The following is a 72,089-nucleotide window of genomic DNA, read 5'->3' as shown; positions in this document are numbered from 1 at the left end:
CCATATTGCACATCGCTGGTTACATAGCCCTTTGCAAGCTGTTTCTGGGTTGCGAAGCTCATTTCGCGCTGTGGAAGAAGTTGTTTTGCCTTGTGCCCCGTACATAGAGGGGATCAATATATCAAGTGGGCGGAGCCGAAGTATGGCGCATCGCTGGGACCGGATACCTATCCGGTACCCCGAAAAAGATGTCCGAGGACTGGCCTTCGGAGTGGTTTTATATGGAGGATGTTCCTCTCCCGGATCCTATCCGGATTGGTCTTCCTGAGTTTGACAACGCCCCTCTGAAGAAACGGCTAAGCTGGCGCCCACGGAGCCCACAAGCGAAGATGATAGAGACGTATTTTATCTGATGGGCCGGATAAAGTTGCTGGCCAAATCAGGACTGACCATAACCGAGGTTATGGAAATATGCATTATGCGGGGGGTGCAACCACTTAAATATCGAGGCCACCCCATGTGGGACTTCAACGGGGAAGATGATGCCACTCGCTGCAGACTTAAGGGACCGGACTCTATTGCTGCTCTAGCAAAAATTCTATCCGATCTATATAAGAGGGAAGAAGAGGAGTTCCTCCGCATCAAGCCACGGGATGGATTCTCCATGAACAACCCTCGAAGCTGCGTGAGCTTCCGCTCTTTTTTACTTCCATCCAACCCTTGTTTTCGTGATAAATATCTACCTTGCCGTTTCATCGCAGGAACTGCGTAAGGCGGTAGGGGAGATCAATAGCCCACCTCCATAACCGGAGTATCTTGAACGGGTCCTCGACCCCGGCCTCAAAGAGGATCCAGATATATTCGTGGAGCTGATTGATAGGATTTTCTATCAGCTAAGCTGTGATGACGCCATGGTGGCCATTATGGCCGACTACCCTGGGCTACTCCCAGCCTCGCAGGTAAATGAGACCGGAGTCCCAACCTTTGAAAAGGATTTCCTTTTATGCACTTCACCTACCATATACAAACGGTGTTTTATAGGGAAGGCCCTCGGGATGCCATGCCAAGGCCGCGGCGACTCGCCAACAAGGGGTTTCAAAGCCGGACGGGCTAAAAAGGAAGGCGGTCCGGACGGAGACGCCGGCGCAGAGGTATAATGCAACACCTCACTCCGTGGTTGTCGTCTCTAAAAACATAATAACACCCATGTTTCCTAGAAGTAAGAATGCTCGCCGGACAATATCCGGAGAGGTCGCCGATCACACCTCTACCAGTCGGGCTCCAGGGCCGGACACAGAGGCAGAAGCTAACACGAGGCACACGCTGGATGCTCCTTCTACAGAGGATGCAGATAAAATATCCTCTACGAATTCCGAAGTGGAGAACGCCATGAATCACAGGCGTCGCCAAGTCGTACTCCGTGACGCTTGTTTCTCCCGAGAGGCGTTTGATGCCTTCAACTCAGGAGATGCGTACATACGTGCTGCTCAAAATGGTCTAGCCAGAGCCACGGACCAGTATGTAAAGGATGTGCGGGTAAGAAAATTTGATGAGTATATATATCAGTAGCCCCTGAGACTTGAAACAGTTGTCACAACTGATTTAAGGATCATTTACTGTGCAGGTTCTTACAGAGAAGAATACTCGACTGTCATAGGAGCTGGAGGAATGCAAGACCCAACTTCGGGCCGCCATTGCTGCATTGAAGGAACCTGAAAAGTCCCCAGCTAGTAACATTTGTTTCAAAGAATGATAGGTACCATATAGTGTGTGGCATGGCTGCAGATCTAACAGTAGATATTGCAGATGACTCCAGAGAGAATCCGGAGGACCAGCATGTCGTACGATAGCTAAAGGCTGGCGAACGCATGCTGACTAAGGTCAGGCGGGAGAAAAACAATCTCCAAGACGCCAATACCAAGCTAAGCATGGAAATGAAAGATGTCTGAGCCTAGCTTGCGGACTTCGAGAAGGAGAATAAGCGGCTTCGATGCGGCATTTTCAGTAAGTGCTTGAACGAACCCTTAAAAGGGTACGGCGGAGAAGCCGGCTAACAGAGTTATGTCTGCAGGTATGCTGACGGGTCGTCCCGCGGAGGAGATGCCCGGGTCTGCGGGTGATCTTCTACCCGAGCTCTCACAACTGCATGAACAAGTTCGGCAGGTGATGCAAGGTATTGCCCAGGCCTTGTGGCCATCCGTCTCCCTGCCAGAAGGCATTGGAGATCTTGCGGAGAAGCTCAAGGGAGCACGGCGGCACTTCCAATTATGGAAGATATCGGCCTGTCGTCAAGGTGCCAGGGAAGCCTGGGCCATGGTGAAGACGCGGTATACCAAGGCTGACCCAAACCACATGGCCGAGGTCAGACCTGTGGGGCCCGGTGGGAAAGAGATCCCCGTTAGCTTAGTGTATGGGCAAGTAGAATTAGCCGCAAAGTATTCCCAACAGGATTGTAGGCTAGACAGCATGTTGGATGGTATAGAAGAGGAATTTAGTTAGTCTACATGACTATGTAATTAAAGTGACATGTATAATGCCTTCTAGCCAGATTGTAAATCATTTGTCATGGCGGACCTTTTCGCTTCAACCTCGGGACCCGATAGTCCGAAGTGTATCCGAATACCCGCTCAGTTATATAAGAACCGGGGTATGCGTGGAAACCAGGCGTAGGGGTCATTAGTGATTGAACAAACAGGTATCCAACTAGTTATGTTATATTACATGGGTAGTAAGAAACATCTTCCAGGGAGAATAGTTCCGTTAAGGGTTCCTTTCCCTGGGTACGCATGCCCTAAAGTGCATGTCCGGACTGTGGGAGGAGACGTAGGCAAAAACATCTGGGGGCACATATGGAAAATAAAAAAAAAATCATCTTTTGTTCACCAACCGAATATTCCCTTAAGAACGCTAGCTTTCGACTTCACCTAGTCTGAGGTACACATCTGGCTGACTCGACGGTAAAAATCACAGAGGTGCTCCCCTTATGTCCTAGCCGAATTAACGGGAACGTAGGGCATAAATACAAGAGCCAGGTAACCCAGCTTGGCCAAAACTTAAGTTATATCGATGCATATAATGGCGAAGAAAGGGTACATGCGGAAGAATAACACATGTGCAGGGCATGAAGCCCAGATAAATAATTAAGCTTTTGTGTAAGAAGCCCCCAGGTATAATGAGCGCGGTTAGCGCGTCAATAGTGTGCAAGCAAGGCACAAGTTGGCCCTTGAAGGCCTTGAGAAAAAATAAAAGAAAGGAAGAGAAAAAAGACAGATAATGTATATGCAAAAAATGGACAGAGGAAGGAGACACACATAGAGTCCGGCACTAGGTGTAGAATCTTTGGAGCCTGGCTGCGTTCCATGGGTTCGTCTCAAGTCGATTATTCGATGCATCCTGCAGACGGTACACTCCACTGGTCAGAACTTGGTCAATAATGAAGGGACCTTCCCATTTGGGCTCGAGCTTGGTATTTTTCTTCTTCGGCAGGCATAGAACTAGCTCGCCAACGTTATAAGTTTTGGCCTGTACTTCTCTGCTTTGGTATCTGCGAGCCTGTTGCTGATAGAATGCGGAACGGGCTTTTGCCACGTCGCGCTCCTCCTCCAAGGTTTCTAGACTGTCCTGCCGATCGAGCTCGGCTTCTCTTTCTTCGTACATGCGCACTCGAGGTGAGTCATGAATTATGTCGCAGGGCAGAACCGCCTCTGCGCCGTACACCATAAAGAATGGTGTGTATCCGGTAGTACAATTCGGCGTGGTCCGCAGCCCCCAGAGTACGGAGTCGAGGTCCTCTACCCAGTGCGTGTTAGACTCCTTTAAGGACCGCACTAATCTAGGTTTGATGCCACTCATGATAAGACCATTTGCTCGCTCAACTTGGCCGTTAGTTTGTGGGTGATAGACAGAGGCATAATCGAGCTTAATGCCCATGTTGCTGCACCAGAGTTTTACCTCATCGGCCGTGAAGTTCGTGCCGTTGTCAGTGATGATGTTGTGGGGGACGCCATAACGGTATACAGCCCCGGATATGAAGTCTATCACCCGTCCGGATTCGGCCGTTTTAACAGGTTTGGCTTCTATCCATTTGGTGAATTTATCCACCATGACCAGTAAGTATTTTTTCTTATGGGTTCCCCCTTTAAGGGGTCCAACCATGTCAAGCCCCCAGACTGCGAAGGGCTAGGTAATGGGGATTGTTTGGAGGGCGGTGGGTGGCATGTGGCTTTGGTTTGCAAAAAGCTAGCAACCGACGCATCGTTGGACCAAGTCCTGTGCATCTACCCGGGCTGTCGGCCAATAAAAACATGTACGGAAGGCCTTGCTTACAAGGGCCCGGGCTGCGGCGTGGTGGCCGCCGAGTCCGGCATGAATTTCTGCCAAAAGCTTCCGCCCTTCCTCTTCGGAGATGCACCTTTGAAGGACTCCGGCAGTGCTTTTTTTATACAGCTCTCCCTCGTGGACCCTGTAGGCTTTAGATCGCCGCACTATGCAGCGTGCCTCATTTTGGTCCTCGGGAAGTTCCTGCCTAGTTAGGTAGGCCATGAATGGTTCTGTCCACGGGGCGATGATGGCCATTATTACATGGGCTGAAGGTGTTATTTCGGTGGCAGAGCCTCCGATTGTGTCAGAGCATTCAGTATCGGGCATTTTGGCCGGGTCCGGACTATTGTTACCGGTGTCCCCTTCCCATACCACATATGGCTTAAACAACCTCTCCAAAAAGATGTTGGGGGGGGGACCGCATCGCGTTTTGCGCTGATGCGGGCAAGGATATCCGCCACCTGATTGTTTTCCCAAGCCACATGGTGAAATTCGAGCCCCTCGAACCGAGCTGACATCTTTAGGACGGCGTTGCGTTAGGCCGCCATCTTCGGATCCTTGGCATCGAAGTCTCCATTTATTTGGGATATTGAGAGGTTCGAATCCCCATGCACCTCCAGGCGTTGAATGCCCATGGAAACTGCCATCCGAAGACCATATAACAGGGCTTCGTATTCGGCTGCGTTATTGGAGTCTGTATACAGTATCTGCAGTACGTATTGAACTGTATCTCCGATTGGGGACGTCAGGACGACGCCAGCCCCCAGACTAGCCAGCATTTTGGAGCCATCGAAGTGCATGATCCAATTGGAGTATGCGCCGTACTCTTTAGGGCGTTCGGCTTCCGTCCATTCGGCGACAAAGTCGGCCAATACTTGCGATTTAATGGCTCACCGGGGTTTGTATGTTATGTCGAACGGGAGGAGCTCAATGGCCCATTTGGCAATCCGGCTGTAGGATCGAAAGTATGTCTAGAGGGGGGGGGGGTGATTAGACTACTTGACCAAATAAAAACTTAACCTTTTCCCAATTTTAGTTCTTGGCAGATTTTAGCTATTGTAGGACAAGTCAAGCAATCATCACACAATTCAAGCAAGCATGCAAAGAGTATATTGGCAGCGGAAAATAAAGCATGCAACTTGCAAGAATGTAAAGGGAAGGGTTTGGAGAATTCAAACGCAATTGGAGACACGGATGTTTTTCCCGTGGTTCGGATAGGTGGTGCTATCCTACATCCACATTGATGGAGACTTCAACCCACAAAGGGTAACGGTTGCGCGAGTCCACGGAGGGCTCCACCCACGAAGGGTAACGGTTGCGCGAGTCCACGGAGGGCTCCACCCACGAAGGGTAACGGTTGTGCGAGTCCACGGAGGGCTCCACCCACGAAGGGTCCGCGAAGAAGCAACCACCCACAAAGGGTCCATGAAGAAGCAACCACCCACAAAGGGTCCACGAAGTAGCAACCTTGTCTATCCCACCATGGCCATCGCCCACGAAGGACTTGCCTCACTAGCGGTAGATCTTAACGAAGTAGGCGATCTCCTTGCCCTTACAAACTCCTTGGTTCAACTCCACAATCTTGTCGGAGGCTCCCAAGTTACACCTAGCCAATCTAGGAGACACCACTCTCCAAGAAGTAACAAATGGTGTGTAGGTAATGAACTCCTTGCTCTTGTGCTTCAAATGATAGTCTCCCCAACACTCAACTCTCTCTCATAGGATTTGGATCTGGTGGAAAGAAGATTTGAGTGGAAAGCAACTTGGGGAAGGCTAGAGATCAAGATTCATATGGTAGGAATGGAATATCTTGGTCTCAACACATGAGTAGGTGGTTCTCTCTCAGAACATATGAGTTGGAATTGTGTATGTGTTCTGATGGCTCTCTCCACGAATGAAGAGGAGGTGGAGGGGTATATATAGCCTCCACACAAAATCCAACCGTTACACACAGTTTTCCAATCTCGGTGGGACCGAATCAAAAAACTCGGTCGGACCGAAAAGGTAAACCTAGTGACCGTTAGAGATTTTCGGTGGGACTGACATGCAACTCGGTAGGACCGATATGGTTAGGGTTTGGGCATAACGTAATCTCGGTGAGACCGATTACACAAACTCGGTGAGACCGATTTTGGTAATTAGCTAACCAGAGAGTTGGTCAGGCAAACTCGGTGGGACCGATTTGCTCTTTCGGTGAGACCGAAAAGTTACAAAAAGGAAACACTGAATTTACATTGCAATCTCGGTGGGACCGATTCGCTCTTTCGGTGAGACCGAAAAGTTACGAAAGGGAAACAGAGAGTTTGCAATCCCATCTCGGTGAGACCGAGATCCCTATCGGTAGAACCGAATTGCTAGGGTTTGGCAGTGGCTTATGACAAGTGAAACTCGGTGGCGCCGGATAGAAAGAATCGGTAGGACCGAGTTTGGCTTAGGGTTTAGGTCATATGTGGATATGGGAAAGTAGTTGAGGGTTTTGGAGCATATCACTAAGCACATGAAGCAAGAGGCTCATTAAGCAACACCTCATCCCTCCTTGATAGTATTGGCTTTTCCTAAAGACTCAATGTGATCTTGGATCACTAAAATATAAAATGAAGAGTCTTGAGCTTTTGAGCTTGAGCCAATCCTTTGTCCTTAGCATTTTGAGGGTTCCACTTTCACATCCATGCCATGCCAATCATTGAGCTTTCCTGAAATAATCATCTTGGAATAGCATTAGCTCAATGAGCTATATGTTGTTATGAATTACCAAAACCACCTAGGGATAGTTGCACTTTCAATCTCCCCCTTTTTGGTAATTGATGACAACATATAGATCAAAGCTTCGACAAATGATAATAAGCATGAAATATATCGTCGCTTTGAGAAGTATGTGACAAGTGAGAGCTCCCCCTAAATTTGTGCATATTTAAAATTTGCTTTGGACTGCAAATGCACAAAGAGTTAGAGTCATGGGTTACTCTTCCATGTCACATACATCTTGGTGGAGCGCTTAAAATGATAAGAATGAAATACATGCACTCATCACCAAGAATAGTGAATGATCACATAAGATAGATAAGATATATCAAGCATGCATAAGTGTAGCTTATGATCAAACACATGATCATCAATGTCTCACGAGCAATGACATAGTATCTCAAGCACTCAAAAGCAAACAAAGTTCGAAAAACCACCAAATAAAGCAAGAGAGAAAAAAGCAACACTCTCTCTCTCGAAGCCTATGATCTATACATTTTCTCCCCCTTTGGCAACAAGTTACCAAAAAGTTCCTAGAAAATGCATAGTGCTAAGTCGACACTCAGGCTTGATCTTCAGGTGGTGGTGGAGTCCGGAGCACTCCAAGGACGAAGCCTTCTGTAGACGTGGTTGGAGTTGAGGCTGAAGTGGACGCTGGAGCTGGTGGAACTGAGGCTGTAGCTGGTGCAGACGTGGTGGCTCTGGGGTCAGCAACTGGCACTGCAGACGACCTCGGACCTCGTGGCACTCTGGCAAAGGCATCAGTTGTAGTCTTGCCTCTCCTCTCCTGCATGTCATCCTGGAGCTGCTCCACTGCAGTCTGAATCTCTGTCACTTTGACATCCAAGTCATAGAACTTTTGTTCCATGATTCTCTCTAGGCTTGCCTGGTTCTGAGTTAGGGTAGCTAGTCCTTGCTCAATCCGCAGGGTGGATGCAATCAAGTAACCAAGCTGCTCTTGTTTGGTTTTCAGGAAATATTCAGATGCCTCCTCTTGAGTAGGCATCTTGGCAGCTTTCTCCTTCCTCGCCTTCTCCTTCTTGGCTTGTGCTTGGGCAGATGATGGCTCATTCTCAGTCATGACCACTTGATTATCTTCAAAATCTGGACGGATGGGCAGGTGTTCCTTGTCCAATAAGTATATCCCATTGCCCATCTTAGAGTTGATGAGCTCCTGAATCTGTGGGGCATATCCACAGCTCCTCTTCTGGTCTGCTGCTGTCCTCTTGATTATTTCAATCATAAGGCTCATGACTTTGAATTTCTGTGGCACGTCAAAGATATGAAGCAAGTTGATCGCGTGGCCCCTGATCATCTTGTGATCTCCAGACTTGGGCAATAGGGTGTGCCTAAGAATCCAGTTGATGGTTGGCAGCCCTGACAGAAGATAGTGTATTGAGCCAAACTTGAACGTATCAAGTGCTTCATTTGGAATCTCCTTGTACATGTTTGACATTGAGTTGTGGTCCATCTTATTCTTGGCATAAATGTCCAAGTCATCGTCATGCTCTTCTGGGGCATTAATCAGCTGAGCCCATTCAGCAACTGTAGACTGGTACCTCGTACCCTCTGACATCCATACAATCCTGCCATCTGGATAGAAATGGGCTGTGGAGTAGAACTGCATGATGAGTTCCTCGTTCCACTTTGTGAGCTTCTGCCCAACAAAGTCCTCTACTCCACATGCCTTGAAGCTGTCCTGCACTCCAGGGTAGTACTCTTCGTTGTCCTTGATGTATTGCCAATCAACCCATCTCATATCACAGACAATTGGCTTCTTGTCTAGCAGCACTGTCTCATAAAAGTCTTGCTGCTCCTTGGTGTGAAACCTGTAGTCAACTGCAGTCCTTCTCCTTGAAGCATACGGGTCTGCTTCTCTCCACTTCCGGAGCCCTGAATCTCTCCTGAGTTTCATATCCTCAGCCACAGGATGAGCATCGTTGTGGTCTGGGATCTTGGGCTTGAGCTTTCTAAGAACATTCTCTTCTTCTTCTTCTGCAGCTTCAGGCACTGGGGCCTTGTTCTTCTCAGTAGCTGGGATGCTTCTTGTGTTCCTCTTTGGCTTTGGCTTTGGAGCTGGCTTGGCCTTGGAAGCAGCTGCCCCTGTTCTTATGGCATCACCCATCAGCTTGGGTGCCTTAGGTGCTGGTGCAGCTACCTCTTCTTCTTCCTCCTCATCTTCCATGATGGAAGCCTTGCCAAGCACTCTGGCTACAGTTTTCTTCACCCTTTCTTTCCTCTTCTTGCCTTCAGCAGCAACTGGCTCAATGGGAGTGGGCTTCTCAGTTGAAGCTCTGGCCTTTGACATAGGCTGCCTGCCTGCTGGCCTTTTGATCTTCATCCCTGGTTTTATGCCCTGTGCTGGCTCAACTCTCTTGGAAGTTGCTTCCTCTTCTGCCACATAATCCTCATCTTCTGAGTCTGAGGTTCTCTTCTTTCTCTGTCTTGTGGCAGCTTTAGGCAGATTGCTAGGGGTGCTCCTGCTGCCATCATCTGAGGAACTTGAGGGACTAGTGCCCTCACTCATCTGCACTTGCTGCTCTGACAAGTTCTGGCTATCACTTTGGTCTGACATGATGCAAACTCTGACTGCTGACCCTGTGAATAGGTTATAGATGAGATAGAGTGGATAAGCATCACAAAATGCAGAGATTTTTGCAAAAGAATGACTCAAAAACTTAGTTTTAGTTTCCCACTGAAATCATCTCGGATCTACCGATTTTTAAACTCGGTGATACCGAAGCAGTTTTGGAACCTAAACTAGTGAACTCGGTCAGACCGAGTCACAGTTCGGTGGCACCGAGACTGCTAGGGTTTCACAGAGTTCCAAAATCGGTCACACCGATAAGTAATTCTCGGTCAGACCGAGTCTCACTTGTGCAATGGCATAAGCCAAATCGGTGGGACCGAGTTTTTCAACTCGGTGGGTCCGAGATGGTTTCGGCGGAAACCTAACCCTAAAATTTTCGAATCAAAACTAATCTACGAACGCATTGACTGGACAGGAGTGTTTCAATCGTGGCAAGAATCATGATGATCACAATGTGCTAAGAATCAGATTGGGGAATAGCACAAAGATCGAGTCCATACCCTAGTTCGGCGGAGACTCGCTACGGCGGCAACGGCGGGGTAGAATTCCGTTGACGGCGATGGAGACCAGCGACTGGAGGCGGCTGGCGGCGAGGAGACGATCCGGAGACCAAGTTGGCAGAGCAGGCTATCGCGCGGGCGAAGGGGTTCGGAGAAATTTCCAAATTTTTGCCCGTGACTATATATAGCCCGACCCTGTCGGTGTGACCGAGTGGAACGACTCGGTGGCACCGAGATGCAAAACTGTATACAGTTATTGCAACTCGGTGTGACCGAATGGTTCAAATCGGTTGCACCGAGATCGAAAACATAGATCAACTTAATGATCTCGGTAGGACCGAAAGTAGGGTATCGGTCAGACCGAGAATCATAAAGAGGTTTTGGAAGTTTAAGTCTATGACGAATCGGGGACTCCGAGCGCTCCTCACACAGAGTGGTTCGAATCTGACTTGATCAAATTTTGTGATGTAGCATGAATAGAGTTTGAGACGAGAAAAGCATAGATAGCTAGAGGAGGTTCTTAGGCATTCTTGTCCATCCACTTGGCAAAAGGAAATAAAACCGAACAATCAAAACAACAAGTGGATGTCCTCGAATGAGTAAAATATGCAACCAGCATGCTCACACAATAAGATGGCAAATGAAATATGTGACAAGGCATGCACAACCAATTCTAGCATCTACCAAGCAATTTGCGATGACAAGGTCATCTATATATGAGTATATTGACTTAGGAGTCAAGTGAGAACACTTGATCATAGGTCATACTCATCGTTTAAGCTCAAGTGGGGTTACCACTTTTACATAAAGCATTGTTGTGTTCACATCTTTAGAGTTGCTTTAGCTCAAGTCTTAGAGTAAAGCTCCCCCTAGATGTGATATCCCCCCTTAGAGGGATGAACTAACCTCGGGTTTTGTCGATGATGACTTCATGTAGATGTTGAAGATGTGGATGCTCAATGTTGATGTAGATCACTTGGAGCTATCCCTTTGAGTGAATTGCACTTTCAATACCTACATGGGTTAGTCCCGCAAGGAACAAACAAGGATATCCATAGACATAGAGTGATGCACACACAAGATGATGTCCATGAAAACTTTTAGGTTACCTTGTCCCTTGTCTTACCAACAAGAGGGTTTGTGACTCCTTGAACTAGTGCAAGATGTGGAAGTTGATTGCACTTGTTCTTGCCAAAATGATAAGAGTGAAGTATGTTGGCGGAGTCACCCTCAAGAACTCTCTAGTTCTTCTTCTTTTGGATCCACACCATCTTGATGGGAATCCTTGGAGTTGTAGTCGTACTTGATGAAGTGGAACTTGAAGTAGTCTTGGGAATCCACTTGACTAAGGTCTTAGGAGCTTCTTCAAATGCATCAATTTCCTCTTGAAGCTTGTCCTTGCCTTTTTGCTTGTAGTCTTGTGGTGGAAGATCATCTTGAGCTTGTGTCCCCTTGAAAGAAGTATCATACTTTTCTTGTTGAGGAACAAACTTTGTCTTGGGGTATTGATCTTCTTCCCACTCAACTCCATTGGCATTGAACTTTCGTTCAAAACCAACACCTTGATTCTTCCGGTGCATTCCTTGCTTGCGCACAATTTCCTCGAATTGCTTACTCCCGGCAAGGCTTTTGTACACTCCTTTCTCTATAATTCCCTTCAATAAGCTATTTTCTTGCTCAAGTGTAACTTGGCTAAGAGAATCATTAGTGGAATCAAGAGAACTACTAGAAGCAACAATATTGGATTTAGCATGATCATTGTTACTGCTAGAGGAAGAATCTTTCTTGTTCTTGTTACTAGACTTGACTTGAGGCATGTAAGTGGATAAGAGTAAACGCTTGGCAATGTAAGGAGAACTTTTCTTGCGGAGATCATCATTGATTGCTTTTAAGAACTCATGCTCTTGCTCAAGATTGAGCTTTTCAAAGCGTAATTTCTCATGAGCTCTTAAAAGTTCTCGATGATCTTCGAAGATAGTTTCATGAGCTAACTTAAGAGTGTTTAGTTCTTTAGTTAGAGCCTCAATCTTCTCCTTATCATTGTCATTCGTTTTATCTTGATTAGCATGATTAATTGACGTTTCATCATAGTATTCATCACTAGAGTTGTCAACAAGCAAATCATCACCTAACAAGTCATCTTCATCACTATTGAAATCAACATACTCGGGGTGTGTTACCTTAGGACCTTTGGTCATGAAGCATCTTCCAATTCCTTCATTTGGTGAGTCAATGATGTCGTAGGAGTTGGTTGACACAAGTGCTAGACCGGCAACACCTTCATCTTGAGTATCTTCGGAGTCGGAGTGATAACTTCTCTCGGAGTGGCTGTCGGAGTCGGAGCCGGATACCCATTCACCAACATGAGCTTGATGTCTTCGTTTTGTGTAGCTCCTTGATGATTTTTCCTTCCTTTCCGAATCCTTGCTTCTCCGTGAGTATCTTCGTTCATAACGATCATCTCTACTCCTTCTCTCTCTTGGTGGTGATTCTTTGCTTCTTCTTTTTGGAGAATCTTCTCTTCTCTTGTAGGGAGCCGTACACTCATTGGAATAGTGTCCGGGTCTTCCACAACTGTAGCAGTTTCGCTCTCGACTAGAAGATCTTTTGTCATTGTAGGACCTTGACTTGAAGCTTCTATCTTTGCTTCTACTCTTGTAGAACTTGTTGAAGTTCTTCACCATTAAGCTCAATTCTTCATTGAAGTTTTGTTTCTCACTTGATGATGTAGGGGCTTCACATGAGGCTTTGTAGGCACCACTTGATTTGTTGTGAAGTTCCTCTTTATCCTTAAGTGACATCTCATGAGCAACAATTCTTCCAATCACCTCCGTTGGCTTGAGATCTTTGTAATTGGGCATCATTTGGATCAATGTGCACACGGTATCATATTTTCCATCCAAGGCTCTTAGAATCTTCTTGATGATGAATCTATCGGTCATCTCTTCACTTCCTAAGCCGGCAATCTCATTTGTGATGAGAGCAAGCCTAGAGTACATTTCAGCGACACCTTCACCATCCTTCATTTTGAACTTGTCAAGTTGACTTTGAAGCACATCCAACTTGGATTCCTTGACGGAGTCGGTACCTTCGTGCATATCAATCAAAGTGTCCCAAATTTCCTTTGCATTCTCAAGACGGCTGATTTTGTTGAATTCTTCGGGGCACAATCCGTTGAAGAGAATATCACAAGCTTGAGCATTGTATTGCAACATCTTCAACTCATCCGCGGTAGCTTCACGGTTTGGTTCTTTCCCATCAAAGAAGTCACCTTGCAAACCAACACACACAATAGCCCAAACGGCGGGGTTATGTCCAAGAATATGCATTTTCATTTTATGCTTCCAACTAGCAAAATTAGTACCATCAAAGTAAGGACCTCTACGGTGATAATTTCCCTCGCTAGACGCCATACTCTCCTAGGTTGTGAAACCAAGGCTATGACCACCAAAAGCTATGGAGATCAAAGCAAATGGAGACCAAAGCTCTGATACCACTTGTAGGATCGAAAGTATGTCTAGAGGGGGGGTGATTAGACTACTTGACCAAATAAAAACTTAACCTTTTCCCAATTTTAGTTCTTGGCAGATTTTAGCTATTGTAGGACAAGTCAAGCAATCATCACACAATTCAAGCAAGCATGCAAAGAGTATATTGGCAGCGGAAAGTAAAGCATGCAACTTGCAAGAATGTAAAGGGAAGGGTTTGGAGAATTCAAACGCAATTGGAGACACGGATGTTTTTCCCGTGGTTCGGATAGGTGGTGCTATCCTACATCCACGTTGATGGAGACTTCAACCCACGAAGGGTAACGGTTGCGCGAGTCCACGGAGGGCTCCACCCACAAGGGTAACGGTTGCGCGAGTCCACGGAGGGCTCCACCCACGAAGGGTAACGGTTGCGCGAGTCCACGGAGGGCTCCACCCACGAAGGGTCCACGAAGAAGCAACCACCCACAAAGGGTCCACGAAGAAGCAACCACCCACAAAGGGTCCACGAAGTAGCAACCTTGTCTATCCCACCATGGCCATCGCCCACGAAGGACTTGCCTCACTAGCGGTAGATCTTCACGAAGTAGGCGATCTCCTTGCCCTTACAAACTCCTTGGTTCAACTCCACAATCTTGTCGGAGGCTCCCAAGTGACACCTAGCCAATCTAGGAGACACCACTCTCCAAGAAGTAACAAATGGTGTGTAGGTAATGAACTCCTTGCTCTTGTGCTTCAAATGATAGTCTCCCCAACACTCAACTCTCTCTCATAGGATTTGGATCTGGTGGAAAGAAGATTTGAGTGGAAAGCAACTTGGGGAAGGCTAGAGATCAAGATTCATATGGTAGGAATGGAATATCTTGGTCTCAACACATGAGTTGGTGGTTCTCTCTCAGAACATATGAGTTGGAATTGTGTATGTGTTCTGATGGCTCTCTCCACGAATGAAGAGGAGGTGGAGGGGTATATATAGCCTCCACACAAAATCCAACCGTTACACACAGTTTTCCAATCTCGGTGGGACCGAATCAAAAAACTCGGTCGGACCGAAAAGGTAAACCTAGTGACCGTTAGAGATTTTCGGTGGGACTGACATGCAACTCGGTAGGACCGATATGGTTAGGGTTTGGGCATAACGTAATCTTGGTGAGACCGATTACACAAACTCGGTGAGACCGATTTTGGTAATTAGCTAACCAGAGAGTTGGTCAGGCAAACTCGGTGGGACCGATTTGCTCTTTCGGTGAGACCAAAAGTTACAAAAAGGAAACACTGAATTTACATTACAATCTCGGTGGGACCGATTTGCTCTTTCGGTGAGACCGAAAAGTTACGAAAGGGAAACAGAGAGTTTGCAATCCCATCTCGGTGAGACCGAGATCCCTATCGGTAGAACCGAATTGCTAGGGTTTGGCAGTGGCTTATGACAAGTGAAACTCGGTGGCGCCGGATTGAAAGAATCGGTAGGACCGAGTTTGACTTAGGGTTTAGGTCATATGTGGATATGGGAAAGTAGTTGAGGGTTTTGGAGCATATCACTAAGCACATGAAGCAAGAGGCTCATTAAGCAACACCTCATCCCTCCTTGATAGTATTGGCTTTTCCTAAAGACTCAATGTGATCTTGGATCACTAAAATATAAAATGAAGAGTCTTGAGCTTTTGAGCTTGAGCCAATCCTTTGTCCTTAGCATTTTGAGGGTTCCACTTTCACATCCATGCCATGCCAATCATTGAGCTTTCCTGAAATAATCATCTTGGAATAGCATTAGCTCAATGAGCTATATGTTGTTATGAATTACCAAAACCACCTAGGGATAGTTGCACTTTCACCGGCCCGTGGCGTCGTGGTTGTTTATAATATTATTAAGTGGCACTTCCGAGGCTACTGTAATCGAACACTCTTGAAAGTAGTGTCGCAGCTTCCGGGATGCCATGAATACCGCATAGGCTATCTTTTGATAATGTGGGTACCGTGATTTGCATGGAGTGAGGATAGTGGATACATAATATACCGGCTTTTGAAGGGGGAATTTATGTCCGCCCGTTTCTCGTTCGACGACGAGCACTGCGCTTACAACCTGATGAGTTGCTGCAATGTACAACAGCATTGGTTCGCCGATGTTTGGTGCGGCCAGGATTGGGTTGGTTGCCAGTATGGCTTTTATTTCTTCCAATCCGGCTATGGCAGCGTCCGTCCACTCGAAGTCCTTGGTGCGCCGAAGGAGGCGATAAAGGGGTAATACCTTTTCTCCTAAGCGGGAGATAAAGCGGCTTAGAGCCGCCACACATCCGGTTAATTTCTGGATTTGTTTGAGGTCCGTTGGTATAGCCAACTGTGACAGAGCTCGGATTTTGGCCGGATTTGCTTCAATTCCTCTACTGGAGACAATGAAACCCAGGAGCTTTCCGGCCGGTACACCGAAAATGCATTTTTATTGATTGAGCTTAATGTCGTATGTTCGGAGGTTATCGAATGTGAGCCTCAAGTCGTCTATTAGAGAGTCGATGTGTTTGGTTTTGACGACCACATCATCTACGTATGCCTCTACTATTTTGTCGATCTGTTTCTCCAGGCATGTCTGAATCGTGCGCTGATATGTTACGCCGGCATTTTTGAGCCCAAAGGCATTGTGTTGAAACAGAAGGGGCCGTATGGTGTGATAAATGTCGTTGCAGCTTGGTCGGACTCCGCCATCTTGATTTGGTGGTAGCCGGAGTATGCGTCGAGGAAACACAATGAATCGTGTCCTGCGGTAGCATTGATAATTTGATCGATGCGGGGGAGGGGGAAGGGATCCTTTGGGTAGGCCTTGTTGAGGTCCTTGAAATCGAGACATAGGCGCCATGATTTGTCCTTCTTTGCTACCATCACCAGGTTTGCTAGCCAGTCCGGGTGTTTTATTTCTCTAATGAATCCGGCGTCCAATAACTTGGCTAGTTCCTCTCCCATAGCTTGTCTCTTAGGTTCGGAGAATCGCCGAAGAGTTTGCTTGACCGGCTTGAATCCCTTTAGAATATTGAGGCTGTGCTCGGCCAGCCTGCGTGGGATTCCTGGCATGTCTGAGGGGTGCCATGCGAATATGTCCCAGTTTTCATGCAGGAACTCTCATAGTGCGGCGTCCACGGCGGGGTTTAACTGTGCCCCGATGGAGGCTGTTTTTGTAGGGTCCGTCGGGTGGACTTGGAATTTGACTATTTCGTCCGCTAGTTTAAAAGAGGTGGACTTGGATCTCTTGTCAAGTATCATGTCGTCCCTGTCCACTGTGGAGCGTAGCGCAGTTAATTCCTCGACCGAGAGGGCTTCGGATAATCCCTCGAGGGCCAATGCGGCTGTTTTGTTTTCGGCGCGGAGTTTGTGTCCGGATCACTAGCGAGAGTGATGATTCTGTTGGGCCCGGGCATTTTGAGCTTCATGTACCCGTAATGGGGTATGGCTTGGAAGATTGTGAACGCCTCCCGCCCTAAAAGGGTGTGGTATTCGCTACTGAACGGGGCCACTTGGAATGTAATTTCTTTGGACCTATAGTTCTCCGGCGTGCCGAATACCACATCTAGTGTGATTTTCCCAGCACAACTTGCTTCCCGACTGGGGATGATTCCTCTGAAGGTTGTGCTTCTTTGCTCAATGCGGTTCCAGTCTATTTCCATTTTTTGAAGAGTTTCCTCATAGATGAGGTTTAATCCACTGCCGCCGTCCATGAGTACTTTGGTGAGTCGAAAGCCGTCCACAATTGGACTAAGGACCAATGCAGCTGGTGCTCAGGCTATTTAGAATCTAGGTTCGTCACTGGCATTGAAGGTAATAGCCGTGTCACTCCATGGGTTTATTGCTGCCACGTGGCAGATTTCGGCAAGGCTGCGGAGTGTTCGCTTGCGCCTATTATTTGATGCGAAGGTCTCAAAGACTGTTAATACCGTATTTTTATCCACGGGATGGTGCTCTGTGGCATCTGGGATGAGAAGATCCTCACCACTTTTGGCCACCTTCCGGAGTACCCAACATGCTCTAAGGCTGTGTGTTGGTATGGTATCCGTTGTACTATGAATTTTGCAAGGTCCGTTGAGCCATCCCTCCAATACGGTTCCATGCCCTGTAGAGGGTTTTTGCTTCTTTGTAATTAACTCGGGTGTCTTATGATAGTGCACCCTTTTACTTCGGACTGGGTGTATATTTGGAGCTGGATTATCCCAAAATTTCGTTTCAGTTTCCAGGTGCTTTCCATCGCACAGTACTTTCGTACTATGGACGCCAAGTCAGCGAAGCGTGATATGTCACGGCGACTTATGGCGTTAAGGATTCCCTTGTGCGTGCAATTATTGCGGAAAAATGAGACTATGACTTCCTCGCGATAGTCCTTAACCTTGTTCATCACAAGGAGGAATCTGGCCCAATAATGATGTATTGTTTCCTGGGGCGCTTGCCTGATGTGGGAAAGATCGTTTATGCTTGGGTGGGTGGGTGGCTTTGAGTCCGAACCCTTACCCGATCTAAGACCCAGGGGCCGGGGTGTTTCCAATCTTGGAGGTTCGGGTTTCGGGATGTTGCCCGAGAAGTCTGGCCCGCCGCCTGACTCTAGGTTCAGGGCTTGGGTGATGTCCTCCCGTAAACGGGTATCCGGCTCGGAGAGCTCAGGAATCCGGACATAGTTAGTCCTCAAGATAGAGGAAGAATTGCTGCATTGTTCCTCCACCACCGCTATATGATGGGTGATCGGTGGAGAGTTAATCTCCCTTTGATCAGGTTTAAGCCCAATCCGATCATAGTCCATAGCGACTCCCGAGGCGGCGATGCAATCCAAGAGCTCGTTTAGGGATGAGAGCTCCATTGGGTCCATCTGTTCGGCAAATTCCGAGCCGACGTGGAGGCTGTTTTCGATGACCCGAGAAGTCATCGTCGGTGCAGCAGCCGAACGGGCGGTCATGATGAAACTGCCTAGCCGGAGAGTTTGTCCGACAGCCAGGGCTCCCCCGGCGGTAATGTTGTTTTTAACAACAAGATGAGGCATCCTTCCTTACGGTGACGGCATAGTGGAACTCTCAATGAAAGCACCAATGTCAGTGTCAAAACCGGCGGATCTCGGGTAGGGTGTCCCAAACTGTGCGTCTAAGGCAGATGGTAACAGGAGGCAGGGGACATGATGTTTACCCAGGTTCGGGCCCTCTTGATGGTGGTAAAACCCTACGTCCTGCTTGATTGTTCTTGATGATATGAGTATTACAAGAGTTGATCTACCATGAGATCAGAGAGGCTAAACCCTAGAATCTAGCTTATGGTATGATTGTTGTTGTTCTACAGACTAAACCCTCCGGTTTATATAGACACCGGAGGGGGCTAGGGTTACACAGAGTCGGTTACAAGGAAGGAGATCTACATATCCGTATTGCCAAGCTTGCCTTCCACGCCAAGGAGAGTCCCATCCGGACACGAGACGAAGTCGCAAATCTTGTATCTTCATAGCCCGACAGTTGGGCCAAAGGATATAGTCCAGCCGTCCGGATACCCCCTAATCGAGGACTCCCTCACCATCTTTTTACTTTTTCTTTGAATAATTTTGCATTTTCATAAGCTTGGTTCTCCATTCATCTAAAGAGCTGATATCAAATAACCTCTTTTCACCAGCAAGTTTGAAATCATAATTGAGCTCTTTGACGTCACAATATGCTTTATGTTCTAACTCAAGAGGCAAATGACAAGCTTTTCCATAAACCATTTTATATGGAGACATACCCATAGGATTTTTATACGTTGTTCTATAAGCCAAAAGTGCATCATCTAATTTCTTAGACCAATTCTTCCTCGACCTATTAATAGTCTTTTGCAAAATTAATTTTATTTCTCTATTGCTAAGTTCAACTTGACCACTAGACTGAGGATGATAGGGTGATGCAATTCTATGGTTATCATCATACTTGGCAAGCATTTTACGAAAAGCACCATGAATAAAGTGTGAACCACCATCTGTCATTAAATATTTAGGGACTCCAAACCTTGGGAAAATAATGTCCTTAAGAATTTTAATAGAGGTGTTGTGATCAGCACTACTGATTGGAATAGCTTCTACCCATTTAGTAACATAATCAACATCAACCAAAATATGGTTATACCCATTAGAGGAAGGAAAAGGTCCCATGTAATAAAATCCCCAAACATCAAATGTTTCAACAGCAAGTGAGTAATTCATAGGCATTTCTTGACGCTTACCGATATTACCTATTCTTTGACATTCATCACAAGATAAGACGAACTTACGGGCATCTTTGAAGAGAGTAGGCCAATAAAATCTAGATTGCAATACCTTGTGAGCAGTTCTATCTCCAACATGATGTCCTCCATAAGCTTTGGAGTGACATTTTCGTAAGATTTGTCCCTGATCATGCTCAGGTACACAACGTCTAATAATACCATCTACTAGGTTTGTCCCTGGTCATACCAAAAGTAATGTCTTAAATCATAGAAGAATTTTTTCTTTTGTTGGTATGTAAAGCTAGGTGGTAAATATTCAGCAACAATCTAATTAGCATAATCAGCATACCAAGGAGTATTAAGAGCAACATTTGTTGCAGCTAACTGCTCATCAGTAAAACTATCATCAATAGGTAGTGGGTCATCAGGCAAATTTTCAAGCCTAGACAAATTATCAGCTACTAGGTTCTCAGCTCCTTTTTTATAAATGATATGTAAATCAAATTCTTGTAACAAGAAAACCCATCGAATGAGTCTAGGTTTAGCATCTTTATTTTCCATAAGATATATAATAGCATCATGGTCTATGTGAACAGTTACTTTGGAATCAACAATATAAGGTCTAAATTTATCACAAGCAAACACCACTGCTAAGAATTCTTTTTCAGTAGTAGCATAATTTGTTTGAGCACTGTCTAGAGTTTTACTAGCATAATGAATAACATTCAATTTCTTATCAACTCTTTGTTCTAGAACAACACCAACAGTATAATCACTCATCACACATAATTTCAGAAGGCAAGTTCCAATCAGGTGGTTGAACAATAGGTGCAGAAATTAAGGCTTTCTTGAGTGTTTCAAAGGCTTCTGAACAATCATCATCAAAAACAAAAGGGATATCCTTTTGGAAAAGATTCGTAAGAGTCCTAGAAATTTTAGAAAAGTCTATAATATATCTCCTATAGAAACCAGCATGACCTAAGAAACTACGAATACCTTTTATATCTTTAGGATATGTCATTTTATCAATTGCATCAACCTTAGCTGGTCCACTTCAATACCTCTTTCAGAAATTTATGACCCAAGACAATGCCTTCATTAACCATAAAGTGACACTTCTCCCAATTCAAGACCAGATTTGTTTGTTCACATCTCTGCAAAACTCGATCGAGATTGCTTAAACAATCATCAAAAGACTTCCCATAAACAGAGAATTCATCCATGAAAACCTCAACAATCTTTTCACAGAAGTCAGAGAATATAGTAGTCATACATATTTGAAAGGTAGCAGGTGCATTACATAAACCGAAAGGCATACATCTATAAGCATAGGTTCCAAAGGGATAAGTAAAAGCGGTATTTTCTTGATCAGGTTGAGAAACAGGTATTTGTGAAAAAACCGAATATCCATCAAGGAAGCAAAAATGTGTGTGCTTAGATAATCTTTCAAGCATTAGATCAATAAAAGGCAGAGGGTAATGATCTTTTCTAGTTGCTTTGATTAATTTTCTAAAATCAATTACCATTCTATAGCATGTAACAATTCTTTGTGGAATAAGTTCATTCTTATCATTAGGAACAACAATTATACCTTCTTTCTTAGGGACACAATGAACATGACTTACCCATCTACTATCAGCTATAGGATAGATTATACCTACTTCCAGAAGCTTTAAGATTTCCGTTCTTACCACTTCCTTCATCTTCGGATTTAACCGATATTGGTGATCAACAACGGGTTTAGCATCAGGTTCCATATTAATTTTGTGCTGACATAGAGTGGGACTAATGCCCTTTAAATCATCAAGAGTATACACTACTTCAGGATGGTCCAAACATGACACTATGATCAGAGACCCTTCGTCGAAACTGTGTGCGATGCCGTAATCGCAAACGGTGGTGTAAAAGAACCGTCAAAAAGCTGAAAAACGTTTGCGATGGCAGAGCTCTCAAACACAGTTCAGATTTTAGTTTCGTGTGTGATGCAGGGCATAGGTTCAGCTCAATGAACTGTTTGCGATGAGGCGGAACAAAAGAAACGGGCAGCTTGATGAAGGCGTATGCGATATAGAGCATACAGTTCACTCAGATGAATTTTTTGTGATTAGGCAACACAAAAGAAATGGTCAGCTAGATCATGGTGTGTGTGATACGCGGCAAATAGGTCCGCAATCAGAAATGTGTGCGAAGACCAATAATAACACAGACAATTGCTGCTAATAAGCTGTGTGATTTGCTCTGTCTACACTAGAATAACATGTATATATATAACTGGAATAATCATCCAATTACATAACTAACTATACAGATCATTCGCACACACCTCAATAAACAATTGTGTGCATTCTAAAGTAGGAGAAACGATCCTCTAGTTATCTACTTCTTGTGATGCTCCCGCCACTTCTATGTGGCTCGACCCCTCATCTGGGTCAGGAAGAAGACAATTCCTCATGTCATCCACCTATACATCTCGTAGCTTGTGTACGCGTCCATGGCTGCGTACTTGACATGTTGTTCATGCAGTCTCTTATGCCACACACTGTGCCAGGCGTTCCTGTCCTTATTGCTCTCATTCTTCATCTTCATGTAGTAGGGGTCGAAGTTGGCCGGGGCGAGGTCAACCAGGGAGTTCAGTTTGTTTTTGTCGCTGCCCCAGACCTTGTAGTGGCTTTGGATGTTGACAAGATTCGGGCATTTCAAGTCCGAAACCTTGAGCGCTTTTAGATCGTTGGTGGTGTCCACCATAGTGAAACTGTAGTCGGAGCTGTCGATAAACCTAGAGAAACGCTCGCAAGGCCTTGTGGCAAGGTGGCAGTGGTAGATGAGTACGTCATGTCGCACGCACAACTGGGCGACGACAACCTTCTGATCGTGCCCGGGACGACCGATGGTGTACTTGAGGTCTAAGCCGACCACTCAGTACTTGTCCTCGGCAAGGAACTGCCCCATAGTTTGGATGGAGCTCTCCACCAAGACCGGATCGTTCGTGTACACCCCTGAGAGGGCCTTCCCCCTTACGTGGGTGTCCACTACGTGATGCGTGGTGAACTGCCCGCCGTTGTCGTCGTCGGCTGCTGGGAGCGCCATTGGAGCCACGGGGAGCGCCATTGGAACCGCTGGATGTCCTCTCTGTATGTGTCCTCGTGGGTGTGCTTATTGTGTCGTGTGAGACGAGAGATGAAGGTAAATGGCCCCAGGAATAAAAGGGGGCTGGGCGGCGTGGATTCTCAGCGCATCCACATGGCAGTTTTTGCAGCGAGTAACTGCATCGTCGCACCGTGCCCGGTGCAACCGCTTGCACACGAATGTGAGTGATCATGCGCCGGCCCCAAACACCGGCAGCGCACATGGAGGGACGAGGGCAGAGCACCCGGAGGGACGCGATAGTAGAGTGCGCATGGCGGGATGCGAGCAGAGCGTGCCGCGGCCGCCTGAACCGCAAGCAACCACACGCATAGAGCAGTTGAAGAGGCAGGAAATGGTCGCCTACAAGTCGGCCGACAGTTGCGTTGTTGCATAGAGAGCGGCCAAGTGCTACCACCTCCAGCTTGTCTATAGTCTCCTTTATATTCTGTGCCATACTTTGCCCTCAAATTTAACTAACAAAATGTTAATGCATGTTTTAAAAATTATATAATTGGAAACTATGTTCGAATACAAATCCAACTATATAATCTTTGGCGACATGCATTCGTATTTTATTAGTTAAATCATACTTATAAACCAAGATGGTGGTACAATAGGTAATTAAATCGCAAACGTTTTTTTATTAACCGTATGTGTATGTGGCCTTTCGTCCTCCTCTCGCACGTCTTGTCACCTCGCTGCCACCGACGGCTTACAGCGCAAGCTTGCGCAGAGCGCGGGTGCGTTCTTTTGGCCAAGCGGTGGCGCGAATGAATCATCGATGAGCCTATTCCTGCGCAACCTCGTAGGTTCCCGCGCAAGCTTCCTTCCCGACTCGGTGAAATCCCAAAAAATCCCAATGCTTACCGGCCTGCTATAAAAACCCTCACAGCCGGTGAGTCCTGCGTCGCATTTTCCCCTCCCTCCTTGTACCTTATCTTGTCTGCTTCTCCCACAATCGCCAATGGCACCGGTCCGTCGTTGTCGCTCAGCCACTTTGCCGTCATCAGAGGACAGCTCCAGCTGGGAGGCTACACCGCGGCGGCGGCGCAGTCCCCGACGTACTGTAGTGCGTGTGGCGTCCCTGTTGGGTGTGCGGAACACCCACCACACGCTCCGCCGCCGGTGCCCATCGGCAGCTGTTGCTGGCCGCCGTTGCCGCCACACCATCGTTGAAAGCCAGGGCCATCGCACGCTCCGCCGCCGCGGCCTGATATGTCTCAGTCGTATCTATAATTTTTGATTGTTCCATGCCAATATTATACAACTTTCATATACTTTTGGTAACTTTTTATACTATTTTTGGGACTAACATATTGATCCAGTTCCCAGTGCCAGTTCATGTTTGTTGCATGTTTTTTTGTTTCGCAGAAAATCCATATCAAACCGAGTCCAAACGGGATAAAAACTGGCGCAGATTTTTCTTGGAATATATGTGAATTTTGGGAAGTGAAATCAATGCGAGACGATGCTCGAGGGGCCCACGAGGCAGGGGGCGCGCCCCTGACCCTCGTGGCCACCCCATAAGGCCGTTGGTGTCCTTCTTTCGCCACAAGAAAGCTAATATCCGGATAAAAATCGTGTCCAAAATTTAGCACAATCAAAGTTACGGATCTCCGGGAATTTAAGAAACAGTGAAAGGGCAGAATCAGGGAACGCAGAAACAGAGAGAGACAGAGAGACAGATCCAATCTCGGTGGGGCTCTCGCCCCTCCCTTGCCATGGAGGCCATGGACCAGAGGGGAAACCCTTCTCCCATCTAAGAAGAAGGGGGCCCTCTCCCCCTCTCTCCCGGTGGCACCGGAACACCGCCGGGGCCATCATCATCACCGCAATCTACACCAACAACATCACCGCCATCATCACCAACTCTTCCCCCCCTCTATGCAGCGGTGTAACCCGTCTTTTACCCGATGTAATCTCTACTTAAACATGGTGCTCAATGCTATATATTATGTCCCAATGATGTATGGCTATCCTATGATGTTTGAGTAGATCCATTTTGTCCTATGGGTTAATTGATGATCGTGATTGGTTTGAGTTGCATGTTTTATTATTGGTGTTGTCCTATGGTGCTCTCCGTATCGCGCAAGCGTGAGGGATCCCCGCTGTAGCATTCGTAATATGTTCGTGATTTGTTTATGGTGGGTGGTGTGAGTGATAGAAACACATACCCGAGTAAGTAGGTTGTTTGCGTATGGGAATAAAGAGGACTTGATGCCTTATAATAATATGGTTGGGTTTTACCTTAATGATCTTTAGTAGTTGCAGATGCTTACTAGAGTTCCAATCATAAGTGCATATGATCCAAGAAAAGAAAGTATGTTAGCTTATGACTCTCCCTCAAATAAAATTGCAATAATGATTACCGGTCTAGTTATCGATTGCCTAGGGACAAATAACTTTCTTGTGTGACAACAAGATCTCTACTAAAACTAACTTAGTTGTGTCTTCATCTAAACAGCCCCTACTTTTTATTTACGCGCTCTTTATTATCTTGCAAACCTATCCAACAACACCTACAAAGTACTTCTAGTTTCATACTTGTTTAGGTAAAGCGAACGTTAAGCGTGCGTAGAGTTGTATCGGTGGTCGATAGAACTTGTGTAACATCCCAAATTTTCAATTTGGAATGTTATACACTAGATCATCATTTGCATATCATATTTCATTGCATTTTGGTTGATCCTCGAAAATTCTACGAAACTCAAGGACCCTTGGAGAGAGTTGGGGATTTCGTTATTTTCATATTTGAGTTTTCTCAAATTTTGAAAATAGGATCATTTTATTTTATTTATTTTATCTTCAAATATTTCTATTATCAAAATATGAGAGCGGGAATAAAATGACTTTCCCAAAAATAAAGAAATACTGAGGATTTAATAAAAAATCAAATAAGATTTTATTTTGGTTTTATTTACTATTTTATTTGAATTTAGGAAAAATGCACGTTTTTCGAAATTGCATTTAGGCCCCAAATAAATGTTTATCCCGTGCGGCTTGATTTTAGAAGCCGGAGAAAATTTATTTCTGGATTTTTGGAGTCCGTTTAATATTCCTTTTGCTTTTTCTGAGTGTAACTATTTAAAAAAACGCGCAACCGACTTACCGGGCTGTGTCCGACCTGGACACTTGGCCCGACCTACTTTAAATAGCCGGGGAGGCCCAGCCGCCACCCCCACCAAACCCTAGCACGCCGCCGCCTGCCGCGCCGTACGCCGCCGCCCGCCCTAGCCGCCGCCTACCGCCGCCGCCGGATCCGCCGCCGCCGGATCCGCCGCCGCCGGAGGTAGATCTCACCGCCGGTTTTTTTAAAAACCGATTGGTTTTCCGTCTGGTTTTTTTAGTTCGTTCGTTTTTTATAGATCGGTTTTTCCGGTTTATTTACTTAGCGAGCGTTCGCCCGTTCCTTCGTTTTAACGAACACGTTCTTCGATTAGATCCAGTTAGCGAACGTTCGTTCGTTAATCTGTTCGTCGTTTTCTTTTTCTCGGATTAAATCCGCGATTTTTCCGATCGCGATTCCTGATCCGTTTTTCCTTCTAGTCTAACTTTTCGCTTGTTTATCGGAATCAGGCGATTCAAGCGCCTGGAGTTTCGTCTTGAAACCCTCTTTCCGTTTAACCAACTCAAACAAGTTTTTGCCACTGTAAAAATTGCCCTAGATCCCGAATAGTAAACGAAGCTTGTTTCTTTTGCCGATTGTCTTTCGTTGCGTCGTTCGATTTGATTCTTTTTGCCAACCGGAGCTCTTAAGTTGAACTTTCTGGTTAGATCTCTTATTCGAGTTTTACCTGTGCATTAGTTGAGTACTTATTGTATGCTTGTTTGTTTGTGATAGAGTACCCGGAGTGCGCCGCTTGCTACTTCGAATCACTAGGTTTTGCGGATCATCAGCAAGGCAACTAACACTTTGATCATACTTCCAATTACCCAGTTTTATTGCATTAGATCAATCCTCACACATTGCCTGATTAGGATCTAATTAAATTGTGGGTTTGGGAAGTAGATGAGGTAGTACCTATTACCTATTATTATCAAACCTTTGGGAGTTACTTCTACGTTGCTTATTATGCTATGCTATGCTAGTAGACATGGATTGGGTGAGTGTATCCATGACAGATGTGAGATTGTTAAATTAATGTTTTATCTAAGGTGGCAACTTAAATACACATTTGGGTGGATTGAGGCACCTGGGTATTCCAGCGATTGCCTTTTTTCTTTTGGACCGGCACCCAGGCTCAAAGGGATCATGAGATTATTCATGCTAGAAACTTCCGTGTGCAGCCACAAGCTACTATGGGCTCTAGCATAGTTGATTAAGTCATGTGAACTCTTACAGTGGTAGACTAGCAGATGTAGGGGAAAGTAGGTGTAACGGTCTACCCGATCGTAAGGTGCTAGCGCTTCTGAAAGACTATGTCTCGGTCATCCGGTTCTTAAACACCATGTAGTGTGAGAAATCAAACGGAGGAGATCATGTCTTGTGGGGAAAAGTACGCAAACCTTTGCAGAGTGTATAAACTAATCATGATTAGCCGTGACCCCGGTTATAAACATCTTGAGTATCTAGTACCTGGATTATCATGTGAATCTCATCATGTTACTCTAAAATTAATTTGTTGGGTTTTGTTTAATGATGATGTTTAATTGGGATTGAGAATGCTGTCAACCATTCTCAATGTTTAACAACTACCATGATAGTTAAATAAAAATTTATTCCTTTGCAGTAGGGAAAAATTGCCTTTACGCAAAACAGTAACCATAGAGCTTTCCACCAGCCAAATATGCAGATATTATATCCTATTTCTTCCATTACTCTCTAGGTGTTACATTGCCAGCATATTGCATGTGCTGACCCGTTTCGGGCTGCAACGTTAATGTTGCAGACTTTTTAGACGACGACTAAGGTGCTTTTAGGTCGTGGTTCTATACTCAGTGATTCCGTTGGAGTTGATGGACTCACTTATCTTCCAAGCCTTCCGCTGTTATCGTTATTAGATGGCCTTAAGCCATATTTATTGTAATAAGTTCTCTTTTGAGACTCTCGATGTAATAAGTGTGTGATTGCTACTCTGTTATAAATCCTTCAAGTACTGTGTGGTGTCAGCATTACTGATCCAGGGATGACACCTGAGCACAGATATTGGACCGTTTTAGGTCTGGTCGCTACAAGGTGGTATCAGAGCACACGCTGACTGTAGGACACGACCACTAAGCAAAAGACCTAGATCACTACTCACTCTTCTCATTCTGACTTCTCATCTTTTCTACTCTTTTAGGATGGCAGATGCAAAGAACAAGTTCATGCAACCGGATGAAGATACACCCTTTGGATGTCACTTGAAGGAAGTCACTAGATATCTGAACATAGGAGTACCAAGCTTCACCGGAACCTACAACGCCACTCTACCGGAAGAAGAGCGCTGGATGATTCAAGTTCAAATTCCAGGAAGGATGTTCATGCCAGTCACTGAGCCCACAGAGTTTTCCTTTGATGCACCAACCTGGAGTCTAGGAAAGAGCATGGCAGCTCACATCGCCATGGGACGCATTGGAGAAGTTTACCGCAATGATCTCAAGGATACTATTTACCACATTTGTGGGCGCCGAGATGAGCACTGGGAGATGATCATCACCAGGAAGGATAGATCAACTGCAGCTTTTATCTAGGAGTTAAACTAGCACATTCGACGCCAGGAGAACCAGATGTGCGCCAACATGATAGATCTGAAGAAGGCAAGGACAAGAATCAAGGAACTGGAGAAAGAACTCAAGGCTACACGTGAAGATTATGAAGAGGAAATAGAAGTATTAGTGGAGAAGAATGACGATCTGATTAGGAAGATTGGAATATTTATGGGAGGCCCTACACTAGTAGAGGAAGATGAAGAACCCAAGGAGATTCGCCCGGAAGACTACATCATCATCGACGACACAGACTCGGATCCAGATGATAACGATGATGACTATGTTGATGAAGCTGGAGCAGATATCATGGAGTCTGCAACCGAAGAATATTTCTAGTAGACCACCCCATCAGTAGTAGTAGTCCACCATGTAAATATAGTAGCCCGAGCACTTTTGCGATAGTTAGATCGATTGTATGCCCTTGTTTGATTGAATTAAGTGAATTGTTTGCTTTTTCCTCATGTGCATATGGGTAGTGTTTTCTCTTTAGACCCCCTCTATTCTTAAATCTTATCTTTTCTAAAACCTCAGATGCCTCCGAGATGTGACCCCGGATTTACCTTCCCACCGGAGCTCACTCAGTTGATCCAGCAGCCGAACACATTGATGTAGTTGCTAGTCCAAAATCAGAATCAGGGGAACAACAACAACAACCCACCACCACCACCACCTGTTGATCACTTAGCCCGTTTTCTTAGGCTGAATCCGCCGGTGTTTTCCAGTAGCACCGAGCCGATAGTAGCAGATGATTGGCTCTGTAAGACAGCTAGAGAGTTGACCACGGCAGGATGCACAGATGTGGAAAAGGTGAAGTTTGCCGCACATCAGCTGGAAGGACCCGCAGCATCATGGTGGGAGAATTTCACAGCCACTTTCCCTGTCGACACCGTCACGTGGGATCAATTTCAATAGACTTTTCATACTGCCCATGTTTCAGTAGGAGCTATGGCCATGAAGAAGCGAGAGTTTCGCAACTTGCGCCAAGGAGGGCGGACAGTTGGCCAGTATGTGGAGGACTTTAGTAAGCTAGCACGTTATGCCCCAGATGACATTGCTACGGATGCAGCTAAGCAGGAGAAGTTTCTGGAAGGACTGAATGATGAGTTGAGCATGCAGTTGATGGTAGCAACCTTCAACAACTACCAGGAGTTGGTAGATCATGCTCTCATGATTGAAGGGAAGCAGCAGCAGATTGAGAATCGCAAGAGGAAGTATGGACAAGGGAAGTACAATTAAGGAGCTCAGCAAAAGCCATGTTTTACCCCTAGACCGGGAGGACATTTTCAGCATACCCATGGAGGAGGTAGCTTGCACAATCACAATGGCACCAAGAATGGTAATGGGAATGGAGGAAGCAACGGCCAGAACTGCACCAACCCATCGACCCCAGCCAAGAGAGACCTGAGCCAAGTCACTTGCTTTAAGTGCCAGAAGACCGGACATTATGCCAATGAATGTCCTGAACCCCAGAATGGAAATGGTAATGGAAGCTCTGGGAAGAAGCCGAACCCTTTCAACAGGGGACAGGTGAACCACGTTAACGTGGAGGAGGTTGAAGAGCAGCCGGATGCTGTAATCGGTAAGTTTTTGGTTAAGTCATTTACTGCACTCGTTCTTTTGATACTGGTGCATCGCATTCATACATATCAAAGGGATTTGTGGATAAGTATAACCTGCCCACCAAAGTTCTTAGAACACCTATGTTAGCAAGCTCACCAGGAGCGGAGTATATGGCTAGCCAAGGATGTCTTCATGTGCCATTGAGTATAGGTAGGCATGTGTTTCCCTCGGATTTAATCAATTTGGAATCACAAGGATTGGATGTTATTCTGGGTATGGATTGGCTGTCGATGTATGAAGGAAACATCGATTGCGCCAGTAAGTCGATCTTGCTTACCACCCTAGAAGGGAGAAGGATCAAGTATGTATCCCGGCATGTGCCGAAGAGGACTCAAGTAAATTGTCTAACAGGAGTTGTGCAGGAGGAAGTACCAGTAGTGAAGGATTTCCCTGATGTATTTCTAGAAGAATTGCCAGGTATGCCACCGGATAGAGATGTTAAGTTTTTGATGCCAGGCACAGGGCCAATATCAAAGAGACCATATAGGATGCCCGCAAAGGATTTGGTGTAGATTAAGAAGCAAATTAAGGAGTTACTAGATAAGGGATATATTCGCCCAAGTTCTTTGCCTTGGGGATCGCCGGTACTTCTAGTGGAGAAGAAGGATGGATCGTTAAGGATGTTGTTGATTATCGAGGATTGAATGAAGTAACCATCAAGAACAAGTACCCACTACCAATGATCAATGATCTGTTTGATCGATTGCAAGGGGCTAAGGTATTTTCCAAGATCGATCTGCGATCAGGATACCATCAGTTGAAGATTCGAGAATAGGATATACCTAAGACGGCTTTTACCACCAGGTATGGGCTGTACGAGTATACCATTATGTCATTTGGTCTGACTAACGCACCTGCATATTTTATGAACATGATGAACAAAGTGTTTATGGAGTTTTTGGATAAGTTCATCGTACTGTTCATTGATGATATCCTGGTTTACTCGAAAAATGAAGAGGAGCATAAGGAGCATTTGCATTTGGTTCTTGGAAAGCTCAGAGAACATCAATTATATGCCAAGTTTAGCAAATGTGAGTTTTGGTTGAAGGAAGTTGGATTTCTCAGACACATTATATCCGGAGAAGGTATAGCAGTAGATCCCACTAAGGTTGATACCGTGACAAATTAGGAAGCCCCAACAACAGTTGGAGAGATCCAGAGTTTTCTTGGACTTGCAGGATACTACCGGAGGTTTATTGAAAATTTCTCGAAGATTGCAAAGCCTATAACGGATTTGTTGAAGAAGGATACCAAGTTCATATGGACTGAGGAATGTGAAGCCAGTTTCCAGGAGTTAAAGAAATGTTTGGTTACATCACCTGTGTTGATTTTGCCGAATCAGACCAAGGACTATGAGGTGTATTGCGACGCTTAACGTCGAGGACTTGGAGCAGTGCTTATGCAGGAAGGAAGAGTTGTTTCATATGCCTCACGACAACTTAAGCCTCATGAGTTAAATTATGCTACACATGATTTGGAGTTAGCAGCCGTAGTGCATGCATTGAAAACTTGGAGACACTTTCTCATTGGAAATCATTGTGAGGTGTACACGGATCACAAGAGTTTGAAGTATATTTTCATGCAAAAGGAGTTGAATCTCATGCAAAGGAGATGGTTGGAGCTCATCAAGGATTATGATATGAGATTGCATTGTTCCCTGGAAAGACTAACGTAGTAGCCAATGCGCTGAGCCGTAAAAGTCATGTCAACTCCTTAATGATGGGAGATTTACCAGGGAGTTAGCGGAAAATCTTCGAGAGCTATGTTTGGAAATAGTACCAAGAGGCTATGTAGCAGCATTGGAGATTCAGTCTACTTTGATGGATAAGATCAGAGACGCCCAGAAGACTGACCAGGAGATTGCCTCTATAAAGGAGAAAATGAGCAAAGGAAAAGCTAAGGGATTTCGTGAAGATGAGCACGATACCTTATGGTTTGAAGACCGTGTTTATGTGCCTAATGATTCGGAGATCAGGAAGTTAATTCTGCAAGAGGCCCCTGATTCACCATATTCGATTCACCCAGGAAATACCAAGATGTATTTGGATTTGAAGGATACTTTCTGGTGGACCGGAATGAAGAAGGATATTGCGGAATATGTAGCAGTTTGTGATGTATGTCAGAGAGTAAAGGCAGAGCATCATAAGCCAGCAGGATTGCTACAGCCATTGCCAATACCCGAATGTAAGTGGGATAAGTTAGGCATGGATTTTATTACAGGTTTACCCAGAACTCGTTCAGGCTATGACTCAATATGGGTTGTAGTCGATCGTTTGACAAATGTAGCTCATTTCATTCCAGTGAAGACTACCTATACCAGTACAAAGTTGGCAAAGATATACATGACCAGAATCGTATGTCTGCATGGAGTTTCAAGAAGCATTGTATCAGATAGAGGAACCCAATTTACCTCAAAGTTCTGGAATCAGTTGCATGAAACTTTGGGTACCAGACTGGAGTTTAATACAGCTTTCCATCCGCAGACAGATGGACAGGCCGAGAGAGTCAACCAGATTTTGGAGGATATGCTGAGAGCTTGTGCGCTAGATGATGGATCTAGTTGGGACGAGAATTTGCCATATGCAGAGTTCTCTTACAACAACAGTTATCAATCCAGTTTGAAGATGGCCCCTTTCGAAGCCTTGTACGGAAGGAGGTGCAGGACCCCATTGTCGTGGGATGAAGTTGGAGACCGCCAGTTGTTTCGACCGGATCTTATTAAGGAGTCTGAACAGAAAGTGAAATTGACTCGCGATAGGCTCAAGGTAGCTCAATCCAGGCAGAAGAGCTACGCAAATTCTAAATGCAAGGAGACAGTTTACGAAGTCGGAGACCGAGTTTATCTTTGAGTATCTCCACTTCGAGGAGTTAAGCGCTTTGGAGTTAAGGGAAAGTTAGCGCCACGTTTTGTAGACCCATACAAAGTTCTGGAGCGTATGGGAGAAGTAGCCTACAAGTTGGAATTGCCTGAAGGATTGTCAGGAGTTCACGACGTGTTCCACATTTCCCAGTTGAAGAAGTGTCACGCAGAGATGGCTGATATACCGCTGAGAGACGCAGTACCGCTGGAAGCGATTCAGTTGGACAGTGATTTGACCTATGAGGAGAAACCAGTCAAGATTCTTGAGTATGCCACCCGAGTCACCCGCAGCAAGGTTATTAAGTTTTGTAAAGTTCAGTGGAGCCACCACACGGAGGATGAACCCACCTAGGAGCGAGAGGAAGAATTGTTGAAGGACCACCCTCACCTATTTTCTAGCCAACCCGAATCTCGAGGGCGAGATTCATCTTAAGGGGGGTAGGTTTGTAACATCCCAAATTTTCAATTTGGAATGTTATACACTAGATCATCATTTGCATATCATATTTCATTGCATTTTGGTTGATCCTAGAAAATTCTACGCAACTCAAGGACCCTCGGAGAGAGTTGGGGATTTCGTTATTTTCATATTTGAGTTTTCTCAAATTTTGAAAATAGGATCATTTTATTTTATTTATTTTATCTTAAATTATTTCTATTATCAAAATATGAGAGCGGGAATAAAATGACTTTCACAAAAATAAAGAAATACTGAGGATTTAATAAAAAAATCAAATAAGATTTTATTTTTGTTTTATTTGCTATTATATTTGAATTTAGGAAAAATGCGCGTTTTTCAAAATTGCATTTAGGCCCCAAATAAATGTTCATCCCGTGCGGCTTGATTTTAGAAGCCGGGGAAAATTTATTTCGGGATTTTTGGAGTCCGTTTAGTATTCCTTTTTTTCTGAGCGTAACTATTTAAAAAAAACGCGCAACCGACTTACCGGGCCGTGTCCGACCTGGACACTTGGCCCGGCCGGCTTTAAATAGCCGGGGAGGCCTAGCCGCCACCCCCACTAAACCCTAGCCCGCCGCCGCCCGCCCTAGCCGCCGCCGCCGCCGGATCCGCCGCCGCCTGAGGTAGATCGTTCGGTTTTTTTAGTTTGTTCATTTTTTTATAGATCGGTTTTTCCGGTTTATTTACTTAGCGAGCGTTCGTCCATTCGTTCGTTTTAACGAACGCGTTCTTCGATTAGATCCAGATAACGAACGTTCATTCGTTAATCTGTTCGTCGTTTTCTTTTTCTCGGATTAAATCCGCGATTTTTCTGATCGCGATTCCTAATCCGTTTTTCGTTCTAGTCTAACTTTTCGCTCGTTTATCGGAATCACGCGATTCAAGCGCCTGGAGTTTCGTCTCGAAACCCTCTTTCCTTTAACCAACTCAAACAAGTTTTTGCCACTGTAAAAATTGCCCTAGATACAGAATAGTAAACAAAGCTTGTTTCTTTTGCCGTTTGTCTTTCGTTGCGTCGTTCGATTTGATTCTTTTTGCCAACCGGAGCTCTTAAGTTGAACTTTCTGGTTAGATCTTTTATTCGAGTTTTACCTGTGCATTAGTTGAGTACTTATTGTATGCTTGTTTGTTTGTGATAGAGTACCCGGAGTGCGCCGCTTGCTACTTCGAATCGCTAGGTTTTGCGGATCATCAGCAAGGCAAGTAACACTTTGATCATACTTCCAATTACCCAGTTTTATTGCATTAGAACAATCCTCACACATTGCATGATTAGGATCTAATTAAATTGTGGGTTTGGGAAGTAGATGAGGTAGTACCTATTACATGTTATTATCAAACCTTTGGGAGTTACTTCTACGTTGCTTATTATGCTATGCTATGCTAGTAGACGTGGATTGGGTGGGTGTATCCATGACAGATGTGAGATTGTTAAATTAATGGTTTATGTAAGGTGGCAACTTAAATACACATCTGGGTGGATTGAGGCACCTGGGTATTCCAGTGATTGCCTGTTTTCTTTTGGACCGCCACCCAGGCTCAAAGGGATCATGAGATTATTCATGCTAGAAACTTCCGTGTGCAGCCACAAGCTACTATGGGCTCTAGCATAGTTGATTACGTCATGCGAACTCTTACAGTGGTAGACTAGTAGATGTAGGGGAAAGTAGGTGTAACGGTCTACCCGATCGTAAGGTGCTAGCGCTTCTGAAAGACTATGTCTCGGTCATCCGGTTCTCAAACACCATGTAGTGCGAGAAATCAAACGGAGGAGATCGAGTCTTGTGGGGAAAAGTGCGCAAACCTTTGCAGAGTGTATAAACTAATCATGATTAGCTGTGTCCCCGGTTATGGACATCTTGAGTATCTAGTACCTGGATTATCGTGTGAATCTCATCATGTTACTCTAAAATTAATTTGTTGGGTTTTGTTTAATGATGATGTTTAATTGGGATTGAGAATGCTGTCAACCATTCTCAATGTTTAACAACTACCATGATAGTTAAATAAAAATTTATTCCTTTGCAGTAGGGAAAAATTGGCTTTACGCAAAACTGTAACCATAGAGCTTTCCACCAGCCAAATATGCATATAGTATAGCCTATTTCTTCCATTACTCTCTATGTGTTACATTGCCAGCATATTCCATGTGCTGACCCATTTCGGGCTGCAACGTTAATGTTGCAGACTTTTCAGATGACGATTAAGGTGCTTTTAGGTCGTGGTTCTATACTCAATGATGTTGTTGGAGTTGATGGACTCACTTATCTTCCAAGCGTTCCGCTGTTATCATTATTAGATGGCCTTAAGCCATATTTATTGTAATAAGTTCTCTTTTGAGACTCTCGATGTAATAAGTGTGTGATTGCTACTCTGCTATAAATCCTTCAAGTACTGTGTGGTGTCAGCATTACTGATCCAGGGATGACACCTGAGCACAGAGATTGGACCGTTTGAGGTCTGGTCATTACAACTTGAGGGAATATTTGTTCTACATTTAGCTCCTCATTGGGTTCGACACTCTTACTTATCCAAAGAGGCTACAATTGATCCCCTAAACTTGTGGGTTATCAAGACCTTTTTCTGGCACCGTTGCCAGGGAGCAATAGCGTGGGGTGAATATTCTCGTGTGTGCTTGTTTGCTTTATCACTAAGTAATTTTTATTTGCTGTTCTAAGTTGTTCTCTATCTTTAGTTATGGATATGGAACACGAAATACCAAAAAAATTAGGTTTACTTGCTACTCATGGAGATGGGGAACCTCCTAAAACCCTCGATGCTCATTATGCGAAAGATATTATGTACTACTTTGATAATCCTGAGAAAACCCCATTCAAATTTATAATGGGAGTAACGTTGGATCAATGTGAATACTTTAGGGATTATCGCTTGACTCAAAAAGGGAAACTATTATGGGATCGAGTTTATATGTTGCATTGGTATGCTCGACAACTATGCTTGAGATATGATTATACCTGTTGCTCTAGGATGAAGGCTCCACACCTTCCCTTTTCATGTGAATTTAATGATGATGAAACCTTGGCTTCTTATGCTAATGGTATATATGATTATTATGATGTGGAACAAATAGAAGAATTCGCTGCTTTTATGGGTGCTTATGAAATTGAATCCTTGTTTAAATAGTTTGAAGATTTTGATGATTTAGTTTATAGACCTGAAAATTCAGCTATCCTTAAATATTGCTATGAGAATTATAAATACAATTATGATATTGATGAATTTATTGAGAAAGTCTCCGCTGTCCGAGATGAGAATAATATTTTGCAGGAGTCTATGGAAGAAGAAATTGATGAAACTGTGAGCTCATTGGATGAAAAAGATGATGATGAGAGTGAAGAACAAAAGGAGGAAGAGCGGATTAGCTACCCATGCCCACCTTCTAATGAGAGTAACTCTTCAACTCATACATTGTTTAATTTCCCTTCGTGCTTACCGAAGGATGATTGCTATGATGATTGTTATAATCCTGTTGATTCTTTTGAAATATCCCTTTTTGATGATGCTTGCTATGCTTATGGCCAAGATGCCAATATGAATTATGCTTATGGAGATGAACTTGCTATAGTTCCTTATGTTAAACATGAAATTGTTGCTATTGCACCCACGCATGATAGTCCTATTACCTTTTTGAATTCTCCCGACTACACTATATCGGAGAAGTTTGCCCTTATTAAGGATTATATTGATGGGTTGCATTTTACTACTACACATGATTATTTTGATAGATATAATATGCATGTGCTTGCTGCTCCTACTTGCACTTATTATGAGAGAGGAACTACATCTCCGCCTCTCCATGTTTCCTATATGATAAAATTGCAAGAAACTTTTTATACTATGCATTGGCCTTTACTATGTGTGCATGAATTGTTCTTTTATGACATGCCGATGCATAGGAAGAGAGTTAGACTTCGTTGGTGCATGATATATGTTACTTCGTTCTCACTACAAAATTACAAATCATTGTTAATTAAAATTGGCTTTGATATACCTTGGGATCTGGGTGGATTCAATACTTGAGCACTATATGCCTAGCTTAATGGCTTTAAAGAAAACGTTGCCAGGAGATAACCCGGAAGTTTAGAGAGTCATTTATTTCTGTTGAGTGATTTTATATAGTTTAAAAACAAAACAAAAATAAAGAGGGGAACCCAAAACTTTTCAAAAAGGAAAGTGAAAGTGAGAGAGACAAGCATTGTTGAAGTGGGGGAGCTCCTTGAACTTTGTTCATGCTCACGGAAACTTTGTGAATCTTGATTACAGAAACTTTTCAACAAAAATAATTATCCCCTTGTACAATTCCATTGTATTATAAAAATAATGTGCCAAGATTCGCCTTTGGGATGTTTACATTGCTTGTTGGTTTGTGTAGTGCAGAACATAAACTTTGGCTGTAGTGCGCGATTTTACATTTTTTACTGGAATGTCAAACTGTTCTGAAACTTCTTTCACTGTATTTCCATACAATTTTTTTATTTTTCCTAATTGTTTCAGAATTTTTTGAGTAACATAAGTATCGTGAATGTTCAGATTACTACAGACTGTCCTGTTTAAGACAGATTATGTTTTTGATGCATAGTTTGCTTGTTTTGATGAAAATATCAATTTATATTAGTGGATTAAGCCATGGAAAAGTTATATTACAGTATCTAAAATGCAAAAACAAAATATGAATTGGTTTTCAACAGTACTTAGAGTAGTGATTTGCTTTATTATACTAACGGATCTTACCGAACTTTCTGTTAAGTTTTGTGATTGAAGTTTTCAAGTTTTGGGAGAGATCACGATGGATGAAGACATAAGGAGTGAAAAAATCCTAAGCTTGGGGATGCCCGAGGCACCCCAAGGAAATATTCAAGGACTCCGAAGCAACCAAGCTTGGGGATGCCCCGGAAGGCATCCCCTCTTTCTTCTAACAATCATCGGTAATTTCACTTGGAGCAATATTTTTATTCGTCACATGATATGCGTAAATCTTGGAGCGTCTTTTGCATTTAGTTTTCACTTTTATTTGATGCACCATGCTGGTATGAGATAGTCCTTGGTTGATTTATAGAATGCTCATTGCACTTCACTTATATCATTTGAGTATGGCTTTATAGAATGCTTCATGTGCTTCACTTATATCTTTTGAAGTTTGGACTGCCTGTTTCTCTTCACATAGAAAACCGCCATTTGTAGAATGCTCTTTTGCTTCACTTATATTTGTTAGAGAGTGGGCATATCTTTTGTAAAAGGATTAAACTCTCTTGCTTCACTTATATCTATTTAGAGAGATGACAGGAACTGGTCATTCACATGGTTAGTCATAAAATCCTACATAAAACTTGTAGATCACTGAATATGATATGTTTGATTCCTTGCAATAGTTTTGCGATATAAAGATGGTGATATTAGAGTCATGCTAGTAGGTAGTTGTGGATTGTAGAAATACTTATGTTGAAGTTTGTGATTCCCGTAGCATGCACGTATGGTGAACCGTTATGTAATGAAGTTGGAGCATGCTGTATTTATTGATTGTCTTCCTTATGAGTGGTTGTCGGGGACGAGCGATGGTCTTTTCCTACCAATCTATCCCCCTAGGAGCATGCGCGTAGTACTGTGTTTCAATGACTAATAGATTTTTGCAATAAGTATGTGAGTTCTTTATGACTAATGTTGAGTCCATGGATTATACGCACTCTCACCCTTCCATCATTGCTAGCCTCTTCGGTACCGTGCATTGCGCTTTCTCACCTCGAGAGTTGGTGCAACCTTTGCCGGTGCATCCAAACCCCGTGATATGATACGCTCTGTCACACATAAGCCTCCTTATATCTTCCTCAAAATAGCCACCATACCTACCTATCATGGCATTTCCATAGCCATTCCGAGATATACTGCCATGCAACTTCCATCATCATCATATACATGACTTGAGCATTTTTTGTCATATTACTTAGCATGATCGTAAGATAGCTAGAGTGATGTTTTCATGGCTTGTCCATTTTTTGATGTCATTGCTACGCTAGATCATTGCACATCCCGGTACTCCGCCGGAGGCATTCATATAGAGTCATATCTTTGTTCTAGTATCGAGTTGTAATATTGAGTTGTAAGTAAATAAAAGTTTGACGATCATCATTATTAGAGCATTTCCCCACGAAAAAAAGAGAAAAGAAAAAAAAGAGGCCAAAGAAGCCTAAATAAAAAAGGGGGCCAAAGAAGCCCGCCAAAAAAAGAAGAATAAGGGGGGCAATGTTACTATCCTTTTACCACACTTGTGCTTCAAAGTAGCACCATGTTCTTCATATAGAGAGTCTCTTGAGTTATCACTTTTATATACTAGTGGGAATTTTCATTATAGAACTTGGCTTGTATATTCCAACAATGGGCTTCCTCAAATGCCCTGGGTCTTCATGAGCAAGCAAGTTGGATGCACACCCACTTAGTTTTCAGTTTGAGCTTTCATACACTAATAGCTCTTAGCACATCCGTTGCATGGCAATCCGTACTCCTCACATTGACATCAATTTATGGGCATCGCCTAGGGACAAATAACTTTCTTGTGTGACAACAAGCTCTCTACTAAAACTAACTTAGTTGTTTCTTCATCTAAACAACCCCTACTTTTTATTTACGCGCTCTTTATTATCTTGCAAACCTATCCAACAACACCTACAAAGTACTTCTAGTTTCATACTTGTTGTAGGTAAAGCGAACGTTAAGCATTTGTAGAGTTGTATCGGTGGTCGATAGAACTTGAGGGAATATTTGTTCTACCTTTAGATCCTTGTTGGGTTCGACACTCTTAATTATCGAAAGAGGCTATAATTGATCCCCTATACTTGTGGGTTATCACGGCCCGAAGGCGGGAGGTGGCTGTCGTGGCCTCCACCCCACTGTCGGCCACTGTGGCCATCACCCACTCCACCACCGCGGCCCGAAGGCGGGAGGTGGTGGTCGTGGCCGACACCGTCATCGGCCGCCGTGGTCGCCAGCCCACCGTCGATCGTCGGGGTCATCACTCACTCCGCCACTGCTGCCCGAAGGCAGGAGGCAGAGGTGGATGCCTGCACGTGTGTCAGCGACCTTGCGCGCTACACCGAGTTCCTGCGGGAAGGGGAGGAGCGCCTCGTCGAGCATGCAAAGTGCCTTACCGCCATCGTGGCTGCAGCACACGCCACCTCAGAGGCGAGGAATCAGGAGATCTACGAGGAGAACGACCTCTTCGAGAGGGGTCGTCCAGAGCGGCAGAGGGCGTTCGAGGTGAGCGTCGCTGAAGCTGCAACAGCGGCAGGCACCGTATTGCGGTTGCCCAGCTCGTCGGTAGGCTCCTCCTCCTCCTCCACCACCTCTTACTAAGCGCTTGGCAGAGGAGAGGCAGCCGGAAGTAGTACAAAGCCCCTCCACAGTAGTAGTATTTATGGGCTATTTTGTTCAGTTCATCTGACTATAGATGTGGTGGAACTGTTCAACGTACTTAAAATTAGCTAGTATATATAGTTGAACTAGCTATTTCAGTACGTGGTTGGCAAAAATTGTGGAAAAGTTTGGTCGGTTCAGTTGTCGAGTTGAACTGTTTGTATAAATTAAGAACGACTGCTTAATCTATGAATGAAATATATGCTTAATTACTGAATTTTAGTTGCAAAAATTAGGTACTGCTACTAATTTTTAGCTTCATATTTTGACAAATTGCAGTGTTACAAGGATTGACAAATCTTACCAAATTGTTTGTACGTGGTTGCACATGGGTCATCCAAAACAACCGTTTGCGTTGAAGGGTTGGTCTATCTTTGCATACGGGTGTTCTGTCTAAAATGTTTGCGATCAAGAGCAACAGAAATCCTGCTCGACACATTTTCATTTTGCTTCCTGGGGAAGCTGTCGGTTTGCATACGGGTGTTCTAACTAAAATGTTTGCGATGATTGTTTTATATATAAAAAACGAATTAAACTACGGCTTGGGCGCCATTAATGGAGAGGATGCGAGCAAGGCGGGCGGCCATGGAAGTCAAAGGGCTAGCTTCCCAGTGAGCCTGCACAACGTACAGCTCGCACGCTTCCCGGTGAGCCTGCGCATTCGAGGATAGCTTGCACGCCTCTCGGTTAGCTTGCGCACCGGACAGCGCTTGCACGCCTCCCGTCCAGTCAAGGTCAAGTAGCTGTCCGCACGGCACCTCCTACAGCCATTAAAACCAAGACACATGGTATCACGTGAATGGTCAACAGAACGCACACGGTTTGAATTATACAAACGTTTGAGATATTAAATTGGCAGCTATTTTTCAAAAGCCTTTGTTCACTGTCATTATTCGAGTGCGCCTTCTCTCAAAATGGACACGAAAAATACCACAGCATGTCGGGTGCCATTCCATGATAGCATGCCAAGTTTCATGAATTTCAGACGAGTTTTGGATTTACTAGAATTTAAAAACCAGACATCTCAATGTTCTCCCGACAATCAACGGTTCCCTGGTGTTTGAAATTCATTCCCAATTCTTGCATGGGACCTAAGCATGCACCCAAGGACGCATATTTGTTTTTTCAACCAATTTATATGCACTGGAGCATGTGCATGTAGTTCAAATTTGAATTATGCACATAAATGGATTGAAAACTCAGCTAATGCATAAAAATGTCCAAATGAACCCCGAAAAATCACAAAAATTGACACAACACTCCTGTTGTTCTATGTTGACACGAGAAAATTTTTGGAAGCAATAAGAGGCAGTGGATATCGTATCGTCCCCAAAGGTAGGACGTTCCCTATCGAAACCATGATGCTTATTGTGAGAAGCTTTGGTTTGTGAGAAGCATATCCCCAAACATGCCCCAAACGGGACAAATTTTTTACCATGGCATGTTGATACCGCTCCATGAAAGCATGCCAAGTTTCATGAATTTTAGACGAGTTTTGGATTTACTAGAATTTAAAAACCAGGCATCTCAATGTTTTGCCGGCAATCAACGGCGCCCTAGTGTTTGAAATTCATTCCCATTTCTTGCATGGGACCTAAGCATGCACCCAAGGAAACAGATTTAAATTTTCATCCAATTTATATGCACTGGAGCATGTGCATGTAGTTCAAATTTGAATTATGCACATAAATGCATTGAAAACTCAGTTAATGCATAAAAATGTCCAAACGAACCCCGAAAATCAGAAAAATTCACACAACACTCATGTTGTCCTATGTTGACACAAGAAAAAATTGGAAAGCAATAAGAGGCAATGTATATCGTTTCGTCCCCAAAGGTGGGACGTTCCCTACCGAAAACCATCATGCTTGCTGTGAGAAGCTCCGGTTTGAGAGAAGCACATATCCAAACCTACCCCAAATGGGACAATTTTTTTACCACGGCATGTTGATGCCGCTCCGTGATAGCATGCCAAGTTTCATGAATTTCAGACAGGTTTTGGATTTACTAGAATTCAAAAACTAGGCATCTCAATGTTTTGTCGGCAATCAATGGTCCCCTGGTGTTTGAAATTCATTCCCATTTCTTGCATGGGACCTAAGCATGCACCCAAGGACACATATTTGATTTTCCAACCAATTTATATGCACTGGAGCATGTGCATGTAGTTCAAATATGAATTATGCACATAAATGCATTGAAAACTCAGTTAATGCATAAAAATGTCCAAACGAACCCTGAAAATCACAAAACATTGACACAACACTCCTGTTGTTCCATGTTGACATGAGAAAAAATTTGGAAGCAATAAGAGGCAGTGGATATTGTTTCATCCCCAAAGGTGGGACGTTCCCTACCGAAACCATGATGCTTGTTGTGAGAAGCTCTAGTTTGTGAGAAGCATATACCAAAACCTGCCCCAAATGGGGCAAAAAAATTACCACGGCATGTTGACGCCGCTCCATGAAATCATGTCAAGTTTCATGAATTTCAGGCGAGTTTTGTATTTACTAGAATTTAAAAACGAGGCATCTCAATATTTTGTTGGCAATCAACGGTGCCCATGGTGTTTGAAATTCATTCCCTTTTCTTGCATGGGACCTAAGCATGCACCCAAGGACATAGATTTGATTTTTCAACCAATTTATATGCACTGGAGCATGTGCATGTAGTTCAAAATTGAGTTATGCACATAAATGCATTGAAAACTCACTTAATGCATAAAATATCCAAACGAACCCCAAAAAATCAAAAAAATTCACACAACACTCCTGTTGTTCTATGTTGACACGAGAAAAAAATTTGAAAGCAATAAGAGGCAATGGATATCGTTTCGTCCCCAAAGGTGGGACGTGCCCTACCAAAAACCATCATGCTTGTTGTCAGAAGCTCCAGTTTGTGAGAAGCATATAGCCAAACCTGCCACAAATGAGACAATTTTTTTACCACGGCATGCTGATGCCGCTCCATGATAATGCTAAGTTTCAAGAATTTCAGATGGGTATTGGATTTACTAGAATTTAAAAACGAGGCATCTCAATGTTTTGCCGGCAATCAACGGCGCCCTAGTGTTTGAAATTCATTCCCATTTCTTGCATGGGACCTAAGCATGCACCCAAGGAAACAGATTTAATTTTTCATCCAATTTATATGCACTGGAGCATATGCATGTAGTTCAAATTTGAATTATGCACATAAATGCATTGAAAACTCAGTTAATGCATAAAAATGTCCAAATGAACCCCGAAAAATCACAAAAAATCACACAATACTCCTGTTGTTCGATGTTGACACAAGAAAAAAAAATTGAAAGCAATAAGAGGCAATGGATATCGTTTCGCCCCAAAGGTGGGACGTTCCCTACCGAAAACCATCATGCTTGTTGTGAGAAGCTCCGGTTTGTGAGAATCATATACCCAAACCTGCCCCAAATGGGACAAAGTGTTTACCATGGCATGTTGATGCCGCTCCATGATAGCATGCCAAGTTTCATGAATTTCAGACAAGTTTTTGATTTACTAGAATTTAAAAACCAGGCATCTCAATATTTTGTCGGCAATCAACGGTGCCCTGGTGTTTGAAATTCATTCCCATTATCTTGCATGGGACCTAAGCATGCACCCAAGGACATAGATTTGATTTTTCAACCAATTTATATGCACTGGAGCATGTGCATGTAGTTCAAATTTGAATTATGCACCTGAAATGGCTAGAAAACCAATTTAATGTATAAAATGTTCAAACTAACCCTGAATATATTCCAATTCTTTTACGACACACATATAGTTGCATGTTCACTCCAGATAAAAGGTCTAGCAATTCAAACACTGTCCATTGCCGTTGTGACCCCATTATGTAATTCAAATCAAGATGAAAAATCAAGTAGATCGCACACAGTTTATTATCAGCAACCGTGTGAGATGCAGGACAAAATATCCTGGAGCACAGTCGGTATATAGTACCCCTATGGCTTACGCGAGAAGGTACATCGGCTACAGTCCACAGTCGGCATCTCAAGCACACTAGCTCGCTCCCCAAATATCATTTCACTGTTCAATCGTCGCCGGTGAAAGATGGGCACATGGACCCACATCGTGAGGGCAACTTTGGTAGCCCACTCCGGCGAGAGCGCGGCCGCAGCCGCCATCCGCATGCTAACAAGGTGCATGAGCACGGCCGCAATCTGCGACCAGGTGGCAAAGGCAGCCCAAATGGCTGTTGTTGCTTCTCAGGTGGCGGCCGCAACATCTACCTCGGGGATAGCAACTGGCGAGAGCGGCACAGCAGTTGTCCATTCCACAGCGGCGACCTCAGCCCTGATGAAGGCCGCCCACGACCATGTCGAGGCCGCCACCTGAGAAATAGACAATTATCATGAACAAGGAAATATAATAATAACCATTTTATTATTGCCTCTAGGGCATATTTCCAACAGCTTCATGGCAGCTCTTCCTCTTGTTCCGTGTGCTTGGTGTCCTCACCATCTTGTCCATGGTCTTCCTGTTTGTTCCTGGTCATGCATAGCACATATATTTGAGGTAGTAGCCATGTATCATATGTGGAAAGTGATGGTCCGAAGATGAGCTAGTTCACCTTGTGTCCAATGGTGCATAGTCGAGGTCTCATCTTATGTATCCTTGGGGCTTGGAGAGTAGTAGGAGTCTACATGGGGATGAACGTGGGATGCTCTGCATCATCTCCCCCCCTTGGGAAAGATCCGACCTCGGATCATGATCCTCATCACCATGGAAATGGTTGTCGTGGACGGACTTGTAGTTGGACGGAGTTGAAGGCATGGCGCAATCCAAGTACTCCAAGGTGTCTCCGGTACATGCAAAATGATCAAACACGAAGTACACTTGGAAATACAATGGTTAGCGCACACAAAGTGTCCATCAAGTAAACATGTGTCCGTGCGACAATATTGATCATGACAAGGTGCATGAAGCTTATCCAAAAGATATGGATAGGCAATAAGATCATGATGTATGAATATGCCATCAAGAAAGATCACAACAAATTTGCTAAGGAAATGCAAAAGCTCATATATCATGGATGACATGGGAATACAAGATGCAACAAGGCAATCATAATGTGAGTCAATCCATGCATAAGATGCAAATTTGTCATGTGTATGATATGTCCATCGAGCATGACATGTGTGAGCACAATCAACAAATATGGAGGTGTTGGTGTACCAATGCTCGATGTCGTGGCATGGGTGGTGGTTCGAAGGTGCATCCAATAAGTCTGAGTGCTCCTCAATGTGAAGGTCCATAGAGCCAATCTCCCATGTCGCTCCTCCGTTCGCGAGATGTATCATGTAGACAACAATAAGGAGACAACAATGAAAGAGTGAACCATCCAATATGCATATTTGAGGATGGCTCAAAGGGAAAGAGTTCACCTTTAGGAGATTGTCGCAAATGTTGGTGTTGCACATCTTGTATGCCTTCACATGACCAAATTGTGTCATGGCGGTATCGCCTTGTGAATCCTTCAACATGAAAGAACATGACAAACACTCGGAAAAACAAATGAGGTTAGCGGAAGTGCAAAACCTATCATTCGTGTGGTAAAATACCCAACAAGTGGATGCATCATGCTCATCATAAGAAAGGAGAAGGGAGCATTTCATAGTATGGATGCATATGATGCGAGAACAACCAAATACAATAGGCTCAATCAAGCAAGCATGCATCACGAGTAATATGTCCGAGTCTCCAAGAGATGCAACAATTGGAGGTAAGCAACAATGAACAAGATATATCATGTGAGAGGCATGAACATATATGTCATCAACCCAAGAAAGAGAGTAAGAATTTAACATGGGTGATGTGATAAAGCAAGCAATCAAGTGGCGTGAGCTAGTAGTGCGAAGATGCAACATACTAGAGGGAAACATAGCAAGCATGTCATGGGTGCAAATAGTGTGGATGCATAATTCACATGACATAGCACAAGCATGAAAGGAGGATATGTGCAAAATAGCATCAATAGCATGGGGCACATGATAAACATGGAAAAAGCAACAAGGATCTCCACCGAGCATGCAAATACACATAGGAGTAGCATAATGGTGAATCATGGGTAGATGCAAGCAAGGGTCACAATTGCATGTCGAAGGCAGCATAGCATGCAAAGTGAACACGGGAAAATGAGCATGAAGCGACAAGCGGTATATAGCCCATTGCCGTGTGAGAGCCAAGTGAGAGAGATGCGCGTAGTCGTTGCGCGAAGAGAGCGGTGGGAAGGGTAGTTCACGGGATCCCAAGTCATCTTTGCTCTTGGGAGCTCGTTTCGTGAACTCTTGGGATTGAGAGGTTGACGAGTATACGTGAGTACGTACACAAAACAAAGACAAAGGGAAAATTTTGTGTGCGTGGTAGATGTACACATCATCCATCATGATGCGCAAGTGCAAGTGCTGGTTAGCACAAAATATCCAATGCTCGAATAAATGAGATGCGTGATATAGAAACATGTCATCCATCATGATAGGTTTGTTGTTATGTATAGCATAATGGAGACTCAAATTGTGTAATGCATCACAAGAAATATGTAGAGCATTCTTATGCATGGAATGCATACGGTGCAAGCAAGTATGAGAATCATGCAATGTATGGAATGCATCAAAATCTCCTAATATGTATGAGGAAACTATGGGGGTCTCCTCATGAACATTAATGGAAACATCACATGGAGAATATTGACAACATCCAAAACAATGCATATGTGGAACATTGTGATCATGGCATGGCATAGTAGATGAATTGCGCAAATCATGTAAAGGAAGCATGGCAATATCATCACATGAAAAACAAAAGCCAATGACCATCATCTCGTCATCTATGCCATAAGTGCAAATGGGATTGATTTTAATGGGACATGCATAGTTACTATGTTGAGATTGAAATGATGCAATATGGGAGATCTCACTCATAGCATATGACAAGTTCAATGGATTGTCAAACATGATGTGACCAATAGAATCTTCACATGATATCCTATGGAGCATAGCATCACAACTAGGCAACTCAACATGCTCATCATCATATTCATCATAAATAGGTAAGTCATGACATGAAGAAGTCGCACTATCACGGAAACACACACACGGATAGATAAATGGGGTCGTGCAACCAAGGAATGAGCACAAAATGTGGAATCCATGGAAAACGCTCGTGTTGCACAACTCAAGAGAGACGCTAGCACGATTTCTCAATAGGCGGATACGACACTTGTGCACAACCTATAAGATGCAAAATGGATAACTTTCTATCCCAAGTATGCTATGTATGTATGGTTCCCGGTGTTTCTCACAAGGTGATCCAAGATGATCGGATATGACAATCTTATACAATGTGGTATGATGCTATGGCTATTGCTTACAAGCTTCTTTGCTCTTTCTCTTTTGCTTAAAAGCTTTATTCTTTTTTTGTATGTCCACTTTGGCACAATGCACAAACCAAGATAGCAATTGTATATATGCAGGAACAAACTTGTGGCACAAGGGATGATATGATACCAAGATGATACCTATGGTATGGTATGTATGCAAAGGAAGGTGTAGACCACTAATGTGCACAAGTAATGTTGCCAGCAATACTCAAATGGCTAGTCTCGATGGGCAAGTGACGCAAAATGGGCCAGGGTTTATCAATGCAATCGCAAGGGAATATACACTAAAGGGATACCACGATACCAAGATGATATAGAGGTTACCGTCTGAGGCGATGATGAGTGACGGTGATCTTGATGGAGATACCAAGATGATGGAGACTCATCCCTAAGTAGCCAAAACACCTTAGGAAACGGAAAAACCACGAACTCAAAATCTCAAATGTCAAATGTCAAATGGTGGTAGCGGGAATGCAGTGGTGGTTTTGTGAAAGCTCAATGGAATTGCGGAATGGCAATGATGGGTTGTGGAGTATGCAATGCGGGAATGGAGGGTAAGGTGGTGGACTATACATGGTGTAAGAGTTGGAAGCACGGTCCCTAAGTAGACAAAACACCTTAGGGGACACAACTCACAACACAAACAAAATTGGGTTAAGTTAGGGTGGCGGAAGTGTATGGTGGGCAAGCCTATGCGGAAGTTATGGTGGTGGTGGTTGATGAAGAAGCAACCGTCCCTAAGTATCCTAGAACCTTAGGAGACTCAAATCACTTCTCAAGCAACCACTAATGCGATGGGGAACAAAATTAGTTAGGTTGCAGAAGTCAGTGGTGGAGTAGCGGATGATGTGGTGGAAGCCCTAGGAAAAGATGCCAAAATTCACAAAATTTGATGGAATCAAAAGATGTTGGTGGTATTTTTATTGGAAGGGGGGTGTCAAGAGCTTTTGAACAAGCTAAAGAACGCGAAAAGCGGACTCTGGATGAATTAGTTATGGCCAAAACAAAATTTGAGCCGAAAAGGGGAACTACAGGTATCGGACGTCCGGGAAATGACGGATGTCCGGGGGACGGACGTCCGGGCGGGCTCGGAAGTCCGTAAATTAGGCTCGGGTTAGGGGTTCCAGTTGTCCGGAAAAGGTAGGACGTCTGGTCGGTCCAGGGGCTCCGGACATCCGTTAAAGGCCGGTCGTTCGATGGGTCCGGGTCAACACGGGATTTGAGATCTGGGGCGCGATTTTGGGCGGAATTTGGGGATTTTGGAGTCAAAATTGATGAGATTTCATGGATGGAAAGTGGGGAAAATTGGGGAGATGCTAGATCCACTCGAAACCAAGCAAATCCATGGATCAAAATCAACAAAACTTCGTCAAACCAACAAATCACAAAAAAATTGGGGCTATTTTTGGTGGGGATTTTCGAAATTGGGGAAGAACACAACAAAATTAGGCTAGAAAAACAATGAGGGGAGGCTCCGAAATCGTGATCAACCTGGCTCATGATACCAAGATGATGTAGGATAGGAACCCTATAGGCCGATCTTTCACAAAAGTGGCGGATCCCGTGATGAACACGAAGAACATGAGGAGGGAAACGAGGGGAAAATCACGAGGGGAACTCAAGAGAACACTCAAACCAACAAGACTAATCACACATGCGCTAGATACATGAACACAAAGGAAGATACAAGATCCAAAGTCAACAACAGACGATACAAAAGGTAGCCGGTCTTCTCCGTGAGGAGGTCTTGATGTTCTTCTCCGCAAGGAGGTCTTGAATCCAAATGGATCTTCTCCAAAGAGGCTGCAGTCTATCTCGTGGAGTAGATCCGATGTGGATGAGCATAGATCTATCTCTAAATATGAGCTAAACTAACGCTAACCCTAACTAGGAGGAGGTGGAGGAGTATATATAGTCTAGGGACACGAAGGGGTGAGTGGGGGATACATGGGCCTCGGCCCAATACTCTGCGCCCAGACAGGCGCCGGTCGTCCGACAGGTACCGGACGTCCGGTGGCTCGTGATGGTCCGGTCGCCCGGTACTTGCCGGACGTCCGGCGTTTTGGCTTGGGATAGCCCTTGTCGGATTTCCGGACGTTGTCGGTCGTCCAGTGGCTGATGGTCGTCGGACGTATGGCCTTGGTCGGTCGTCCAGTGGCTGATGGTCGTCGGACGTATGGCCTTGGTCGGTCGTCCGGCTGCTGTAGCTTTCGTCGGCTGGTCCATCTGGCTGGTGGAGACTCCAGGCGTCGGACGTCCGGTGACCGTCGGACGCCCGGGAGCTGATGCTTCTGTTGGGGATCGTTGCAGAAATTAAAAAATTTCTACGCATCACCAAGATCAATCTATGGAGTAACTAGCAACGAGAGGGGAGTGCATCTTCATACCCTTGAAGATCGCGAGTCGGAAGCGTTACAAGAACGCGGTTGGAGGAGTCGTACACGTAGCGATTCAGATCGCGGCCGAATCTTATCTGAGCACCGAACAACGGTGCCTCCACGTTCAACACACGTGTAGCCTGGTGACGTCTCCCGCGCCTTGATCCATCAAGGAGGAGGGAGAGGTTAAGGAAGAAGGCTCCAATAGTAGCACGATGGCGTGGTGGTGATGGAGTGGCAGTTCTCCGGCAGGGCTTCGCCAAGCTCACGCGGAGGAGGAGAGGTGTTGGGGAGGGGAGGGGTTGCGCCTTGGATGTGGTGCTACAGCCCTCCCCTTGCCCCTCTATTTATAGGGAGAAGGGGGAAGGGGTCCGGCCCCTCTAGATGAGATCTAGAGGGGGGGGCGGCCAAGGGGGAGGGGGCTTGCCCCCCAAGCAAGGGGGGCGCCCCCCTTTAGGGTTCCCCCCAAACCCTAGGTGCATGGGCCCTAGGGGGGGTGGCGCCCAGCCTACTAGGGGCTGGTTCCCTTCCACCTACAGACCATAAGGCCCTCCGGGGCAGGTAGACCCTCCCGGTGGACCCCCTGGAACCCCTCCGGTGGTCCCGGTACAATACCGGTATACCCCCGAATATTTCCGGTGACCGTATGATGACTTCCCATATATAAATCTTCACCTCCGGACTATTCCGGAACTCCTCGTGATGTCCGGGATCTCATCTGGGACTCCGAACAACATTCGGTAATCACATACAAATCTTCCTAATAACCCTAGCGTCATCGAACCTTAAGTGTGTAGACCCTACGGGTTCGGGAACCATGCAGACATGAACGAGACAACTCTCCGGCCAATAACCAACAGCGGGATCTGGATACCCATGTTGGCTCCCACATGTTCCACGTTGATCTCATCAGATGAACCACGATGTTGAGGATTCAAGCAATCCCGTATACAATTCCCTTTGTCAATCAGTACGTTACTTGCCTGAGATTCGATCATCGGTATCCCAATACCTCGTTCAATCTCGTTACCGGCAAGTCACTTTACTCGTTGCGTAACACATCATCCCGTGACCAACCCTTAGTCACATTGAGCTCATTACGATGATGTCTTACCGAGTGGGCCCAGAGATACCTCTCCATCATACGGAGTGACAAATCCCAGTCTCGATTCGTGCCAACCCACCAGACACTTTCAGAGATAACCGTAGTGCACCTTCATAGTCACCCAGTTACGTTGTGACGTTTGGCACACCCAAAGTATTCCTAGAGTATCCGCGAGTTGCACAATCTCATGGTCTAAGGAAAAGATACTTGACATTAGAAAAGCTCTAGCAGATGAACTACACGATCTTGTGCTATGCTTAGGATTGGGTCTTGTCCATCACATCATTCTCCTAATGATGTGATCCCATTATCAATGACATCCAATGTCCATGGTCAGGAAACCGTAACCATCTATTGATCAACGAGCTAGTCAACTAGAGGCTCACTAGGGACATGTTGTGGTCTATGTATTCACACATGTATTACGATTTCCGGATAATACAATTATAGCATGAACAATAGTTAATTATCATGAACAAGGAAATATAATAATAACCATTTTATTATTACCTCTAGGGCATATTTCCAACAGTCTCCCACTTCCACTAGAGTCAATAATCTAGTTACATAGTGATGAATCGAACACCCATAGAGTTCTGGTGTTGATCATGTATTGCTCGAGGAAGATGTTTAGTCAACGGAACTGCGACATTCAGGTCCGTATGCACTTGACAACTATACATGTCTCCATTTTGAACATTTTCACTAATGGAGTTGAAGCGACGCTTGATATGCCTGGTCTTCATGTGAAACCTGGGCTCCTTGGCAAGGGCAATAGCTCTAGTGTTGTCACAGAAGAGAGTCATCTGGCCTGACGCTTTGGGAATACCTCCTAGGTCGGTAATGAACTCCTTCATCCAGATTGCTTCTTGTGCTGCCTCCGAGGCTGCCATGTACTCCGCTTCACATGTAGATCCTGCCACGACGCTTTGCTTGCAACTACACCAGCTGACTGCCCCACTATTCAAAATATACACGTATACGGTTTGTGACTTAGAGTCATCCAGATCTGTGTCGAAGCTAGCATCGACGTAACCCTTTACGACGAGCTCTTCGTCACCTCCATAAACGAGAAACATATCCTTAGTCCTTTTCAGGTACTTCAGGATATTCTTGACCACTGTCCAATGTTCCTTGCCGAGATTACTTTGGTACCTTCCTACCAAACTCACAACAAGGTTTACATCAGGTCTGGTACACAGCATGGCATACATAATAGACCCTATGGCCGAGGCATAGGGGATGACACTCATCTTTTCTCTATCTACTGCCGTGGTCAGGCATTGAGCCGTGCTCAATCTCATACCTTGCAATACAGGAAAGAACCCCTTCTTGGACTGATCCATATTGAACTTCTTCAATATCTTGTCAAGGTACGTACTTTGTGAAAGACCAATGAGGCGTCTCGATCTATCTCTATAGATCTTGATGCCTAATATATGAGCAGCTTCTCCAAGGTACTTCATTGAAAAACACTTGTTCAAGTAGGCCTTTATGCTTTCCAAGAATTCTATATCATTTCCCATCAATAGTATGTCATCCACATATAATATGAGAAATTCTATAGAGCTCCCACTCACTTTCTTGTAAACACATGCTTCTCCATAAGTCTGCGTAAACCAAAACGCTTTGATCATCTCATCAAATCGAATGTTCCAACTCCGAGAGGCTTGCACCAGCCCATAGATTGAGCATTGGAGCTTGCACACCTAGTCAGCATTCTTATGATAGAGGCAAAGGTGTCCCGATGTTTCAATGAGATAGATATCGTTTTCTGTGGGAGTCGACTTTCACGATCCGACTACGAACGTGCGAAGACGTCGCGCCTTAGCAATCGCTAAACCAAATTCCGAGGGTTATTGACCACGCCGGAGCACGATCAACCTGACCAAGAGGGTCTATTTCCTGCGAGCAAACAAAGAACAAGCAAGAAACTGAGATTGCAATCTGGATATTGCGAATAAAAGAGGAAAGCTTTATTAATGAAGGTGGGGTTCTGTGACGTCTTGGTCTGGTCGTTGGACACAAACGAAGGACGCGAAGTTGCAGCTATGGTGAACTTTTAGTCTAAACAAAACCCCAAAGTCTAAACGATGCCCTAAGGGCTGTATATATGGAGGAGAGAAGGGGAATTTCGTGGCCCTTGGTGGAGGGGTCCGAAACCAACCCTAACTCTTGTTTCCCCACACATACAGACTCTAAAAACAGCCTATACTTAAGTACTTCGAAAATACATGGGCCTAGCCCAATAATAAGGTGACGCAGCACCTAGAATAGCCTCTGGACGAAATTTATGAAGTGGCATATTGTATATTTTGTCCCATGCTTCACGCACTCATTATGGTGGCTTCAGAGTCCTGGAATCATCACTTGTAACTTTGTTCTTGTTACCCTTGCGCATGCCATCATCTCCATGCTTGAACTTGCTCCAAGGTTCATCTTTCTTGTCCAAGCTAGGGCCTTCATTTGTAAGCAAAACAAATGTATCCAATTTAGGTAGCATCATATTCTTATGAACATTACAATCATTACCAAGAAATGGAAGTACCTGATAATTCAATTGGCATGCGTGAGCTCTAGTAATTGGTCTAGTATGTATAGCAGCAGGGGCTATGGGTGTAACAATGGTATTGATGTCCTCATCATCCTCCCCTTCTTGAAATGAAGTCGTCTCGATGAAAGTTCATCGTCCTCACCCAAATAAGGCTTCAAATCTGCAATGTTAAAAGTGGGACTAACCCCAAAATCTGCAGGCAGCTCATGTTTATATGCATTATCATTTATTTTCTCTAACACCTTAAAAGGACCATCTGCACGTGGCATTAGCTTTAATTTGCGCAAATTAGGAAATCTATCCTTACGCAAATGTAACCAAACAAGATCTCCAGGTGCAAACACAACATGTTTTCTACCCTTATCTCCAGCAAGTTTATATTTAGCATTCATACACTCAATGTTTTCCTTAGTTAACTCATGCATTTTTAAAATCAATTCAGCACGTTCTTTAGCATCAAAATTAACCTTCTTCGAAGATGGAAGAGGCAACAAATCAATAGGTGCACGAGGTAGGAAACCATACACAATTTGAAAAGGGCACATCTCAGTAGTAGAATGCAATGAACGATTATAAGCAAATTCAATATGAGGCAAGCATTCTTCCCACATTTTCTTGTTATTCTTCAAAACAGCCCTAAGCATAGTAGACAATGTTCTATTGACTACTTCAGTTTGTCCATGGGTGACAAGTAGTACTAAAAAGCAGTTTAGTCCCCAACTTAGCCCATAAACATCTCCAAAAGTGGCTAAGAAATTTAGTATCATGATCTGAAACAATAGTATTTGGCACACCATGCAAGCGAATAATTTCACAAAAGAACAAATCAGCAACATTAATAGCATCATCGCTTTTATGACATGGTATAAAGTGTGCCATTTTCGAGAACCTATCCACGACAACAAATATGCTATCCCTCCCCTTCTTTGTTCGAGGTAAACCTAAAACAAAGTCCATAGATATATCCTCCCAAGGAACACTAGGTACAGGCAAAGGCATATATAAACCATGAGGATTGAGTCGTGACTTAGCTTTTTGACATGTAGTGCAGCGAGCAACAAAACGCTCAACATCCCGTCTCATCTTTGGCCAAAAGAAATGTGTAGCAAGTACGTCCTCCATCTTCTTCACGCCAAAGTGTCCCGTTAGTCCTCCTCCATGCGCCTCTTGCAACAACAAAAGACGAACGGAGCCAGCTAGAATGCATAGCTTGTTAGCACGAAACACAAATCCATCGTTAAGAACGAACTTGTTCCAAGTTCTCCCTTCCTTACAATTCTGCAATACATCTTTAAATTCAGCATCATGCACATATTGATCTTTGATGGTCTCCAAACCAAATATTTTAAAGTCAAGTTGTGAAAGCATAGTATAACGACGATACAATGCATCAGCAATAACATTTTCTTTACCCTTCTTGTGTTTAATGACATAAGGGAAAGTCTCAATGAATTCAACCCATTTAGCATGTCTACGGTTCAGTTTTGCTTGACTTTTAATGTGTTTCAAAGATTCATGATCAGAATGTATAACAAATTCCTTTGGCCATAAATAATGTTACCATGTTTCTAAGGTCCGAACAAGAGCATATAATTCTTTATCATAATAAGTAGAATAGTTCAGACTAGGCCCACTCAATTTTCAAAAAAGTATGCAACATGTTTTCCATCTTGTAATAACACACCTCCTAATCCAATTCCACTAGCATCACATTCAAGCTCAAAAGTCTTATTAAAATCAGGAAGTTGGAGTAAAGGAGCATGTGTCAACTTATCTTTCAATACCGTGAAGGCTTCTTCCTGTGCGGTACCCCAAACAAAAGGCACATCCTTCTTTGTAAGCTCATTGAGAGGTGCAGCAATGGTGCTGAAATCTCTCACAAAACGCCTATAGAAACCAGCGAGGCCAAGGAAACTCCTCACTTGTGTGACCGTTTTGGGCTGCGGCCAACTCTCAATAGCTTCAATCTTGGCTTTATCAACTTCAATTCCCTGTGGAGTAACAACATAGCCAAGAAAAGATACTCGGTCAGTGCCAAAGGTGCACTTTCCCAGGTTACCAAACAAACGTGCATCATGTAGAGCAATAAAAACAGCACGTAAATGTTCCAAATGTTCCTCCAAAGATTTGCTATAAATCAGTATATCATCAAAATAGACTACCACAAATCGTCCAATGAAAGCACGTAAAACTTCGTTCATTAGTCTCATGAAAGTACTAGGTGCATTAGTTAACCCAAAAGGCATGACTAACCACTCATATAAACCAAACTTAGTTTTAAATGCCGTTTTCCATTCATCTCCCAATTTCATACGAATTTGATGGTATCCACTACGCAAATCAACTTTGGAGAATATTGTAGAGCCACTCAATTCATCAAGCATGTCGTCTAGCCTAGGAATAGGATGACGATAACAAATAGTAATATTATTAATGCCTCTACAATCAACACACACACGTGACGTACCATCCTTTTTCGGCACTAAAATGATAGGAACATCACAAGGACTAAGGGATTCACGTATATAACCTTTGTCGAGCAGTTCTTGTACTTGACGCATAATCTCCTTCGTCTCCTCTGGATTGGTACGGTATGGTGCACGGTTGGGTAATGATGCACCTGGAATTAAGTCAATTTGATGCTCAATCCCTCGAATAGGTGGTAATCCTGGTGGCACGTCTTGTGGAAAGACGTCAGCGAACTCCTGCAGAATGTTAGTGACAGCAGGAGGCAAAGAGAAAGGCACGTCCTCGAATGAAAATAATGCCTCTTTGCACACAAAAGCATAGCAAACAGATTTGCTAAAATCTAAATCATCAATATCAGATTTGGTGGCAAGTAAACATGCACTTTTCAATTTAATTTCAGAAGCAACACTAGATGGTTTATTATTAGGCTGCATTTGTTGCTCAAATTCTTTTGCCACAATCTGATTTTCACTTTTATTTTTCTCCTGTTTTGCTTTATTAGCTCTATTAATATCATCTTTCAAAATGGAATCAGGAGTCATAGGAAGCAAAGTAATATTTTTATCCTTATGAACAAGAGTATACTGATTGTTTCTACCATGGTGTACAATATTTTTATCAAATTATCATGGTCTACCAAGTAATAAGGAACATGCTTGCATAGGTACCACATCACAATCAACATAATCAGCATATGTAGAGATACTAAAATGCACACGAACAGTATGTGTTACCTTAACCTTGCCGCTGTTGTTGAACCATTGGATGTAGTAAGGATGTGGATGTGGTCTTGTGGTGAGAGATAGCTTCTCCACCATCTCCATGCTAGCCAAGTTATTGCAGCTCCCTCCATCTATGATGACGCGAATAGAACATTCCTTCACAACTCCCTTTGTATGGAACAGATTATGTCTCTGATTTTTCTCAGCTTGTGCAACCAGCACACTCAAAACACGTTGAGCAACTAAACATTCATACCTGTCAGCATCTTCAGCAGCCATGTATTGCGTTTCATGATCAGAATCCTCTCCACCGTGTTCTTCATGTGTAATAAGTGCCAAAGTCTCCTCATCATAGTCACTAGCGGACTCATACCCACCATCCTCAGTAGCAATCATCACACGCTGAGATTGGCATTCTCTCGCAAAATGTGCTCTTCCCTTACAACGACGACAAATAATATCACTTGTGTGCCCTGGTGATGCCATGGAAGAAGAAGAGCTCTTCGCAGGTCCGGCAGGTGTGCTCTTGGCAGATAGTGGTGGTTGTGCCTGCTTTCTTGTATCACGACTGGAGGTGGCACCTGATGGAGGTGCTGGTGGAGTGGAAGTAGAGGATGCACGTGGTGTCCATGATGAAGATCAACCTACAGAAAAGTTAGTCCGCGCCAATGCCTTTCACGTTCAGCTTTACAAGCAAGATGGGATAAACGAGTGATATTAGTATACTCCTTATACTCTAGAATGGTCTGAATCTCTCTATTTAATCCACCCACAAAACGTGCAAGCATAGCTTCATTCTCCTCAACAATACCACATCTAATCATGCCAGTTTGTAATTCCTGATAATATTCTTTGACAGAATTTTTTCCTTGTCTTAAACGCTGCAATTTTTGAAGTAATTCACGTTGATAATATGGTGGAACCCAACGAGTACGCATAGCAGTTTTCAAAGCAGCCCAAGTAGCTGGAATAGGATATAATCTACAATGTCCAGACCACCAAACACATGCAAAGCTAGTGAAAGCACAAACATCAGCAGGAACACGTCTCTCCTCGGGATATTGTAAACATGTAAATCGTTGTTCAGTTTCTAACTCCCAAGTAAGATATATATCAGGAACATATCTACCCTCAAATGGTGGAATATTCAATTTTAGTTTAGGGAGATGGTCATGATCTCGTACCTAAGGGTGAGCCCTACCATTGCCATTATTTGCATGTGGACGACCAGGTGATTGCTATGCTGGTGGTGGCACGTAGTTCTGATTTTGATCAACCTCATCCTCGTAATCTCCCGCAAAATCATCCTCCTCCGCATCAGCAGCAGGAGCCACAGAAGTATCAACAGCAGCACCAACAGTTTGGCCAGGTGCAAGAGGGAGATGGCTCACTCGGTGGAGGGCTGTTTCGCGATGTGCAGGTAGTCATCGTTGTTATTGTTGTTGTTGTTGTTATTGTTGTTGTTGTTGTTATTGTTGTAGAGGTGCGTTAGGTGCAGCCGGTTGTGGTGGTGGAAGACGCGCGAGCAATTCATTAAACCTGTTATCGAGCTTTGTTTCGAACGTCTTCTCCATGCCATCTATCTTGTCCATGGCCTCTTCAAATCTGTTTAGCACATCTTGCACCTGTCCACTCATCATTTGCTGAAATTTATCATGCAACTCCTTATTCGTCATGTTCTCCCAGTCAGTCTCGTTGGCTTGTGATCCTGCCATGGTTAGCAGCAATAGAAACACACAACAATATGATCCTACAGACTACTAACAAGAGGTGGTGGTGGATGTCACAAATCCGTCAAGCAAATCTCAGATTCTTACCAGTTCTTACCCAGCAGCAGGCGGTGATCAGCAACCGTCGTAGTCAAAACTCTCAAAGCTTGGATAGAGCGATTACCAGGGAGAGTCAAACGCACGACGTAGATGTATGTGGAGCTGGGAAGGCTTATAATATGGTAGCAAAAAGGGTCAGCAATAATCAATTCAAAGATGCAAAGTTGAATAAATGCTCAACGACGGTACTGTGCTGGTCCTAGGCTAGACCATGCTAGAGACGCGAGCCTAGAAAACTAACAAAATCATGGCGCTGCACGTAACCAAGGGAGGAGCACGCTCTGAATTTTTTTTCTTTTTTTTCACTTTTTTTCCTCTTTTTTTGCTTCGCAACATTTTTTTTCGAAAAAGTCTACAAATGGTCTAAAAACTGCCTAGCCAGAATTTTCCAGACTTAGTTTTTTTTGAGTTTGGAACTATTTTTCTTCTGCGGGAAGCATGAAATCTCAGGAGTCCTATTCTGTCATGACTCGAAGTATCGCGTGATCCAGAAATCGAAAACAATGCAACAATTACTGGACTCGGACTAGGACTGGTGGCGGAGATGAATCTGGTGGAATCTCGGACTGGTGGCGGCGATGAATCTGGTGGACATCGGACTGGTGGCGGACATATGTTGCAGGTGGACTCGGATTGGCGTGATGGCGGCAGATATGTGCTGGTGTATATGGACTCGGATTGATGGTGAATATGTGGTGGTGAATATGGCAGCGACGATGAAGTTGGTGTGGTGGTGGTATATGGTAGCAGTGATGATGATGATGCGGTGGTGATATATGCCAGCGGCGACGTGACAACCTGTGAACAGAACTCAAAACTCTAAAGGACTAGACACTAAGACGAGCAACTTGACACGACGATGCAACTGCAAATTCAACAAAGCAAATACAGAAAAGATTATGCAAAGGCTCAGATTGGTTCGAGTAGGATGAACTAACCCTATTTTTTGGCTTTTTCGTGGACTATAGGTACGAAGAACAGACTCGATCTAAACTACGAAAAACTGTAAAATCTCACCGAGAAACCTGGAAATCTGATACCACTTGATAGAGGCAAAGGTGTCCCGATGTTTCGATGAGATAGATATCTTTTTCTGTGGGAGTCGACTTTGACGATCCGACTACGAACGTGCGAATACATCGCGCCTTAGCAATCGCTAAACCAACTTTCGAGGGTTATTGACCACGCCGGAGCACGATCAACCTGACCACGAGGGTCTATTTCCTGCGAGCAAACGAAGAACAAGCAAGAAACTGAGATTGCAATCTGGATATTGCGAATAAAAGAGGAAAGCTTTATTAATGAAGGTGGGGTTCTGTGACGTCTTGGTCTGGTCGTTGGACACAAACGAAGGACGCGAAGTTGCAGCTATGGCGAACTTTTAGTCTAAACAAAACCCCAAAGTCTAAACGATGCCCTAAGGGCTGTATATATGGAGGAGAGAGGGAGAATTTCGTGGCCCTTGGTGGAGGGGTCCGAAACCAACCCTAACTCTTGTTTCCCCACAAATACGGACTCTAAAAATAGCCTATACTTAAGTACTTTGAAAATACATGGGTCTGGCCCAATAATAAGGTGACGCAGCACCTAGAATAGCCTCTGGACGAAATTTATGAAGTGGCATCTTGTATATTTCGTCCCATGCTTCATGCACTCATTATGGTGGCTTCAGAGTCCTGGAATCATCACTTTTAACTCCGTTCTTGTTCCCCTTGCGCATTCCATCATCTCCATGCTTGAACTTGCTCCAAGGTTCATCTTTCTTGTCCAAGCTAGGCCCTTCATTTGTAAGCAAAACGAATGTATCCAATTTAGGCAGCATCATATTCTTATGAACATTAGAATCGTTACCAAGAAACGAAAGTACCTGATAATTCAATTGGCGTGCGCGAGCTCTAGTAATTGGTCTAGTATGTATAGCAGCAGGGGTTGTGGGTGTAACAATGGTATTGATGTCCTCATCATCTTAGGATCGACAAAACCTTCTGGCTGCATCATATACAATTCTTCCTTAAGGAAACCATTAAGGAATGCCGTTTTGACGTCCATTTGCCATATCTCATAATCATAGAATGCGGCAATTGCTAACATGATTCGGACGGACTTTAGCTTCGCTACGGGTGAGAAAGTCTCATTGTAGTCAACCCCTTGAACTTGTCGATAACCCTTAGCGACATGGCGGGCCTTATAGATGGTCACATTACCATCCGCGTCTTTCTTCTTCTTAAAGATCCATTTTATTTTCTATGGCTCGCCGATCATCGGGCAAGTCAATCAAAGTCCATACTTCATTTTCATACATGGATCCTATCTCGGATTTCATGGCTTCCAGCCATTTGTCGGAATCTGGGCCCGCCATCGCTTCTTCATAGTTCAAAGGTTCACCATTCTCTAACAACATGATTTCTAGGACAGGGTTGCCGTACCACTCTGGTGCGGAACGTGTCCTTGTGGACCTACGAAGTTCAGTAGCAACTTGATCTGAAGTTTCATGATTATCATCATTAACTTCCTCTCTAGTCGGTGTAGGCACCTCAGGAACATTTTCTTGAGCTGCGCCACTCTCCGGTTCAAGAGGCAATACTTCATCAAGTTCTACTTCCCTCCCACTTACTTCTTTCGAGAGAAACTCTTTCTCTAAAAAGGATCCATTCTTGGCAACAAAGATCTTGCCTTCGGATCTGAGGTAGAAGGTATACCCAATAATTTCTTTAGGGCATCCTATGAAGACACATTTTTCTGATTTGGGTTCGAGCTTTTCAGGTTGAAGTTTCTTGACATAAGCATCACATCCCCAAACTTTCAGAAACGACAGCTTAGGTTTCTTACAAAACCACAATTCATACGGTGTCGTCTCAACGGATTTCGACGGAGCCCTATTTAAAGTGAATGTGGCAGTCTCTATAGCATAACCCCAAAATGACAGCGGTAGATCGGTAAGAGACATCATAGATCATACCATATCCAATAGAGTGTGATTACGATGTTCGGACACACCATTACGCTGAGGTGTTCCAGGCGGCGTGAGTTGTGAAACAATTCCGCATTTCCTTAAGTGCGTGCCAAATTCGTGACTCAAATACTCTCCCCCACGATCTGATCATAAGAACTTGATTTTCCTGTCATGTTGATTCTCAACCTCACTCTGAATTTCCTTGAACTTTTCAAAGGTCTCAGACTTGTGTTTCATTAAGTAGACATACCCATATCTACTCAAGTCATCAGTGAGGGTGAGAACATAATGATAGCCACCGTGAACCTCAACACTCATTGGACCGCACACATCAGTATGTATGATTTCCAATAAGTTGGTTGCTCGCTCCATTGTTCCAGAGAACGGAGTCTTGGTCATTTTGCCCATGAGGCATGGTTCGCATGTGTCAAATGATTCATAATCAAGAGACTCCAAAAGTCCATCTGCATGGAGTTTCTTCATGCGTTTGACACCAATGTGACCAAGGCGGCAGTGCCACAAGTATGTGGGACTATCATTATCAACCTTACATCTTTTGGCATTCACACTATGAATATGTGTAACATCATGTTCGATATTAAATAAGAATAAACCATTGACCAGCGGGGCATGACCATAAAACATGTCTCTCATATAAATAGAACAACCATTATTCTCATATTCAAATGAGTAGCCATCTCGCATTAAACGAGTTCCAGATACAATGTTCATGCTCAAAGCTGGTACTAAATAAGAATTATTGAGGTTTAAAACTAATCCTGTCGGTAAATGTAGAGGTAGCGTGCCAACGGCGATCACATCGACCTTGGAACCATTCCTGACGCGCATCGTCACCTCGTCCTTCGCCAGTCTCCCTTTATTCCACAGTTCCTATTTTAAGTTACAAATATGAGCAACTACACTGGTATCAAATACCCAGGAGCTACTACGAGCGCTGGTTAGGTACACATCAATAACATGTATATCACATATACCTTTGGCATTGCTGGCCTTCTTATCCGCTAAGTACTTGGGGCAGTTCCGCTTCCAGTGACTGTTTCCCTTGCATTAAAAGCACTCACTCTCAGGCTTGGGTCAATTCTTTGGCTTCTTCCCGACAGCTTGCTTACCGGGCGCGGCAACTCCCTTGCCATCCTTCTTGAAGTTATTTTTACCCTTGCCTTTCTTGAACTTAGTGGTTTTATTCACCATCAACACTTGATGTTCCTTTTTGATTTCCACCTCCGCTGATTTCAGCATTGAATATACCTCAGGAATGGTCTTTTCCATCCCCTGCATATTGAAGTTTATCACAAAGCTCTTGTAGCTAGGTGGGAGCGACTGAAGGATTCTGTCAACAACCGCATCATCCGGGAGATTAACTCCTAGCTGAGACAAGCGGTTGTGCAACCCAGACATTTTGAGTATGTGCTCGCCGATGGAACTATTCTCCTCCATCTTACTACTGTAGAACTTGTCGGAGACTTCATATCTCTCGACCCGGGCATGAGCTTGGAAAACCATTTTTAGCTCTTGGAACATCTCATATGCTCCGTGTTGCTCAAAACGCTTTTGGAGCCCCGGTTCTAAGTTGTAAAGCATGCCGCACTGAACCAGGTAGTAATCATCACTATGTGTCTGCCAAGCGTTCATAATGTCTTGTTTTGCTGGGAAAACAGGTGCTTCACCTAGCGGTGCATCAAGGACATATGCTTTCCTGGCAGCTATGAGGATAATCCTCAGGTTACGGACCCAGTCCGTGTAGTTGCTGCCATCGTCTTTCAGCTTGGTTTTCTCTAGGAATGCGTTGAAGTTGAGGGCAACATTAGCGTGGGCCATTTGATCTACAAGACATATTGCAAAGAATTTTAGACTATGTTCATGATAATTAAGTTCATCTAATGAAATTATTTAATGAACTCCCACTCATATAGACAACCCTCTAGTCATCTAAGTGATACATGATCCGATTCAACTAGGCCGTGTCTGATCATCACGTGAGACGGACTAGTCATCATCGGTGAACATCTTCATGTTGATCGTATCTTCTATATGACTCATGTTCGACCTTTCGGTCTTCCATGTTCCGAGTCCATGTCTGTACATGCTAGGCTCGTCAAGTCAACCTAAGTGTATTGCATGTGTAAATCTGGCTTGCACCCGTTGTATGCGAATGATAGAACCTATCACACCGGATCATCACATGGTGCTTTGTAACAACGAACCTTAGAAACGGTGCATAGTTAGGGGGAACACTTTCTTGAAATTATTGCGAGGGATCATCTTATTTATGCTACCGTCGTTCTAAGCAAATAAGATGTAAAACATGATAAACATCACATGCAATCAAATAGTGACATGATATGGCCAATATCATTTTGCTCCTTTTGAGCTCCATCTTCGGGGCGCCATGATCATCATTATCACCGGCATGACACCATGACCTCCATCATCATAATCTCCATCATCGTGTCTTCATGAAGTTGTCTCGCCAACTATTACTTCTACTACTATGGCTAACGGTTAGCAATAAAGTAAAGTAATTACATGACGTTTATGTTGACACGTAGGTCATAAATAAATTAAGACAACTCCTATGGCTCCTGCCGGTTGTCATACTCATCGACATGCAAGTCGTGATTCCTATTACAAGAACATGATCAATCTCATACATCACATATATCATTCATCACATCCTTTTGGCCATATCACATCACACGGCATATGCTGCAAAAACAAGTTAGACGTCCTCTAATTGTTGTTGCAAGTTTTTACGTGGCTGCTATAGGTTTCTAGCAAGAACGCTTCTTACCTGTGCCAAAACCACAACGTGATATGCCAATTTCTATTTACCCCTCATAAGGACCCTTTTCATCGAATCGGATCCGACTAAAGTGGGAGAGGCAGACACCCGATAACCACCTTATGCAACTAGTGCATGTCAGTCGGTGGAACCAGTCTCACGTAAGCGTACGTGTAAGGTCGGCCCAGGCCGCTTTATCCCACGATGCCGCCGAATCAAGTAAGACTAGTAACGGCAAGTAAATTTACAAAATCGATGCCCACAACAACTTGTGTTCTACTCGTGCATAGAAACTACGCATAGACCTAGCTCTGATGCCACTGTTGGGGATCATTGCAGAAATTAAAAAAATTCTATGCATCACCAAGATCAATCTATGGAGTAACTAGAAACGAGAGGGGAGTGCATCTTCATACCCTTGAAGATCGTGAGTCGGAAGCATTGCAAGAACGCGGTTGGAGGAGTTGTACACGTAGCGATTCAGATCGCGGCCGAATCCGATCTGAGCACCGAACAACGGTGCCTCCGCATTCAACACACGTGCAGCCCGGTGACGTCTCCCGCGCCTTGATCCAGCAAGGAGGAGGGAGAGGTTGAGGAAGAAGGCTCCAACAGCAGCACAACGACGTGGTGGTGATGGAGTGGCAGTTCTCCGGCAGGGCTTCGCCAAGCTCACGCGGAGGAGGAGAGGTGTTGGGGAGGGGAGGGGCTGCACCTTGGATGTGGTGCTGCAGCCCTCCCCTCACCCCTCTATTTATAAGGAGAAGGGGCAAGGGGGCCGGCCCCTCTAGATGAGATCTAGAGGGGGGGCGGCGGCCAAGGGGGAGGGGGCTTTCCCCCCAAGCAAGGGGGGCACCCCCCTTTAGGGTTCCCCCCAAACCCTAGGCGCATGGGCCCTAGGGGGGATGGCACCCAGCCCACCAGGGGCTGGTTCCCTTCCACCTACAGCCCATAAGGCCCTCCGGGGCAGGTGGGCCCTCCCGGTGGACCCCCAGAACCCCTCCGGTGGTCCCGGTACAATACCGGTATACCCCTAAATATTTCCGGTGACCGTATGATGACTTCCCATATATAAATCTTCACCTCTGGACTATTCTGGAACTCCTCGTGACGTTGGGGATCTCATCCGGGACTCCGAACAACATTCGGTAATCACATAAAAATCTTCCTAATAACCCTAGCGTCATCAAACCTTAAGTGTGTAGACCCTACGGGTTCGGGAACCATGCAGACATGACCGAGACAACTCTCCGGCTAATAACCAATAGCGGGATCTGGATACCCATGTTGGCTCCCACATCTTCCACGATGATCTCATCGGATGAACCACGATGTCGAGGATTCAAGCAATCCCGTATACAATTCCCTTTGTCAATCGGTACGTTACTTGCCCAATATTCCATCGTCGATATCCCAATACCTCGTTCAATATCGTTACCGGCAAGTCACTTTACTCATTGCATAACACATCATCCCGTGACCAACCCTTAGTCACATTGAGCTCATTATGATGATGTCTTACCGAGTGGGCCCAGAGGTACCTCTCCGTCATACGGAGTGACAAATCCCAGTCTCGATTCGTGCCAACCGAACAGACCCTTTAAGAGATACTCGTAGTGCACCTTTATAGTCACCCAGTTACGTTGTGATGTTTGGCATACCCAAAGTATTCCTACAGTATCCGGGAGTTGCACAATCTCATGGTCTAAGGAAAAGATACTTGACATTAGAAAATCTCTAGCAGACGAACTACACGATCTTGTGCTATGCTTAGGATTGGGTCTTGTCCATCACATCATTCTCCTAATGATGTGATCCCGTTATCAATGACATCCAATGTCCATGGTCAGGAAACCGTAACCATCTATTGATCAACGAGCTAGTCAACTAGAGGCTCACTAGGGACATATTGTGGTCTATGTATTCACACATGTATTACGATTTCTGTATAACACAATTATAGCATGAACAATAGACAATTATCATGAACAAGGAAATGTAATAATAACCATTTTATTATTGCCTCTAGGGCATATTTCCAACAGCTTCATGGCAGCTCTTCCTCTTGTTTCGTGTGCTTGGTGTCCTCGCCGTCTTGTCCATGGTCTTCCTCTTTGTTCCTGGTCATGCATAGCAAATATATTTGAGGTAGTAGCCATGTCTCATATGTGGAAAGTGATGGTTCGAAGAGGAGCGAGTTCACCTTGTGTCCAATGGTGTATAGTCGAGGTCTCATCTTATGTATCCTTGGGGCTTGGAGAGTAGTCGGAGTGTACATGGGGATGAACGTGGGATGCTCCGCATCATCAACTTGTCGGCAGTTCTGGAGGTCGTGGCCCTTGGTGCGGTGGATCTTGCAATACTGCTTGTCAGTAGCCGCCAAGGCCTGGCAAGCGGCACACCCGGCAATCTCCTTGCCGGGGTCGTCTGCCTTGGCCTTCTTGGTGGCGCAGGATCCCTTGTGTTTCATGTTGCGACGCCGACCCTTCTTCGTCGGGGCGGCGGTGTCTTCGTCAGAGTCGGTTTACGCGCTAGCGTCTTCGCCGGGGTACTTCCTTCCCTCTTCAGCCCGGGCGCATCTATCGGCCAGAACCTATAGTTCGGCCATGTCCTTGACCTTGTTCATTGCCAGCTCTTCACGCATCTTGCGGTTACGCACATTCTGATGGAATGCACTGATCACGGCGGCTGGATGAGCATCCGGGATGTTGTATTGCACTCGGCTGAACCTCTGTATGTACTTGCGTAGGTTTTCGCCTTCCTTCTGGGGAATGATATGCAAATCACTCGCCTGGCCATGAGCTTGGTGGCCTCCAGTGAAGGCCCCAACGAACTCATGACACAGATCCAACCAAGAAGAAATGGAATCCACCGGCAAGTGCATCAACCAATACATGACATTAGTTTTCAGGGCCAACAGGAAGTAGTTGGCAAGTACCTTGTCGTCACGAGCTCCAGCGGCTTGCATCGTCATGGTGTAGATGCTGAGAAACTCTGACGGATGGGTCTTGCTGTTGTACTTCTCGCCGACGTCTGGCTTGAACGTGCGGTGGGACGGCCACTGGAACTGCCGCAGCTCATGGGTGAAGGCTGGACAACCCACCTCGTAAGGTAGGCCACCAGAGCCTCCCGATGCTGGGTGGTCCATAGCGGGCCCCGCCCGCCTGTCTGACTGGTGGCACGTATCGCGTCGGTGCTCGATGGTGGTTCGAGCGTCTTCATGGGCTCGCTCCTGAAGAACTTGATGCTAGTCACGGTGGGTCCGTGGATCGGACGATGCTATGGAAATGTTATCATAGGCGTCATCACGACGGATCGACACCCGTGGCGGCTGGCATGGAGGAGGAGAGTGTACCATGGCCGCAGCACCTCCGCCCCCCCCCCCATCGCTGGTGTGCGGTGCTTCGATGGAGCGCCGCCCCGAGGGCCCCGCTGGCCGTGGCTCGTCTTTGTTGGCGACGCCGACGAGGCTTCGGATGGTGGCTGTCCACTCATCGAGCTTTTCTGCGGCAGGAGGGAAGTCGAGGAGCAGCTGTGCGCGCGCCAAAGCTTCTGCTGGTGTGGGTGGCGGCGAAAGCTGCATGGACCGTGGTGCGCTCCGACTTCTAACCACGTTAGAAGGAGCTCTATCACGGGCCAGCGGCTGTGTGCCCTTTTCGCCAGCACTTCGGCGGGCATGCTGGCTTCCTCCATCCCGCGAGTGATGCACGGGACTCTTCCCATGGCGGCGCTCGGGGTCCCCAGCATGGTGGCACTGCTCGTCGCGTGCATCCTGAGAAGAGCGTGTCGTGGGCGCCGGCGTAGGCGACTTGGAGGTCGCCGCGCCGCCTGTAGGTGGCAAGGCGTCGCCCTTGGAGGGCCCCGCGCCGCCTGCGAGGGGCTCAGATCCGTCTTTGAATTCGGCAGCGTGCGGCTCATCGTTTCGCGCACGAACGCCGCCGCTCACCAGGCTCTGGCTGCCAGAGCGATGTTAGTGCTCGCGGGCCGTGCCTCTGGTTCTGTCCGTGATTGGCCCGCTGCTCGCCCGCACCATTATGGGCCGTCCGGCTCCCGACGAACCGATCGCTATGACCTTCTTCTTCTTGGGAGCCATGATGATGAAGAACTTCTAGGCTGACTATTAGACCAGATTTTCACAACTTTGCACCCCCTGCCTGGCGCGCCAAAGATGTCGGGGGAAATCGACACCTATGGGATCACTGGGATCCCTTCTACGGTTGGCGGATGCGGGTTTGTGGAAAGAGCGGGCCTGACAGGAAGCACACGGGTCGTTTACCCAGGTTCTGGCCACGAGGATGCATAAAACCCTAGTCCTGCTTTGGTGGATGTATTGAAAATGTTCTTGTGTTCTTGAGCTAGCTAAGGGGTGCAACTTTGCCCAAAAGATCTGAATCCTCCTCCTGGTCGCCTCGGGCCTCCTTTTATAAGAAAAAGGGGTTGCCATAGTGGCAAACAGAAGGTGGAAAGATGTACAGTGGATGAGTCTATCCTCTGGCACCGTTGGACAAACACATTTAATGCGTTGCCGACGTGCCGCTCTCACTTTATCGGGGACGACAAGGAAGCACGTCCCAGCTGTCGCCACCACGCCTTGCTTCGACACGCGTCTGAGCTGACGAGGTGTTGTGGCGCCATGTTGGCTGGCTGCTGAGCTGGCGCGGTGGTGGAGCCTTCAGGAAGACTTGCATGCCACCACGCAGGTGCTTGCTGGATCGGTGTAGAGGCCGCTTGTCACCACGCAGGTGTCCGCCCAGCTGGTTGAGCTAGCAGCTGCTTGGGGACGGCGGTGGAGCTTTGGCAGACGCGGGCCTGGCTGCGGCCTTACTGGTGTCCTCGGCAAGGGTCTTGCTGGGCCCCCGGCAAGGGTCTTCCTATGGCGTCGTGGTCGTCCCTGGCAAGGATCTCACCGGGGGTCGTCGTCTTCTAGTCCTCATCTGATCTTGCGTGTTCATAATCTTGACAAAGATCGGCATGTCACCACGGAGGTGCCTCCTGATCCTTGGTTCCAATGTAGTCGTTGGCGGTGTTTGGAACCCCTGGGCTCAAGGGTGGCTCGCTCTGCTGGTGTTGTGCAAGTTGCCCCGGCAAGGCTCTTGCTGGGGCCGCGGAGGTCGCCCCGACAAGGGTCTTGTCGGGGGAGTCCACCTTGCCCCCTTTGTTCTTGAGTGTTTCTGGCCTTGGCGTTGCTTTGGTTGTCTTATGCTTTGGTTTCCCTCCGGCTTCCCTCCTCGCCTTGTTAAGTGTGGCTGCGGGCGTGGCTCTGACTGCCCGTGCACAAGTAAAGGGGTCAAAAAGGGGAGCCCCAACTTTTGTACACCGACATCTCGTCATCTATGCCATAAGTGCAAATGGGATTTATGTTAATGGGGCATGCATAGCTACTATGTTGAGATTGAAATGATGCAATATGGGAGATCTCACTCATAGCATATGACAAGTTCAAAGGATTGTCAAACATGATGTGACCGATAGAATTTTCACATGATATCCTATGGAGCATAGCATCACAACTAGGCAAATCAACATTCTCATCATCATATTCATCATAAATAGGTAAGTCATGACATGAAGAAGTCGCACTAGCATGAAGCATGGGAGTAGGTGGATCGACATCATGTAAGCAATCATTGGTGAGATAGTCCACTAGTGGGACAAGAGAAGCACCATCACTTATATTACCTTTAGAGCATCGCTCATGTGTTCTAGGTGAGGTGTCGAAGACCAAGGCGTGACCATCTTCATCTCGATGGAACCATGTGGGGGTGCATCATCGTCCACCATGGCCATCGTCATCTCCATTGGAGGTATGGACTCGTCGAGGATAGGCGTGTCATCATGTAGGAGACCTAGCACCAAAGAATAAAACACACTCAGAGTAGAAGTTAGGTCGTTAGAAATCATAGTGGCCTCACATGCCGTGTCAACTACCTCACTCACTACGTGTTGTGGCTCACTCACTTCCTCTTGGATGCTCGCACTCATATGGTTGGTGGAGTCACTCAAATGGCTCTCAACCTCACATAGGATGTGTGGCATGCTCTCATGTGTGGGGCTAGTGGTGGTCACACTCATCCTCTCATAGGAAATGCACTCAATGTCATATATGGTGAAGTCACTCATCTCACTCATGGGGTGGTGGCTCTCCTCACATGGCAATTGGGTCATCTCATGATATGTGGGTGTCGGGGAGATGTAGGTGCAAATGTCTCCATGCTCAATCATGTCGTAGTCGTAGCCGTGGATGAAGGCCAAATATGGCACATCATCACTCTCCTCTAAGACCAAAGATAAGGTCTCATGTGCGGTCTCGTAGCTTGACTCGGAGTATGAGTCCAGTATGGGGGCCGTCTTCATGTTGTTGAAGAGGTTCGTGCTCGTCGCCATGGTCGAAGGGGATGGCCCTTGCTCGATCTTCTTGTCGCCGTCTTGTTGTAGGAAGTCCATATGATGTGGCACCTCGTAACTCATCTCCATGACCGAGGGGAATGTCCCATGCTCGGCCATCTTCCTTGGGGGGCTTCCAAAGATGGAAGTGTCGCCCTCGCTCGTAGGTGGTCGCCTTGTACTTGATGATGTCGATGTAGGCGAACTCACGGGAAGTAGGCAAAGATGTCGTACATCCAAAGGTGAAGATGCCTTGATAGCACTTGGCGAAGATGTCGAAGTGGTTGTTGCAGCCGTAGCTCCGTCTTGGTGGTGCTCGTCTCGCGATCTTCTCTTATACTCATGAAGGTTGGCCTTAGCGTGAAGTAGGGCTTGTTGGGACTTGTGCATTTGCGCTTGCCGAGCATCTTCATGATGATGGTGTCGTTGCCGTGCTTGAGCTCGATGGCGTTCGTCGTCATCGTGCACATGATGCTTGGAGGTGACTTGCCCTTCATGACGATGTGGATCAGGAACGTGATGTTGGTCGCCATGGAGATG

This window comes from Triticum aestivum, chromosome 1A, assembly GCF_018294505.1.
Source record: "Triticum aestivum cultivar Chinese Spring chromosome 1A, IWGSC CS RefSeq v2.1, whole genome shotgun sequence".
Lineage (NCBI taxonomy): Eukaryota > Viridiplantae > Streptophyta > Magnoliopsida > Poales > Poaceae > Triticum > Triticum aestivum.
The sequence above is the reverse complement of the archived record's forward strand: the minus strand, read 5'-3'. Positions refer to the sequence as shown.